The 63,774-nt window shown below is 42.5% G+C and overlaps 1 protein-coding gene and 1 non-coding gene across 3 annotated transcripts; one reads left to right on the top strand and one right to left on the bottom strand.

The window, feature by feature from the left end:
* The first annotated feature begins 13,609 nt into the window (after window positions 1-13,609).
* On the top strand, window positions 13,610-32,581 carry NFKBIZ (NFKB inhibitor zeta). Of its 2 annotated transcripts, none has more exons than XM_054714025.1 (12): window positions 13,610-14,017; window positions 16,508-16,647; window positions 17,160-17,190; window positions 17,312-17,415; window positions 17,538-18,328; window positions 18,962-19,067; window positions 19,795-19,941; window positions 20,099-20,162; window positions 20,460-20,629; window positions 21,447-21,557; window positions 21,689-21,856; window positions 32,338-32,581. In XM_054714025.1, exons 1-12 carry the CDS (start codon window positions 13,729-13,731, stop codon window positions 32,383-32,385), a joined length of 2,169 nt encoding a protein of 722 aa, XP_054570000.1. In that variant the 5' UTR covers window positions 13,610-13,728; the 3' UTR covers window positions 32,386-32,581. The 2 variants fall into 2 exon arrangements, with proteins under 2 accessions (XP_054570000.1, XP_054569999.1); XM_054714024.1 differs by lacking the exon at window positions 32,338-32,581 and adding an exon at window positions 23,090-23,707.
* A 177-nt stretch (window positions 32,582-32,758) lies between these two features.
* LOC114229326 (U6 spliceosomal RNA) lies at window positions 32,759-32,865 on the bottom strand. The gene has a single exon (XR_003615415.2). It is a non-coding gene; the product is annotated as a U6 spliceosomal RNA (small nuclear RNA).
* Between the last annotated feature and the right edge of the window lie 30,909 nt (window positions 32,866-63,774).

The following is a 63,774-nucleotide window of genomic DNA, read 5'->3' as shown; positions in this document are numbered from 1 at the left end:
AAACATATCTGTCCCCGTTCTCTGTAATTTTCTCCAAGAAGACTGCTGGCTCTTGTATGGTGTCTCATCAAATACAGGTAGAGATAGGGTAGGCACTTAAACCAAATCCACCCCTTTCTCTTTATTCTAAGGAATCACAATCAGAGGTAAATCTGAATCTGTTTCTAGTTCACACAGGAAAAGACCTTATGAAATCTAGCCTCTCTTTTTCAGATAGCCTGAGTCGTATAAATGGCAGTAGAATTACTGGGTAAAGTAATTAAAAGGAATAATTCTCCAACAGGTGGGGAGTTCCTCCTTAATAGATTATTGAAATCACTGTGGAAGTGTTTTCAAGGGCCACACAACACCATGAAGATTGTACTAGCCAGAGAGCACCTTACTGATGACGTGTGTCAGACTTCTCAGCTGTGCTGGGAAAAGAAAAGGGTCGAGAATCGCTGGTCACAGATTCTGAGGGTGCAAGTGAACAGAACACCTGAAACTAAAAGATGCCTTTGTTTCTATCTATCCTCTTCTCTTTTGGTCCCCCAGACAGTTTGCTAGAATTTTGGGGACTTTAAAACTTTAGAGGAAGATGCAAGCTGATGGGAAGAGGACCCTGCAGGGCAGCAGAGCAAGTCTGTAAAACCCAGCATGAGGTTAAGAGGTGCAATCTGAGCATGCTTGTTGGCAATAGAGAAAACTGGAAGTTTGCTAACAGGAAAACCTGGTTACTGAACCTTATGGCCAGTTTAGTGCATCTTTAGGATTAGTTCATTACTAGAGGCCTGGTGCATGAAATTCATGCACGGGGGAGGAGTGTCCCTCAGCCTGGCCTGCACCCTCTCCAATCCAGTACCCCTCGGGGGATGTCCGACTGCCTCTCGAAATCTGGGACCGCTGGCTCCTAATTGCTCGCCTGCCTGCCTGCCTGATTGCCCCTAACTCCTCTTCCTGTCTGCCTGATTGCCCCTAACCACCTCTGCCTGCGTGATTGCCCCTAACTGCTTCCCTACCAGCCTATTGCCCCTAACTGCTCCCCTGCTGGCCTGATCACCTCTAACCGCCTCTGCATCGCCCTGCACCTGGGACCCAGGATTCCCTCCTCCAGCCTGTCACAGGCACCTGGGACCTGGGCTTCCCTCCTTCTAGTCAGCCGCAGGCACCCAGGACCTGGGCCAGCTTCGCCCAGGCCAGCCGCAGCCCTAGGCACTGGTGCCCAGAACCACAGGGACGGTGGCTTGTCCCTCTCCCAGGCCGCAGGTGCAGACGCAGGCGCTGGCGCCCAGAACCGCAGTGCAGGTGGCTTGTCCCTCTCCCAGGCCACAGGTGCAGCCGCTGGTGCCTGGGACCGCGGGGTGGGTGGTTTGTCCCTCTCCCAGGCCACAGGTTCAGGCACTAGTGCCTGGGACTGCGGGGCATGCAGCTTGTCCCTCTCCCGGGCCGCAGCCTGGCTGGTCCCCATTCCTCTCTTATGAGCTCATTTGTGCCTGGCTGGTCCCCATTCCTCTCTTCCCAGTGTTGAGTGTCTGAGCTGTTACGGCGTGAGGGCATGAGGGCGTGAGGACATGATGACCATTTGCATATTAGCTCTTCATTATATAGGAGGATAATGTTTTCTGACTTACAAATTCTTCAATTATGATTTTAAAAAATGCATCAAGCTCCTTCCTAACCAGTTTGGTTGCACAAATGTGAAAGTGCTCTGAGAGAAAATGCTATGCAGACAGCAAGGTATGACTATCCCAGAAAGGGGACCATGCCCAGAGTAGGTATGCCTCAGGTTGGCCAGCAGTGTGTGAGTTCTTGACTTCCTGCAGGAAAGATTTCACAACACGAGTCAGGTGATTTTGAGAGTATGTTTATTAAAGCTGCAGATAGTGAAACAAGGAAGTGTTTAGGGTAGAAGAAGCAAAAGGAGAGATCCTCAATGGGGCTGCTTTGACTCCCTAGAAACGTTATAGGAAAGAAGTGAGCTAGACTAGGTGGGGTTGCATGGACTCACTGAGAAGTAAAAGTCACGGTGACAGAAGTGGGCCAAGGAGGGGCTGCTTCAGCTCACTGGAAATTCAGAGAAAAGGGGGCTTGGGAGACAGGTTCAGGGGGTTAGCTCTGGACAAGCTGCCGGTGCCTGCTGCTCCCATGGCTGCAAGTCTGTGGGGACCCTTAGAGTTTAGGAGAAAGAGAGCAAAAGTACACACCTGGGAGAAGGAGGGGCATGGGCATGCTCCAAGGAGAGAGCTCTGGCTTCCTTTATCTTGAGGGTGTTTATCTGTTTTATAAAGGCAGGAATTTTAGGGGAGGTCTCCGAGGAGAATCTCAATAGAATATTCATAAGCTTTCCAGGTGTGTCCTTTAATATGCTCACTCATCAAAATGAGCAGATAGAGGGGTCAAGGTCATTCTCTAGTCAGTTTAACCTTCAAAGAATGTCACTGACGTGGGTCTTTCCCAGCACCATCTGGAAAGTATAAACCATTTGCTCCTAAGTGTCCTTGGTTAGGGAAGATAAGGCCTTTCGATTTATTATCTGGCTGTAAACTGCTTGGCCAGTTTGTTCAGCCATCTGTCTCAGTTTCCCCATTCTACTTGCCAAGGAATTTTCCTCGCTTCTAACTGTTCTGCCTCATGACTAGACAGGTTTTTTGTCCAATTTGTAATCCATCCTTCCCTATTTCTCCCAGCCACTCACATACACAAATAGGGTGGAGATTTACTCAATGGTCATCATAACTTACGGAAATGGGTAGAGAACGAACATTTTGCATCTAAGATATGTCAAATACTGTATATACCTTGTACATTATCTCAAATGATTTTAGCAACTTGATTTAGATTCTAGTATCACAGTTCATATGTGAGTAAACTGAGGCTCAGAGGTTAGGGGACTTGCCCAGGTCACATAGCAGGTAAGTGCTAGAGCTGAGTTTGCAGGCTTCAAAGCCGTGACACTACAGGGCCTTTTGCTCGAAGCAGGGGTTGGCAAAATTTTTCTGTAATGGGCCAAGTAGTACACATTTTAGGTTTTGTGGACTAAGACAAGATGGAGGATATTATGTAGGCACTTAAATAATCATCTATACTAATAAAAGGGTAATATCCTAATTAGACTGGGAGACCTTCCAGGAGACCTTCCGGACATCCTTCCAGACAAAGCCATGGTGGCGGGGCCAAGGCAGAGGCAGTTAGGGGCGATCAGGCCGGCAGGGGAGGGCAGTTGGGGGCAAGCAGGCCAGCAGGGGGGGTAGTTGGGGGCAAACAGGTCGGCGGTGGGGACAGCAGGGGGCAAGCAGGCTGGCATGGGGGGCAGTTGGGGGCAATCAGGCCAGTAGGGGGGGAAGTTGGGGGATCGGGCCTTAACTGGCAGTCAGACATTCCCCAAGGGGTCTCAGATTGGAGAGGGTGCAGGCCGGGCTGAGGGACACCCCCCCACACACACACACACACCGTGCATGAATTTCGTGCACCAGGCCATTAGTTTAAAAATATAACTACTTAAAAATGTAAAAACCTGTCTTAGGTGACAGGTTATGCAGTAGGCCAAATTTGGTATGCAAGCCAACTCCTGGCCTAAAGTATTCAGCAAATATAAGCAAAAGCAATTTTGAGGGAGGTGAGGTGATTGTTTCAACCAGTAATTGTCATTAATGTATGAAATTTACAGTCTTTTAGTAAATGAGAGTTCAGTTCCCCATTATTTCCAATGTTAAATTATCCATTCAATTACAGAATTCTTTTTATAGATATACGTTTGTTGTATTTTGTCTGCTAATGTTGGTTATAGTTGGCAATCCTATCTAATAAAAGAGTAATATGCAGATTGACTATCACTCCAACACACAAGATGGCTGCCCCCATGTGGTCAAAGATCCTGCTCCCATGTGGACACAAGATGGCCACCACAAGATGGCCAGCAGGGGAAGGAAGTTGGGAGGGACCAGGCCTGCAAGGGAGGGCAGTTGTGGATGATTAGGCCAGCAGGGGAGGGCATTTGGGAGGGACCAGGCCTGCAAGGGAGGGCAGTTAGGGGTGACCAGTCCAGCAGAGGAGGGAAGTTGGGGGTGACCGGGCCTGCAGGGAAGGGCAATTGGGGGGGACCCAGGCCTGCAGGGGAAGGCAGTGAGGGGCAAACAGGCTGGCAGGGGAGCAGTTAGGCATCAATCAGGCTGGCAGGGGAGTGGTTAGGGGGTGATCAGGCTGGCAGGCAGAAGCAGTTAGGGGCAATCAAGAAGGCAGGCAGGCGAGCAGTTGGGAGCCAGCAGTCCTGGATTGTGAGAGGGATCCCAGATTGGAGAGGATGCAGGCTGGGCTGAGGCAACACTCCCCCACCCCCCGTGCACGAATTTCGTGCACCGGGCCTCTAGTATTTCATAATTGTGTATTTCACCTTAATCTTTGACAATTCTTTCAGGCATCAATTACATTAGAAATAAAGTATACATAAAGTACCTGACATAGTATTCAGTACATGGTGAATAGTAGAGTTATTATTAAGCTTATCAGTATATCAAATATCATTATATTGTGGGTCTATCATATTTTATTATTTTGGGTGTCTGTTCTGCACATGATTTGAGCTCATTTCTCCTCAGCTCTTTCTCTCTGGCACCTGCTACTGTCCTTGTTTATAGACATTCAGAATAAATCCCCATAGAATATGTGAAAAATTACCTTCCCTTCCCCCCCAAAAAACCCAAAGCCCCCAAACCTCAAGTTTATAAGTCTGAATTAAAAGTTTTAGAAGCAAAATTCTTCTTGATAAAATGCAGCATGTAAGGCATTCATGGCTTCATGTAAGGCATGAAATTATATTCTTGTCCCTAATCTAATTTGACAAAATACGTTATCTGTGTTTAAAGGGGAAGAGGAAAGGAGATTATGAATCTGGAAGTTTTAAAAAAGATAAGTCAGTAAATGAGTCAGTCCAATCATCATGTTTACTAAGCAACTATATACTGAGCATTTATAAGGATAAATTTCCTTGTTAAAAATGTGTTTGTTTTTTTAAAAATATATTTTATTGATTTTTTACAGAGAGGAAGGGAGAAGGATAGAGAGTTAGAAACATCGATGAGAGAGAAACATCGATCAGCTGCCTCCTGCACACCCCCTACTGGAGATGTGCCCGCAACCAAGGTACATGCCCTTGACCGGAATCGAACCTGGGACCCTTGAGTCCGCAGGCCGACGCTCTGTCCACTGAGCCAAACCGGTTTCGGCTAAACATGTGTTTTGCTCAAATTAACCCACCTTTCAAACTTAACTTTTTCTTTTAGGAAAAAAAAAAAAAAAGCACTTTTAAATCAATAACTAAATCAGTGATCGTGAACCTATGACATGCGTGTCAGCACTGACACGCGTAGCCATTTCTGATGACACGTGGCCGCTGAGGCGGCCGCATGCCGAGGATGAAACATTTGCGAAATAATGTTTTTTCCTCAAAGTGACACACTACCCGAGTTATACTCAGTTTTTTGGCGAAGTCTGACACACCAAGCTCAAAAGGGTGCCCGTCACTGACCTAAATGATGCATGTACCAAGGTCTAACCCAAAGGAGGAGTGAAGGGTCTTTCTGTCAAAAATCTTCTTTGCTTAATTACTTCACATCCCCAAATTCAACAATGAAACATCCCGTCCTTTGAGCTTGAATTATTGCCTTCAAAAATTTATTCTCCTTAAAAGTAAATATTCCCACAAAAGGTAATGAAGTTATTTATTTACGTTACAATGTGAATCAGCTTATCAGAGTTTTCTTCCTGAAAGCTGAGCTGACTTCCCAGAGGATGTGAGATTTTTGTCGAAGGATATGTAGGGAAGAATAATTTTGGACTGTGTTTAACTGTCTAGAATCTGCAGATTTGTGCGGGAAAGTGACAAAAAAGAGAATGGAGTGGAGGAAAGGGAGGGAAAAGGGGAATCGGGGGAAGATACTTTTCTTTCTTCACCATTCTGTTTCAAGCAGTTCAGATTTTAGTATCCTTTCAAGGAGGCAAGAGCTGATGCTCTCCCCACAGTCAGTGTTTATGATGCCGGTTTCATTCATTTATGTGGAAATGGAACCTCTGCATTGTCAACAAGGCAGAGGAAGCAGAAGCAGCCACGGAACTTGTAACACTCTGCCCTTTTGGATGAAGCTCACCCACATCATTCATATTACTCTCTGTGTCTTCTGCGGATAAAGTTCATCATTGCACAGGAGCCAGGAAGCACCTCTGTGAGCTCAGAACGATTTAAGGGTGAATTTTAGGGAAGTGCACTACTTTCACGTCGATGTTTTGTTAGAGAGCAGGGTAGCCCTTCAGACCAACATCGAACATTATTACTCCGTCATATCATATGATTTGGGATGTTTAGCTGTGTGACCCGGACTTGTACACTGAACCTCTTCTGCCCACCCATCAGCAGACAGGCCTTGTGCGCCTACTGGAAAGTGATGGGAGTACTGTACCTAGTGGACGCCTCCCCCGGCACAGCATCAGGGTTCAGAAAATATTATTGGACAAAGTGGTACATGGCACCTCCTTTTTTTTTTTTTTTAATCCTCACCCGAGGATATTTTCCCCTTGATTTTTAGAGAGAGTGGAAGAGAGAGGGAAAGACAGAGAGAAATATCAATGTGAGAGAAACACATCAATTTGTTGCCTCCTGCACAAGGCCCAGGACCCAGGCCGGGGAGGAGCCTGCAACCTAGGTACATGCCCTTGACCCAGAATCGAACCCAGGACCCTTGGGTCTGCAGGCCAACGCTTTATCCACTGAGCCAAACTGGCTAGGGCACATGGCACCTCTTTATAGATACTTTCAGCAAGAGAAAGCTCCAGAGAGGTTTCTCTAGGGACGCTCCAGCATTATCTTTGCCTTGACACAATCAGTCCATAATCTGTAAGGTTGTACATACTGCACATACCGTACTTAGAAGTGTTTCAAGTTTATTCTGTCCACACTGAGGAAAATATTCCAACATGTGGAAACCCTTTGCTCATTCATCAGTATGATGATTAGGCTACTAGCCAGGTCTACTTACCTGCTTTGAGAAATTTCCTCAAACCCACCACCCAGATATATTTCCTGACTGGGAATTGAATGCACCACCTTTTGGTGTATGGGACAGTGCTCCAACCAACTGAGCCACACCAGCCGGGGCTTCTTTTTTTATTTTTTTTTTTATTTTCATTGAATTTATTGGGATGGCATTAGTTAATAAAATTATATAGGTTCAAGAATATAATTCTATAATATATCATCTGTATATTGTATTGTGTGTTCACTACCCAAAGTAAAAAATCTTCTGTTACCATTTATTACCCCTTTAACCTCTTCTACCTGTCCCCACCCCCTTTTACCTCTGGTAATCACCATGCTGCTTTCTGTGTCTATAAGTTGTTTTTGTTTGTTTGGCTTTTACTTAATCACTTCACCTTTTTCAGCAAGTCCCCCTAACCTCCTTCCCTTATGGCAACCATCAGTCTGTTCTCTGTATCTATGAGTCTGATTCTATTTTGTATGTTTGTTTATTTTATTCATTAGATTCCACATATAAGTGAAATCATATGGTACTTGCTTTTCTCTGACTGGCTTATTTCACTTAACGTAACTCTCCAGGTCCATCCATTCTGCTCAAAGGGTATGATTTCCTTCTTTTTTTCTTTTTCTTTGTACAGCTGAGTAATATTCAATTGTGTAAATGTACCACAGCTTTTTTTATCCACTCATCTACTGATGGGCACTTGGGCTGCCTCCAAATCTTGGGTATTGTAAATAACACTGCAATGAACATAGGGGTGTAGATATTCTTTCATATTAGTGTTTCAGGTTTTTTTCAGATATATTCCCAGAAGTGGAATTGCTAAGTCAGAAGGCAGTTCCATTTTTAATTTTTTGAGGAAACTCCATACTGTTTTCCATAGTGGCTGCACCAATCTGCATTCCCACCAGCAGTGCACGAGTCTTACCATTTCTCTACATCCTTACCAGCACTTGTTACTTGATAATTTCTTGATATACCCATTCTGACAGGTGTGAGGTTTTAATTTGCATTTCTCTGATGATTAGTGACATTGAGCATCTTTTAATATATCTATTGGCCATCGGTATGTCTTCTTTGGAGAAGTGCCCATTTTTAAGTTGGCATGTGTATGTGTGTGTTCCATAAGTGTTTTTTTTAATTTTTATTGATTTTTTACAGAGAGAAAGGGAGAGGGGTAGAGTTAGAAACTCTCTCTATCAATGAGAGAGAAGCATCGATCAGCTGCTTCCTGCACACTCCCCACGGTGTATGTGCCCACAACCAAGGTACATGCCCCTGACCGGAATCGAACCTGGGACCCTTCAGTCCGCAGGCTGACACTTTATCCACTGAGCCAAACCGGCCAGGGCTCCATAAGTTTTTTATAAATTTTGAATATTAACCCCTTATCAGATGTATCATTGGTGAATACCAGTATATTTTCCCACTCAGTGGTTTGCCTTTTTATTTTGTTGATGGTTTCCTTTGCTCTGCAAAAACTTTTTTGTTTGATGTAGTCCCATTTGTTTATTTTTTCTTTTCTTTCCCTTGTCTGAGGAGACATATCAGAAAAAAATATCACTATGAGAAATGTTTGAGATTTTACTGCCTATGTTTTCTTTTAGGATATTTATGGTTTCAAGTCTTACATTTAAGTCTTTAAGCCATTTTGAGTTTTTGTGTGTGGTTTTAGAAGGTGGTTTAGTTTTATTTTTTTTGCCCATATCTGTCCAAATTTACCAACACCATTTATTGAATACTAGAGTCCCGGTGCACGAAATTCGTGCACGGGGTTGTGTGTGTCCCTCAGCCCAGCCTGCACCCTCTCCAATCTGGGACCCCTTGAGGGATGTCCGACTGCCCGTTTAATGGGCAGTCGGACATCCCTCTCACAATCCAGGACTGCTGGCTCCCAACTGCTCGCCTGCCTGCCTGCCTGATTGCCCCTAACTGCTTCTGCCTGCCAGCCTGATCACCCCCTAACCACTCCCCTGCCAGCCTGATTGATGCCTAACTGCTCCCCTGCTAGCCTGTTTGCCCCCAACTTCCCTCCTCTGCCAGCCTGGTCACCCCTAACTGCCCTCCCCTGCAGGCTTGATCACCCCCAACTGCCCTCCCTTGCAGGCCTGGTCCCTCCCAACTGCCCTCTCCTGCTGGCCATCTTGTGGTGGCCATCTTGTGTCCACATGGGGCAGCCATCTTTGACCACATGGGGGCAGCAATCTTGTGTGTTGGAGTGATGGTCAATTTGCATATTACTCTTTTATTAGATAAGATAGAGGCCTGGTGCACAGGTGGGGGCCAGCTGGTTTGCTGTGAAGGGTGTCCTGGATCAGGGTGGGGGTTCCCTTGGGGTGTGGGGCGGCCTGGGCGAAGGGCCTGTGGTGGTTTGCAGGCTAGCCACACCCCCCAGTGACCCAAGCTGAGGCCCTGGTATCTGGGATTTATTTATCTTCTATAATTGAAACTTTGTAGCCTTGAGTGGAGCCAAGCCTCCTGCTTGCTCTTTGGCTGCAGCCATTTTTGTTGGGATTTATTTATCTTCTATAATTGAAACTTTGTAGCCTTGAGTGGAGGCCTAGGCCATCCAGGGTGTGCTGGACGAAATCCAAGCCTCCTGCTTGCTCTGTGGTCACAGCCATCTTGGTTGGGTTAATTTGCATACTCGCTCCTGATTGGCTGGTGGGTATGGCTTGTGGGTGTAGCAGAGGTACAGTCAATTTGCATATCACCCTTTTATTAGATAGGATACTGTCTACTCCATTGTATGCTCTTGCCTCCTTTGTCAAATGCTAATTGGCCATAAAGGCATGGGTTTATTTCTGGGCTCTCTATTCTGTTCCATTGATAGTTATGTCTGATTTAATGCCAATACCATGCTGTTTTGATTACTATGGCCTTGTAGTATAGTTTGATATTAGGTAGTTGGAGGTATCAGCTTCCAACTTTATTCTTCTTTTTCAAGATTGCTATGGCTATTTGGTTTTTTCTGTTGTTTCATAAACATTTTTGAAATATTTGTTCTAGTTCTGTGAAATACACTATTGATATCTTGATAGGAATTGTGTTGAATCTATAGATTGCTTTAGATAACATGGACATTTTAATGCTGTTAGTTCTTCCTATCCATGGATGCGGTATATGCTTCCACTTATTTTGTTGCCACTGCCTTGATTTGTTGTAAGGCACCAGTGGTTTTAACTATCACTTTTGTACCATTAGTGCAAATGTTAACACAGTTGTTCCTGGATAAATGGTGATATTTATAAAAATTATTGTATACTTTGAATGTTTCAGCACCTCTTATGTTTGTTGTCAGGCATTCATATAAAAGAGCTTCATTGATTAGCTGGTGCTGATACCTGATAAATACAGCCAAAATAGCAAGTCCTGACAGTCTGCAGATCTGTGCATTTGTAAGGTAAAAATGAAGTTTTGCAGACAAGATCAGTTTTCATGTTTTTAGTTAAATATTCAAACGGATGACTTACCATATCATTGGGAAGTGGTAGTGCTAGGATTTTTTTAGCTAGGATTTCTTTTTATCTAGAAGGCATTCTGCAGAATAAAATCTATCAGGTTTTATTGTTCACTTACCTGCAATGTTCACTTCTTCAGCCAATGCTGTACAATAACTTACTTTGCAAGAAACTTCATTGACTTTTTCATTTTAAGTTTGAAAATCTGCACAAAATAATTTTTGGCTTTTCAAAAGTTCATTACACCTACATTGAAAAATTCAGTACATTTTACTTAACTGGCACCATAATACAATTAATTCAACAATGTTCCATTGTATAAGATGCAGTAAGGTAAATGATTAATGTCTATAAAGCCAAGCGAATGATGGCAGCATCATATTTTTATTCCTTATTTATAGTTTCTTCCAGTTACTTTAGTATAGATTTATCCCTCCCATGACTCAAGGAACTCTGACATGTCGCTTTCATCTGTTTCTGTCTTGAGGAAAATGAGTCTTTTGATCTCCCTTTAAAAAAAACAACCAACCAACAAACGTATGAATTTTTTACTTCTGTAATTATCCACCTATTTATTTTTATATTTTATTTTTCCATTACAGTTTACATTCAATATTATTTTGTATTAGTTTCAAGTGTACAGCAAGATGGTTAGACAATCATATACTTTACAAAGTGGTCTTCCCCCTCCCCTCAATATCCCTGTTATTTTAAGTACCCACCTGTCCCCATACATAGTCATTATAATATTATCCTATATAATAAAGGGGTAATATGCAAATTGACTGTCACACCATCAATCAAGATGGCTGCCCCCATGTGGTCACAAGATGGCTGCCACAAGATGGCTGGCAAGGGAGGGCAGTTGTGGGCGATCAGGCCGGCAGGGGAGGGCAGTTAGGGGTGACCAGGCTGGCAGGGGAGGGCAGTTGGGGGTGATTGGGTTGGCAGGGGAGGGCAGTTGGGGGTGATTTGGTTGGCAGGGGAGGGCAGTTGGGGGTGATTGGGCTGGCAAGGGAGGGCAGTTGGGGGGTATCAGGCCAGCAGGGGAGCAGTTAGGTGTCGATCGGGCTGGCAGGGGAGTGGTTAGGGGGTGGTCAGGCTGGCAGGCAGAAGCAGTTAGGGGCAATCAGGCAGGCAGGCAGGCGAGCGGTTGGGAGCCAGCAGTCCTGGATTGTGAAAGGGATCCCAGATTGGAGAGGGTGCAGGCTGGGCTGAGGGACACCCTCCCCCCCTCTGCCTCTAGTTGACTATGTTCCCTGTGCTATAATATCCATTACTATTTTGTGACTACCAAATAACCTTCCTTTTTAAAGTAAATAAAAGCTGGCATCCTTGTTCATCTGTCATCCAGCCCCAAACCAGAGCCTGACTGGGGACCTTTCATGGCTCCTCACCTCCAACTGGGCCAGACCTCTGGATTTTGCCCTAGCAATGCTACCCAGCCCTGCTTTCTTTCCATTTACTTTCCCCTTTCCCACTGCCTCTGCCCCAGGGTCTGATCAATTCCCTCCTGGGCTATGCGCCCACCCCCCTCCATGGCCTCTGGGTACCTCAGTGTCACCCCCTCTACGCTGCTTCCAGATTAGTTTTGTCTGCCACGAAGTCTTTCATGTTCACGCAATGTTTACTAAAGACCCAGTGGAGATGCTCAGCCTGCCACTGGCGCGCTCCACCCAAAGGCACCAAGTTACCTTTTACATTTAATGTTATCATCTTCAGACTCCTCATCTTAGCTCTTTGCTCCTGCTGTAAATGCTGTGGGTTGAAATCCCACACATCCTTCAGTGCCTATCTCAACCGCCACCTCCTTTACAAAGATTTTCCTCCTGACCTCTTTTCCTCCACCAGACTTGCTTCTCTTTTCAGGAGACTCACTGAACTTTGTATCCCTCATGATATATCCTCATAATCGGTTTCTTTGAATATAGCACGGGTGTACTTACCTTATCGTTCCTACAAGATTATAGTGTACTTGAAAGGACAGACATAATCATTCATCATTTTCTCTTGCCAACTCCTAGCCATGGGCTCAACAAGTAATATGACTTCAATAATTTGTGTAAATCCATTTTAAAAAGTCTTTAAGACAGGCAGGAGCAAAATGTTTACCAGACACAGTGTAAAGTTATGCAGAATAAAGAAATTACATATATAAATACACTTATCATTTTGCCAAGATGACCTGGTTCCAGTATTAAAGGATACAAGACTGTAGGGCACTGATTTTTTTTTTAAATTTCCCGACTGCGCGCACGCGCGCGCGCACACACACACACACACACACACACACACTTCCTCCCGCCCCCACCAAAAAAAAAAAAAAGTTTAGCTGTTGCCCAGATTATAACTTATTTCATTTTTTCCGTGCCCTGGATCAGATTAGAACACGGGACCCCTTCGGCCCGCGGGGCCGTCGCTCTATCCTCTAAGCCAGGGCCGGGTTATAATTTTAAAACCGAAAATTGGCTTCAAATTATATTCAGGTTGGGCCCTGTGAAAAGGAATATCGGCAAACGTTTACTAAATTTAGGACAGAAGTTGCTTTGAGGCGCTGGAGGAGATGCGCCTTTAAGAACCTTTCCAGAGACGCCTGAAATCGGGCTGGCGAGCAGCTCCGGCAGAGGGGTGCGGGCGCGCACCGTCCGGGACGTCCAACACCCCGGGAACCTGGCCGACCGGTTCCCGGCCGCCTCCCCGCCTCCCCGCCTCCCCGCCTCCCCCTGCAACCCGAGTCCCAGCCGCACGCCCCGTCCTGGGGCGCCGGGGCCCAGCGGGAGCGCGCCGAGGGCGGGGCTGGCCCGGCTCGTCCGCGGGCGGGCGCTTGGGGCGGGGGAGTCGGGGTCCCGGAGGCGGGAGGCCGCTCTCGATTGGGGTTTCCAGGTGAAGGGCCAGGAAGCAACCGGCCGGTCTAGGCGGAGCCGGGCGGGCGGGGCGCGGGCGGAGGGCACATTGCCTCATCCTGTACATTTTACTGGAAACTGAGCGCATCCGGAGGAGGGGCCGGCAGGAGGCCCGGTCGCCTCCAATGGCCGGGCAGGGCGCGCGGAGGCCGGCGCGGAGGCAGCCCCTTCGCCCCGCCCCGCACCCCGAGGGCCGGTGATAAAGGCGGGCCGCCGGGGCTGCGCCCGTGCCCGCCCGTCCTCCCCTCCGACCGGTCCCGAGCCGCAGCCCGTCCCAGCCGCAGCCTCAGCCCGAGGCAGCCGCGCAGCGAGCCGGTGGCGCAGGTGTGTCGGTCCCCGAGCGCCGCGCCCGGGAGCATGATCGTGGACAAGCTGCTGGACGACAGCCGCGGCGGAGAGGGGCTGCTGGACGCGGCCGGCGACTGCGGCCTCATGACCAGCCCGCTGAACCTGGCCTACTTCTACAGCGCGTCGCCGCCCGCCGCCGCCCCCGGCGCCTGCGACGCCGGCTGCTCGGCGTCGGGGCCCTCGGCGCCCGGCTCGCCGGGCTCCGACTCCTCCGACCTGTCCTCCGCCTCGGCCGTGTCCTCCTGCGGCGCCGTCGAGTCCCGGCCGAGAGGCAGCGCCCGCGCCGAGCGGCTGCAAGGTACCCACGGCCCGGGCGGGGGCGGCCCCCGCACCCCCTGCACCCCGGCCTCCCGCGCCCCGCACGCCGCGGGTAGGGGAGGGTCGGGCCGCCCAGATACGAAGGGCCTCTGCGCCTTCCTTAGCCGGGGCCGTGCGTAATCACACCAGCCGTCACTGATTAGGCGCCTGCTGGATGCCTTGCCCAGTGCCGGGCGTTTGACCACTCGAAGCCCTTGGACGGTCTGTGAAATCCAGACTCCCTGCAGCGGGCTTCGTAGCTTAAAACGCCTCTGGGAACAAAACTCTGACTTCTGGGCTGGGGGGTGCGGCGAGGGTGGTGGTGCGGTGGAGGGGGTACGAACCCGAACCACAGTAGATTTTCCTCTCCCCCCCCTTTTTTTTTTAAAGCAACTTTATTAAGCTAGAATTCACATATTATGGCGCGGTTTTGGATATAATGTAGTTTTTTTTTTTTCTTGTGACTTTTTTTTAGTGAAAGGGTTTGAGGTCATGACTTGGTTCTTCCTAAGTATTTATGGAAATTTTAAGTAAAAGGACTTTATGTTCAAGAAAGGAAACCGATATTACCAAGATGTAAGGGGAAGCTGGGCTGAAAAACCAACTCAATGTATGTTTAGTTTGTGCTGTTGGCCACTTCGAGTCTGCCCAGAATTTCCCCGCTTCTGATTCGGTTCTGTGTGCTTTAGAATGGTTAAGCCGCATCTAAGCAAAGAAACAATGTTTTCTTTCTTTGGTTGTGAATTGGTTAGTTTCTTTAATTTTTTAAATTTCTATTGATTTGAAAGAGAGAAAGAGAGAGAGAGAGAGAGAGAGAGAGAGAGAGGGAGGGAGGGAGGGAGAGGGAGGAAGGGGGAAAGGAAAAGAAAGAGAAACATCGATTTGCTGTTCCACTTGCTATGCATTTGCTCTGGACTCATTGGTTGATTCTTATATGTTTGTTCCCTGGCTAGCGATCAAACCTCAGCCTTGGTAGCCTTGGTGTATTGGGAGGACGGATGCTCTAACCAACTGAGCTGCCTGGCCAGGGCTGGTTACTTTCCTTTCTAAATGAACCGAGCTGCATAATTTGGGGGAAAACAGGATGCCACAGTGGGTAGACTAAAGAGCCTCTAGATAACCTCAAATGTTGGAGAATCTAATCAGCATGATTTAAAGAATGTTCTCTTTTAGGTGTTCCCCACTGCTAGCCACTGCTGTTTTGGTTGTCTTCTTTTAAAAAGTGAATTTTCATTTTCATTTAAAGGAGTACTTTAATCCACTTAGGTGTATGGAAAAGTGTGTGTGTGTGTGTGTGTGTGTGTATTTAGAACCTTTTCTCCCACATTTGGCTTTCTTCTGGTTGAAACTATTTTGCTACTTCCCTGGTTTACGGCATAACCATAGGGGATTTCTCAAACTACATTTTTCTCTTTGTGACGTTGAATTATTAACTCCTGCCATTCCAGAGAAATGTTGTGTTAGACTCTGGCAAGATATTCCTCAACTTAAATGTAAAACTAACGAGTCATTTAATTTGCCCATCATTAAATTGTTTCTTTCCTATATTTGTGTATATATATATGTATATATACAAATTATGCATTGTTTCTTGTCCCATCTTCTTACTTTTTTCCACTGTCAATGAGGTGGCTGGATTATTCATTTCCTGACTTTTTGCATGTTTACTTTGTGTTCAGCTCATCCCAAGAGTTTATGACATAGCAGTGGTCAGAAGTGGAATGCTGTACTCACAGACTACATTTTAAAGTGTGTTTTAAAGTTTAAATATGAAATGAGATTACAGATTTCCTTTTTACTTAGAAGGCCTCTGTGAGCAGTTCCAAAAAGTCAGTGAGGGGAAATCCTGCATGCATATGTGGAAATGTGTTTAATCTGAGTGAATTCAAGCAGATTTCTTGGCATAGTTGACTGAACTGAGTGAAATAATAAGAAACAAATCTAAGACATTGGTCATTGTTAGGCTTTGGTACATTGAGATCTTTGGAGGAAGTTTGTTTTGTGCTTTCTTAGGTTAGGGGGTTAATAGACTTTTACATTTTTATGTGGGCACAAAGCCTTTGGTTTGAAAAGCTAAAAATTCATCATGTATCCCTTGATTCCCCCAAGGTTTTTCGAAAGTGAAGGATAATGATAGATCTATGAGCGTTAGTGTGGCAAATCTGTGATACTGTCTCATGGGTTGAAAGGGGTGAGAGACAGAGAGGTTTAATTTGGGTTGTCTGTTGGCTCTGAAGATCCCCGAAACCACAATTGTATGAGCTTTAATTCTTTAGGGAGCCCAGTCGGGGCAAAGCATTCAGGCAGCATCAAACCTTAAGTAGGACTGGGGAATGACATGTAGGCCGTTGACCAGAGCAAGTTGGCAAGGCTTTGCATTCTGGTGATTGGGGACTTTATACATTAGACAGCTATGCTTTTGAGGTTACTAAGATTTGTGTCTGTGCAGAGACTTAATTGGGATATGTTTTGTTTTTCTTCTTTTGAACAGCTGAGCCCCATATGGGGGTTGGAAGGCAGCAGAGAGGACCCTTTCAAGGTGTTCGTGTGAAGAACTCAGTGAAGGAGCTCCTGCTGCACATCCGAAGTCATAAACAGAAGGCTTCTGGCCAGGCCACAGATGATTTTAAGGTGGCACCTCCTATTCTTCTGTTTTGGGTCAGAGATCAGGAAGATGAGTCTGTTGGGGTTATTAGTTTTTGCTGACCTGAGTCCCGTAGGTCTTTTGTAGACCACCAAGTCCATGGGACAGGGAGCATACGTGTCTTGCTGTCTGCCGTTTCCTATCACTTAGCCCAGTGTTAGGCACTTGGTAGGTGGAGAAGAGAAATTTAATGAATGAAATTGGGGCAAAGAAATAAATGGGGTTCAACTGAAATGGAACATCTTGATTAGAAAGGGAAAACTCAAATGGCCTTATTAATTTTATCTTGACATAGTTGAACTAAGGTGAAAGGGCAAATGGGGGGGAAGTTGCAAGATAGAATGTATATGAAGATAGAAAATAAATATTGATAGAGCAGCTGCATCAAAGGTTTATGGTGAGCTGTAAAGAGTGGGAGAGATAAGTATGTTTATTGATGTATATTAAGCAGAAAGCCATTTAATATTATACTAAATTGGAAACTGTTTTTTCCTTATAGACACAAGGTGTGAACAGAGAGCAATTTGCAGGTAAGAATTACTTCTATTCATGATATTATGGGGCCTTTAGAATAAAATAATGTAGTGTGATTATGGGTAAAATTTTCAAAATAAAATGATCACAGATTCCACATTCCTTTTTTGGGTTTAGAGTTGACAAACACTGTGTCATATAGCGGGAAAAGGAAAGGACCTGATTCATTGTCTGATGGACCAGCTTGTAAAAGGCCAGCTTTGCTGCACACCCAGTTTTTGGTAAGTGTCTCACTGTTTTCCTCTGGATGCCTTTCAGAAGTTAAATTATATTCTATAGAGAGAAATTATTCCTGGAATGATTTTGGAAGGGAGTATGCAATTTACTCTTTCTTTCTTTCCAGACACCACCTCAAACACCAACACCTGCAGAGAGCATGGAAGATGCTCACCCCAGTGAACCCAAACAGGACAGCAGTGCTGACCTGCTTCAGAACATTATCAACATTAAGAATGAATACAGCCCGGTCTCCCTGAACACTGTCCAAGTTAGCTGGATGAGCCCTGCGGTGGTCCCTCAGAGCTCTCCCCACGAGCAGTGCCAGGACTTCCGTGGAGGGCAGATCTTCAGTCCACCTCAGAAGTACCAACCTTTGCAAGTCAGCAGCTCCCCACACATGATGGATCAGGCTTCCATGTACCAGTATTCTCCTCAGAACCAGAACATGCAGCCGCAGCCGCAGCCGCAGTCACAGCACTATACCCACAACCCAGCTCTGGAATACAGTCCTTATTCCAGAACTTCCCAGTCTCCCAACTATGAACCAAACTTCTTTGGTGACCAAGAACTACAGTTCTGCTCAAACCAAAGTTTTGCATCCCTTTTAACTAGTCACGGGGAATGTGAGAATGTTGCTGTTCCCATTCAGACTTCCCCCAGTGTTCAGCAACAAAATGACACCCACCTGCAAAACTTCAGCATGATGCCGCACAGTGCCTGTGAGGCCATGGCGGGGCACGATGCAGGCTCTGTGCCTTTAAGCACCTCACTGCCATTCCAGAACATCATCGGAGATTCAACGAACACCACACAGTTAGGGAAGTCATTTTTTCAGTGGCAAGTAGAGCAGGAAGAAAGCAAACTGGCAAATATCTCCCAAGACCAGTTTCTTTCAAAGGATGCAGATGGTGACACGTGAGTATCCCTTTATCTCATGTAGTGGGCAGAGCATTTCTCTAGGGTATACCAAGTTAGACCTTACTAAATGGCTAGTCAAGATGAAGACTGTAGGTAGAAACTGCTGTTCAATGATAGCTGATATTTCAAGAAAGTGTTTCCCTTTTTTTTTTCTGGCTGAACAAATTACCTGTTCTAAGTTAATAAAAATATATGTATTGTCTTTGAATAATTTCTAGAGAACATCAGATTATGATTAGTTGGTCATGGTCAACTGTGAGTTGATTTGTAGATTGAATTCTTAGCTGTCCTGATACCTTTGGCCTTGGGCAAGTTATGTAAGTTCTCTATGCCTCAGTTTCTTGACATGTAAAATGATAATACCTCCTTCATAGGGTTTTTATAAATATTAAAAATAATAGGTTTAAAGTGATCTGTATGGTGGTTGGCATTCTTTTTCTTATTCCTCGCAGCCTGACTCATCTTGTTGCAACTCAGATGTATTATCAACTTAGCAGACAGGACAATTTATGCTCTGTAATGTTTTGAGTGTACCAACATATCAAGAAAGGGGCTAAAGGAATTTTTTTTAAAAAATGAACTTAGTGAAATCAGAAGTAATTCACCTCTTTTCCTTTCCTTGTCTCCCAGGTTCCTCCATATTGCTGTTGCCCAAGGGCGAAGGGCACTTTCCTATGTCCTTGCAAGAAAGATGAATGCACTTCACATGCTGGATGTTAAAGAGCACAATGGACAGGTGAGGACCCTGACAGAGTGAAGTGGCAAAAATGTGGTCGCTGTGAAGAGAATGACAGCCAGTCTCATGTTCATCTACAGATAGTTTCAGAGCTCAAGACCAAAAGAGTTTAGTTAATATTAACTTTGAGATGTTGACTGTTTGCCACCATCACCCTTGAAGTTATTAACATTAACTTCATAGTTATTTGACCAAAGACTAATTGGGTATAATAAAGCCACACCATAAGTTTACTTTAGTTTTCTTGTATTACAGTACCTTATTATTTATTAACTAGAGGCCTGGTTTACGGATTCATGCACCTGTGGGGTCCCTTGGCCTGGCCTGCAGAGATAGAGCCGAAACCAGCTCTCCCCCTCCCCGCTCCCCCCCAGGGGTCCTGGGTTGTGAGAGGGTGCAGGCCAGGACCTCTAGTATGCATATAAGATCTTTGGTTAATCTCTTCTCTCCCTCTCCCCTCCTCTCTTCACTCTGAGATTCATCAGTCTGTTCCATGTTTCCATGTCTGTGGTTTCTGCTCCCGTGTTGAACATCTGCCACCTGGTAGTCAGTGTGCATCATAGCTACCGGCCGGCCCATCAGCCAGTCGCTTAGGCTTTTATATATATAGATAGGATTTATTTTTTCTATGTGGGTTTTCCCCTCAGTCTTAGTTTAGGTTCATATTTCTTATCATGGTAGTATTACATGTTTTAAAAACATTTTTTTTTCTTCTGAATGTCCACAGAGTGCCTTTCAGGTGGCGGTGGCTGCCAATCAGCATCTTATTGTGCAGGATCTGGTGAACCTTGGAGCCCAGGTGAACACCACCGACTGCTGGGGGAGAACCCCTCTGCACGTCTGTGCTGAGAAGGGCCACTCCCAGGTGCTTCAGGTAAGAGGCAGTGAACGAGGCTTCCATCAGCACAGGGCCAGAGAGATAGGGCTTGAGTATTAGATTGTTGGGTGTGGGTTGCGTTCACTTATTCATTTCTTAGAATACTTGTGTAGCTTGTCTCTTGCTAACAGATACATGTTTTTAAATTTTTCAGGCAATTCAGAAGGGTGCGGTGATGAGCAATCAGTTTGTGGATCTTGAGGCAACTAACTATGATGGTAAGCAAAGGACACTTTATTGGGTAAAAGAACCATTTATAGAGAGGGGCCCATTAGTTCTAAAGTTATGTTAAGTTTCAAGTTATGTTAAGTTTCATACCAAGAAGGAAGGGAGGTAATTAATGCTAAAATATTATATAGGTGAAATTAGCACTAAGAACCAATGGAGGAACTATTCAGATTGCCCTACTAGTTCTTATGGAGCCCATTCGTAGGCCATCCTCAAGGTTTGTAATTATAGAACAACCGAAAGACTTGCCGGCAGGCTTGACCACTGCTTTATTATACTTTCTCTAGGCCTGACTCCTCTGCACTGTGCGGTCGTGGCCCATAATGCTGTGGTGCATGAACTCCAGAGAAATGAACAGCCACATTCACCTGAAGTTCAGGAGCTTTTACTGAAGAATAAGAGTCTGGTTGACACCATTAAGTGTCTGATTCAAATGGGGGCAGCAGTGGAAGCTAAGGTAAATTCACAGAAGAGTTTGGATATGGGATGGGGGGAAGTGGTTACAACAAAGACCTGTTCCCAAATAGAGATTAAAACTTTCCCCCCTCTTTTTAAATGAATGGAGTTGAGTAGCTAAGAAGCTTAGATTTTAAAAGATCATCTGATCTACTGTCTTGATTTGCTTTTAATCTTTGGATTATTATGCAAGAGATCCTTTAGCTATGAAATGAATTAGTCTTTGAAAGGCAATAAAATGCTTAAAATTGATATTGTCATTTTGGCTTCATTTTTATCACTAATAATCACTGTTGTGTTTTTTTGTAAGATTACTTCATCATTGTGGGATCTAGACTTAATCTTCTGTTTTCTAGACTGGAAAATAGTTTTTCTCTGCAAAATTGAAGTTTATTTACTGATATGTACAATGCACTGAATTAGGGGTTCTGGGGGTGGGAGGGAGGCCTGAATATAAGCTACTGGGTCCTTAGGGACCTCCTAATTGAGGTGAGGAATGGAACTAATTATAAGTCTACAGGGTGGCTGCCAAGTCGGAAACATAGGCGAGTACATAATAAATCATTTATTGTATTACATTATAGTACCTTGTAAAATAGTATCGTCTGTGTTTCTACATTTTATGGCCCCCCTGTATGTAAAGGTAGACTGTGATAAGAGGCACCTAGGCAAATTAATAGGAATTTAACAGGAATGAGAGATTTCATCTCGTTTGGGGTTAAGGAAGGCTTGAGTCAAAATTTGGGAGACTGGGTGAAAAGCATGAATAGGGTATGCTGTCTGGATGGTCACGTTTTCTCCCTCTTGCCTTTAACAAGGATCGTAAAAGTGGCCGCACAGCCCTGCATTTGGCAGCTGAGGAAGCAAATCTGGAACTCATTCGCCTCTTTCTGGAGCTGCCCAGTTGCCTGTCTTTCGTGAATGCAAAGGTACCTTTAGAAAGCTTCAGTAACTTCACAAGAGTTGGAGTGACTTTTTTTTTACATGTTTTTCAAGCTTTCGAGTTGTTCTCATGAAAGTTCCCCTTCCTGATGGGCATCATTTTGTCTCGTTGTCTCAGGCTTACAATGGAAACACTGCCCTCCATGTTGCTGCCAGCCTGCAGTATCGGGTGACGCAGCTGGACGCAGTCCGCCTGTTGATGAGGAAGGGAGCAGACCCAAGTTCTCGGAACTTGGAGAACGAGCAGCCAGTGCATTTGGTTCCTGATGGCCCTGTGGGAGAGCAGGTGAGGGTGACAGAAGGGACAGCAGAGCTTTCAGACACTTGGTCTGAAACATAAAGGGAGGTGAGATTGTTCAGGGTGGACGTGCTCTTCAGGCAGGTTCTACCAGTGTGTGTGTTGGTGTTCCATGAGTCAGTGTCTGTAGAGTGTCCAGGAAAGTCCCAGGCACATAGTAAGTGCTCAGTCAACATCAGCTGTTACAATTATTTCTAGTAACTGATTTTAAATAAGAAATAGGAAGGTTTTTAAAATGCAATTTAGAACCTAGAACTATTTTATACTTTAAACAAAATTATGCTTTACTCATCATATGCTTATATATTATCTTCAGAGATTGAATAGTTTCACATGACTGAACTTTTCTTGATAACAAGAACTGAATCTTTTAAGAACTTGAGATATTTTTGATGGAAATTTTTCCCTGGGGGAAATGAGGGTGATTGTGGCTATAGGTAGGTCATTACATAATTTCGTAATCATAAAATATATGGAGTGCGATTTAGCTGTTTCTTTGATTCACATCCCTCATATGACCATAATGTTATAGGAACCCATATTTGTAAGGGCTCTTTATAACTTAAGATGGAGCTCTTCAATTTGTAAAGTTTTCATGCATACACTTAATAGCTATGAAAACTTTGCAGTATAAGAGTTCAGCTAAGAAAATGAGGCTCACAGAAGTTCCATGGATAGGAACCATCATGAATATTAAATGGCAGTGCCCTAACCCCAGTGTTTGCTTCTAATTCAGGTTTGTGGTGTGTAGTCATACAGCGATGTTCTCAGGATTTGACTTTTAAGTTCTCAGATTACTCTCCTTTCTGCTTTTGTAGTTTTGGTGTGTGTGCGTTTGTAGGGAGGGTCTTTTCCTTTTCTTCTGTTGTCAGACTGTGGTCATTCAGACTGTGGTCATTGTGTCTTCCAGCAGTTGTCAGTTGCATTTCCCACCCTAATCTTATTCTTCTAATTTGTTGCTTTTTGTCTGCTGTGGACTGAGAGACAGTTAAGAAAATTTGTCAGTCTGATGTTTGAATCAATCATTAGGCTCTGAATGAGCCTAGGGGCTTTCCTGTGATCCATGAAGTTATGTGCAGATATTTTATTCCTGGGTATCAGAACAGCTGTTTTGACTTGAAGTATATTAAGGATTTATGTGTGTGTAAGGTGGGTTCTGGGTTCTTGTTGAAGCTGACCATAAAAAAGAAAACTTACAAATCCTATTCATTTCCATTCCAGATCCGACGTATCCTGAAGGGAAAGTCCATTCAGCAGAGAGCTCCACCATATTAGCTCTATTGACTTGGAGCCTGGTCGGCAACACTCACTGTCAGTTAGGCAGTCCTAATGTATCTGTATATAGACCATTTGCCCTGTATTGGCAAATGTAAGTTGTTTCTATGAAACAAGTATATTTAGTTCACTATTATATAGTGGATTATATTAAAAGAAAAGAAGAAAAATATTTAATTCCTCTTGGCAGATTTAAATATTTCATACCCAGGTATCTGGGATCTAGACATCTGAATTTAATATGAATGGTAAAATTGATTTCAATTAATAGTAGCTTTTGGTTAGGAAATGACTTTGATTTGTTGCATATGGCATTGCTCATGTAGCTATTGCCAGTTTAAAAGCAGGTAAATTGTAAACTTTCGTTTGGCCTGATGCAATATCTGATAGTTATTGGTGTTGGAAAGTCTCTAGTCATTGGACTAGATGAAAGGTGTCATAGTTACAATTTGATTTTTCAAACTGTATATAATTGTTATTTTCATTTTTTAAATGTTTGTACATATTTGGTCATGAACATGGCCATATTTGAAATGTGTAAATCAATAAAGTAGAAAAGAATAAGTGAGTTGTCACTAATTTTTAAAATTATACACATTCAAAGGAGTTGTGTCATCACCCAACTACTGTCTGTCTCTGTCGATGAAGCAGATGGAGAGTTGTTCCCCTGGCTGCTGACAGAGCTCTGTTTGAATTTTAAATATGCTTTTCCTCATGCATTGAGATGAGACATTATTTGTAGGGAATTGCATGTTCTTAAAGAGAACTCTGCTGTATGTCTCACTTTCTAGAATTTATCATTTTCTTGCTCTGTTGGGAATTTTGTTTTAGCTTTATAGGATCAACAAAAAGTCAGTATTGAAACATGTCTTACTGTGTTTCCATATCCAATAATGATAATGTGCCATGATGTTTTATATTACCATTTATTAAAAAATCCTTTACTTTTTTAGTAATCTTGGTTCTATTAATATCATTTGCTTACCTCTGGCATACTCTGAGGAATGTATTTGGATTTGATTGCTCACTAATTCATTGTATACATTTGATTTAGTAAAATACTTTTTTTAAAAATGTGAAGTTTCACAAGCAACTGACTAATCATCTTTGTGGCTTAAATTCCTTAAAAAAAGATAACCTTTAATTAATCACATTGTTTGATTTAGTATGTCTTGTGGACAAAAGTTATAGTTATTGGTATCTGTAAATATAGCTATGATATGAACCAGTCTACTTACACTCATGGAGAAACTCTTGCATGGTTTTAAATAAACTTTAATTCAATAATACTACTCATCTTAAGGATGTGCATTTTCTTTCCCTAGTCCATTGTTTATATTTCCCTAGGTTGAAAAAGTGCTATTAATTACTAATCTGAATACCTTTAACTTAGCAAATACATTTTAATTTGGATTTTGTTTTTTGAGAATGTGTTTCCTAAAGGTACATACATAACATCAAAAAAACTGCTGAGTTCATGGAAGTTTATTAGGTTCTGAAAATATGGAAGATTAATAGATATTATTGATCATTTAGACATTTATGTGCTAAAAAACTTCAGGCTTTATGTTTATGGCTTCATTTTTTCATATTTTGTTTTGTGGGCACAGTGAACATAGGAAAAATAATTTGGAGATTACCAGGATCATCCTGAGAGATGTAAACCTGGAAATAGCAGTAAATGGTCTCTTTCCAATATGCCATTTTGACATGTGAGAACAAACACATAAACATCTCCATCAGCATCAGTCAGTTACTGTATAATTTAGTTCTTGAGAATCTGGTGAGTCCTTCCCCTGGAAAAACATACCTATGCTATATACAGTATCAGAGGCATCCCAGCCACCAGGAGTGCATGACTCAGATTAAGAATCTACTGCACTATTTCTTTACATCAACTATAACTTTTCTTCTTTGACATAAACACAAACTTAAAAGTGCTTTGCCTTGTAAATGCAACTTCATAGCCAGAACAGTAGAAATGATATACTCCCATTGAACATAGATACCCAATAAGCTTTTTCCCAAGTGAGCTTATGAGTTCATCAACCTAAGTTCTCTAATTGAACCAGTGCTTAGCGTGTGATTTCATGTGTGTGTGTGTGTGTGCGTGTGTGTGTGCGCGCGCGTGCATGTGCACAGCTGTATGATACATAATATGAGGCATTCAAAGTTATAAAAGACATTTTTTATCCTTAAGATGCATACATGAGAGACATGACATGCACTTCATTAGATACCATAAAAAGGGGGAGAAACAGGTTCAGAAGAGGAAGAATTGTGTCCAAATGGGAGAATGGGGGAATAGCAAGGCAGAGCATTTGACCTGTTCAGAGAGTTGATTTGGATGTTCACAGTGGTGGAGGAGAAGGAGGTGAAAGACAGATACAGAAAATGACATGAACCAAGACAGTAGAATTTTGGGGGGAACCACAGGTGATTCAGTGTAGTTTGGTTAGCATTTGGATGGCTAATAAGTTTCATCTTGTGTTCTACCTTTGGTAATATTCTCATAGGAGCATGTTGAGAAAGGTCCTCAAGCAGTCTAGGGCTTGGCAGGAGACAGCGCTGTGACGAATGAGCAGTGTCTGCCTTAGAGGTATGGAGGTGGCACTTGATGGAACATATTTTAAAGAAGGAGCCCCACAGAAGCCAAGCCTTACCTGTGCTCATTGCTACAACCTCAGTGCCCAGCACAGAGACTGGCACATAGTAGTGACAAATACTGGTTAAATGAGTGAATGGATTAAGCTAATCCTGATTGGGATCACTGGTTCTGGGGGAAGTGGTGTTTGCAGCCAGAATTATATTATTAAATACGAACTAATGAGTATCATAGTCTGAACTTAATCCAGCCATGTAATTTAAGTGACATTGATGATGTGTTAATGAAAATGGGCACAGTTGTACTCTTTAAAAAAAAAATCGGGCAGCCCCTCTTGGCAAAGAACTAACTCTAGTACTGTAGTTTGGCAGTTCAGTAGGAATTCCCTGAAGTGTCAGAGACCAAATCTTCTGGCTTTATTTGTTAATCAAATCAGTAACATTTAATATCCTGTCTATTTTTACGTAATCAGGAGTGGAGAATTTCCTCACACTTCTATAACATTTAATAAATGTCAACTTCTTAAAGTCAGTTCTACTGACTTCCATTTTCTGATTACATCAGTTCTGTATTGAACATAACCTCAGGGAAAAATCAGCTCAGCCACTAGCTAAGTTTTCAACGGTCCCGTTGAGATTGGGCCTGGGCACAAGGCTTTTGATTAGTTATGACCAGACTGCTGGTTTTGTGTTTTTTCTGCTATGCCCTGGATCTGACCTTGAGAGGAGGGGCAGGAGGGTCCTATCATCAGAGGCCCTGTTCCTAGCACAGTACCTGATATACTAGTAGAGTAGACATTTATTACATCTTAAATGGCATTTAAGTTTATGGCTCCATTTTAAATTTATATTTTCTCAACATATTTTATACTTCATTGTACAAATGTTTCATCACATGAAACTTATGATTTAATCCCCAAATGCTGTTATCCATTAGCTGTACACCAATTCTGGTTTTGCTTTATTTTCTCAGCGCCCTCACTCTACCTTTGGAGTCTGTGTAGACCTGGACACATTGCATGGATGGCACATGTCCAGGAGGAATAAGGGTGGAGATTGTTCTCAAAGTGTCTCTAGCTTGTGTGTGTATGTGTGTGCGTGTGCGTGTGTGTGTGTGTGTTTTCTTAAAATTTTCCTGTTCATTTTAGAAAATTTTTCATTTACAGTTTACCTTCAATATTATATTGTATAATTTCAGGTGTACAGCACATGGGTTAGACAATCATATTCCTTACAAAGTCTTTGGTCCCCCTGGGACTTTCAGCATCCAACTGGCATCACACATGGTTATTACAATATTATTGAATGTATTTCCTATGCTGCACTTTACACTCCCGTGACTATTTTGGAACTACCAATCTGTACTTCTCAATCCCTTCACCTGTCTTACCCAGCCACCAACCCTCTCCCATCTGGTAACCATCAGTCTGTTCACTGTACCTGTGAGTCCGTTTCTGTTTTGTTTGTTTATTTTGTTCTTTAGACTCCACATATAAGTGAAATTACATGGTATTTGTCTTTCCCTGCTGACTTATTTCACCTAGCATAATTGGAGCTAATTGAGATGGTGCTCTGTTCTGGTCTGAAGCCAGCCACTGGTTCTGGGGCCTCTTGGAAGGCACCAGGGTGGGGTTAGTGGTGTTCACGAGGTTAATGCAGATTTGTATTTGGCCTCGGGCCACTCAGCACAGCACACATGGAGCCAGCCATGGCACACATGGAGCCTGCAGACCTTTGAAAGCCTTTCAAATTGACTGCTGCACAGCCAAGGCTGGCCCACAGAGCCGCTTCCAGTGTGTGAGTTGGCTAGGGTGGGCTCTCAGAGAGTGGTCGGGGCAGAGCAAGTGGCGTTCACTGGGCTAATGCAGATTCAGAACTGGCCAGGTGTGGGGAGGGCTCAACACAGGAAAGATGGTACCCACCTGCTGGCTGTGTGGGAGGAGGGCTCCACACAGGGGCAACGGTGGCTGTCCCTCCAGCCTCCACCCTGAAGCCACACAACTCATTTCACTGTGTCTCCAGAGCTGCGGTTCCTTTTCTGGAGCGCAGGGTGAGTTCCTGCAAGTAAGGCTGTGCACAGGCCCTTTAAGAAGGTGTCTGGGTTTCCAGCAGCCTCTGTCTCACCTACACAGACAGAATCCCTGCTGATTTGCACAGCCAGATGTTGTGGGGTCTTTGCTTCCTGGCGTTGGTGCTCCAGGCTGGGGAGCTCAGTGTGGGGTTGGGACACCTCACTCCTCAGGGGGAACCTCCACAGCTGAAATATCCCTCCCAATTCTCAACCACCGCACGTGGGTGTGGGACCAGCTCATTTAGGGTCTCTGCCCTCCTACCAGTCTCAACGTGGCTTCCTCTTTATATCCTTAGTTATAAGACTTATTTTCAGCTAGTCTTTAGATGGTTCTCCAGGTTGATTGTTCTAGAATTTAGCTGTAACTTTATGTGGTCGTGCGAAGAGGTGAGCACAGCATTCATCTACTTCTCCATCTTGACCAGAAGTACTTCTGTCTAGCTTTCTTATGTGCATTCTCTGTCCTCCAGCCCTGTGCTCTCTGCTCCCTCCATCACACTGGTTCCTTTGCCTATCAGCCCACGTGGATTTTAGAATGAGAGTAGCCAGACAGCAAGTCCACCTGCTGAACACCCTAGGTTCCAATGTCTGGTGACATTAGCATCTTTATGAAGCTTATTAAATGTGCAAATGCCTTGGCCCCACCACAGACTTTCTGAATCAGAATTTCCGGGGTTTGCAGGGCTCCTGTCAGGTGTATGCGAAGACGGTTCTAGTGAACAGTTTTAGTCTAAATTAGAAAATGCAGATATTGGGAGGATCTGCGACGGGGCATTAGTCATATGGTGGTAACAGAATGGGTTGCTGGAATGCCCAGGGGGAAGAGGTAGCAAACTGATGAATGTTTATTATGTCTTGGGCATGCTGGATTCTGTGGTATAGAACTTAGCTTTGAGGAGAGATCAGGAGTTACCTAATCTATGTGATTTTTTTAAAATTTATTTTTTATTTTATTTATTTATTTATTTGTTTTTAATTTCTTTATTGATTAAGGTGTCACGTATTTGTCCTCATCCCCCCATTCCCATCCCACACCCCTCCCCATGGATTCCCCCACCCCCCTGTTGTCCTTAACCATTGGTTAGGCTCGTATGCATGCACACAAGTCCTTTGGTTGATCTCTCCCCCCTACCCCACCCTCCTCAACCCTCCCTCTGAGGCCCGACAGTCCGATCGATGCCTCCTTGTTTCTGGGTCTGTTCTTGTTCATCAGTCTATGTTGTTCATCATTTCCCCTAGATGAGTGAGATCATGTGTTACTAGAAATATACTTATAAGAACCGAATGTGAGACGAGCAATAATAGTTATGCTGACAGGCAAATGAATCAGTCTGTAGTGAGTTTCTTTCTGGACCAACAGTTCTTTTGAGACCCAATTTCAATGTCTACCAGTTCCTTGTGTGTACATGTCGGCACTGACTTTTCAGCTCTGGATGGTGGACAAATGGTGGTAATGCAGGTCCGATTCCCTCTGGTTTGGTCTTGCCTGGACCCAGGGGCGTGGCCTCACCCGGACCCAGGTGCACGGGGCCTCACTCGGACCCAGGATCCAGCCTCACCCGGACCCGGGATCCAGCCGCACCTGGACCCAAGGGCGCGTGGCCTCACCCAAACCCAGAGGTGCATGGCCTCACCTGGTCTCGGGGGCGCGCGGCCTCCCCCGGACCCAGGGGCGTGCGGCCTCCCCCGGACCCAGGGATGCGCGGCCTCACCCGGACCCAGGGGTGTGTGGCTTCACCCGAGCCCAGGACCCAGCCTCACCCAGACGCAGGGGCGCGTGGCCTCTCCCGGGCCCAGGGGTGTCTGTGTGTTTTTTTAAAACACATTTTTAAGGTCATTCTGATTTTTAATCCTCAAGTGTATTGGTTTCCTAGGAGTATGTAATACATTACCACAAACTTGGTGGCTTAGAACAAGAGAAATTTATTCCCTCACAGGGCAGAGGTCTGAAATCAAGGTGTTGGCAGGACTGTGCTCATTGTAAAGGCTCTAGAGGAGGGTGCTTCCTTGCCTATTTCTGTTTCTGGCATCTCCATGCATTCCTTGGCTTGTGGCAGCATAGTTAGAATCTCTGCCTCCATCTTCACATGGCTTTATTCTCTTCTCCCTCTGTCTCTTCTCTGTGTGTCTTTTATAAGGACACTTATTTTTGGATTTAAGGCTCGCCTTTATAATTCTTAATTACATGTGCAAAGACCCCATTTCCAAATGAAGTAATGTCCATAGGTTTTTAGGATTAGGATGTGGACATATCTTTTGAGGGGAGACACCATTTAGCCCATTACACCGGGGAAAGAGGCTTAATAATCATTTCTGCTACCATTTTTTTCCTCTTACAAAGTAACTAAGATGAATACTTCTTTCTGAGAAATTCTCTACTCTGTCTTCTAAATCCATGAACATCTTTTTATATAATTACTAATGGCCCAGTGAACGAAATTCGTGCACATTGAGGGGGGTGTATCCCTCAGCCTGTCCTGCACCCTCTACTATCTGGGAACCCTCAGGGGATGTAAGATCAGGCCTAAACTGGCAGTCAGACATCCCTCTCACAATCTGATCCCTGTAGGATTGGGCCTAAACTGGCAGTTGGGCATCCCTTTCACAATCCGGGACTGCTGGCTCCTAACCGCTTGCCAGCCTGCCTGCCTGATTGCCCCTAATTGCTTTTGCTTGCCAGCCTGATCACCCCCTAACTGCTCCCCTGCCAGCCTGATTGATGCCTAACTGCTCTCCTGCTGGCCCAAACGTCCCCAACTGCCCACCCTGCTGCCACGCGCTTCCTTCGCTGGGCCCCGCCTCCCCTGTGCACATGGCCATCTTGTGGTGGCATCTTGTGGTGGCCATCTTGTGATGATGTCGTGCATGAGGGTCACCTAGGCTTTTATTAGTATAGATTGATTTAATGTATGATGTATCATCTACATTTCATGTATTAGCTGTATTATTTATTAGCTGTATTTGGCATTGACCAGGAGACTCATTTAGCATTGATAAACTTTAGTAGAAACAATAAAATAATTATTGAGCTGTAACTAAAAAACTAATATAAGGACTGAAGGAGATTTAATTATTTAAACCTTACAACAAAGATTATTAGATTATTATTAGTCATTCTGTTCTCTGGTACACATTTGAATAAACCTGCTTCCCTTTACCTTGGATCACACTACCTAGAGTTGCTCATGTGGGAAGCAACATGATCACAAATTAAAGGCCTGTGTTTGAGACCATCTGACCTTGTAATGTGTACCAGAGTAGTCACTTATTGGAAAATACAGATGTTTGAAAGTGAAGGGTCAACTTAAGGAAATCTGTGGTTTTAGACAATAAATATTAATCCAAACTCCATAGAAATATATTGTTTAGGTCTAGATATTATTTTTTTAAGTGACAGCATCTGGTTATTAATCTGAAAATAGGAATTTCTGTAGCTTTTAGGACTTGGCAATTGGATCCAGCACGTGTTTCTTCTTGAAATAGCTTAGTACCTTTTGGCTTGACAATTGGGACACATTTCAGATTGAGCAATAATACTAGATCCCTTAGCTTAATTACCTTGGAGCTTAAGTTTGGAATCACAGTTTATTTTCTCCATTTGTGGTGTCTTAATCCATGTGGCCTTTGTATTTGCAGCCAAATGTCTCTCAGGCAGGACGTTAGTTTTAAGGGCTTGTACCAGTGTGGGGCACCTGTTGACTGGCTCGCATGGAAGCCATAAGTGTTGACTGCTCTGGAAGTGAATGCTCTTCTCTTCAGGAGCTCAAGGTTTCTTAGTTTGGGCATTTGAATTGGTGGGAGTCTGCCCATGGAGAGCCTGTCTTTCAAAATAGGCTATATATATGTTTTACATTAGATATCACTTTCATTAATCTTTTAAAACCAATTTCTCCCCTTTTGCTCACAAGAAGTATTCCTTCAAGAATTACATTAAAATTAAAAAAAAAACACAATTTCCTTTTTAGGCTCTTGCAGACATGGAAATAAGAACTGTTTATCTTCAGGACAACAATTTAATCTGGTGCAACTTTTTATATCTATCTCAAGAAAATTTAAAATATATCACTTGGGAAAATAAGTAAACATTTGGACCTTTTGGGTGCTTCTACCCAAAAAGATCCTGAAAATTTTCTTTAAAATGTAAATTTCTGGACTCAAGTTGTGGGAAACTTTAAAATAAGATATTACATTAATGTATCTTTAAAAAATAAGACACATCTAAGGCCCCACAAAATGAGTTTTTGTATAGACCAAATAAGGCTCTATTTTAATTGGTCAATTTTTCCCAACAGACCCCCTAAATTTGATAAAAATTTGTTGTTTTCTCATGTGGTGCAGTAGACAGAAATAAATATATAGATAGAAGTTTAACTTACACAGATTATTAATTTCCACTCACATTCCAATCATACAGATCTTTTAGATACTTCATTTAAAGTTCAGTAATTTATTGACAGTGAATAAGTTCTATTATGAAGGCTATATAAATGAGTCAATTTTGTTTCTTTTTTTTTTTCAGCTAAAGTTGCTATATCAAATCTGTTATCAATGTCAAAATGTCTGTTGAACTAGCTGAAACCGGTTTGGCTCAGTGGATAGAGCGACGGCCTGGGGACTGAAAGGTCCCAGGTTCGATTCCGGTCAAGGGCATGTACATTAGTTGCGGGCACATCCCCAGTGGGGGGTGTGCAGGAGGCAGCTGTTCGATGTTTCTAGCTCTCTATCCCTCTCCCTTCCTCTCTGTAAAAAATCAATAAAATATATTTTTAAAAAAATATCTGTTGAATTAATCTGTTGTTTTTCCTATTTCCCTGCCATCATCCATGTCTAGATTTTCATGACCTCACTCCTGGATTACAAGAATAGACATAATTTTTGTTGTTGTTATGGAAACATTCTAACACACACAAAAGTAGGGAGAATAGCATATTAAACCCTCATGATTTTTTTTAAGATTCCAAGGATCATGTATCATCCTTGTGCAGGGGCCATACTAATATTCTCCATATCGCTCCAATTGTAGTCTATGTGCTGCCAGAGTGAGCACTCTGTATTATTATTAAGACTCCAAATTGTTAAGGGAGGTTTTCTAATAAATGGGGGCACTCATCTTAGCACACATGGCCATTCCACAGGCTAGTGGTGCCCTTACTTTATGTTATCTTGCTCTTGTCCATCAGTTTCCTACTAGATAGGAAAATATCAGGAAAAAGGAAGTCTAGAAATCTCCCAGTCTATGACTTGCCTATTGCTTGTGTTTTCAGAAAGTCTACAAGAGGTCCCTTGAGCAGGGGACTGTGATTAAGACAGCTTATCTGTGCTGCTGTAAAAAAAGAAGCAATTCTTACCATTTGCAACAGCATGGATGGACCTGGAGAACATTATGCTAAGTGAAATAAGCCAGTCAGAGAAAGATAAATATCACATGATCTCACTCATTTGTCGAATATAAGGAACAACATAAACTGATGAACAAAAATAGAGCCAGAGTCATAAAGTATCGAACAGACTGTCCAACCTATGAGGGAAGGCGGGGGGTGAGAGGGTAAGAGATCAACCAAAGGACTTGTATGCATGCATATGAGCATAACCAATGGACACAGACAATAGGGGGGTGAGGGCATGTGCTGGGATGGGGGCGCTTTGGAGAGGTCAATGGGGGGAAAAGGAGACTTACGTAATACTTTAAACAATAAAGAATTTAAAAAAAGAACAAATTTTATGCAAAAAAAGAAAAAAAGAAAAGACTGCTTATCTGAAGCAACAGTAGTGTTTGTTGACTAGGCAGTCAAACACTAACCGTTTACTTCTGTCATGAGATGGGGCAGGTTTTTCAGGGAATATACCCCTAAGCTCTGCAGCAGCCCAAATTTCAAATGGTAGAACTTGTTTATAAAATAAATACAGACCCTTGGCATAATGTTCTCAAGGTCCATCCATGTTGTTGCAAATGGCAGTATTTCATCCTTTCTTATGGCTGAGTGGTATTCCATTGTGTATATGTAACACATTAAAAAAAGTCAATATAGACACACACTCACTTCAGGAACTGGTCAACAAATGGTTACTGAGAATGCTTAGGAAATGAGAACTAAAGTTACAATTTCTTCTGCAGCCCAGAATTAGAGATGATGGGCAGGGGTTTTATTAGTTTAACGGGCATCTATTTCTCCAGCCATGTATATACAACACAAAAGAATGGTTAGACATTCATTTGGGCTGCCTGTGTGTGATTCATAATAAACTTGTTCCTTATAAAATTTATTGCCAAATGACTCATTACAGGATGATGAAGATATGGCTTTTAATTTAAAGAGTGAGGCAGGTATTCTTTTAAAAATCAACTTTGTGAGGTGTAATTTACATATAATAAAATGCATACCTTTTAAGTGTATAGTGCAATAAATGTATACACCCATGTAACTATTACCACAACCAAGACAATGTATTTTCTTCAACCAGAAAGTTCCCTGGTACATACCCCTGCAGTCAATTCCTGCTTCCACCCTCTGCTCCAGGCCACCATTGAGCTGATTTCTGTCAGCTTAGTTTTGCCTCTCTAGCACTTCATATGAATGGATTCATACATTACTGGTATGTGCTTTTTGGTGTTGAGCTTCTTTCATTCAGCATAATGTTTCTGAGATTCATCCACACTGATGCACTTATTAATTTATATTTTCCTAGAGGCCCGGTGCACAAAATTTGTGCATTGAGGAGGGGGGTCCTCTCAGCCCAGACTGCACCCTCTCCAATTCAGGACCCCTCGGGGGATGTCTGACTGCTGGTCTAGACTGGCAGTTGGACATCCCTCTCACAATCCTGGACCGCTGGCTCCTAATCGCTCACCTGCCTGCCTGCCTGGTTGCCCCTAACTGTCCCCCCCGCCCCCCACCAGCCTGATCACCCCTCACTGCCTCTGTGTGCTGACCTGATTGCTCCTACCTGCCCCCCACAGCCGGCCAGGTCACCCCCAACTTCCCCCTCCTTGCCGGCCTGGTCACCTCTCACTGCCCCCCCCCCCCGCCAAACTAATCACCCCAACTCCCCCCCCCCCCGCTGGCCTTGTTACCCCCCACCAGCGTAGTCACCCCTCACTACCTGATTGCCTGCTGGCCTGATTGCCTCTAACTGCCCCCCGCTGCCAGCCAGGTCGCCCCCAACTGCCCCCTCCTTGCCAGCCTAATCACCCCAACTGTCCCCCCTGCTGGCCTGGTCTCCCCCAACAGCCCCCCCCACTGGCCTGGTCTCCCCCAACAGCCCCCCCACTGGCCTGGTTGCCCCCAACTGCACCCCCCCTGCTGGCCTGGTCGCCCCCAACTGCCCCTCCGCCAGCCTGGTTGCCCCCAACTGCCTCCCCCCCCTGCTGGCCTCATCGCCCCCAACAGCCCCTCCACTGGCTTGGTCACCCCACGCAACCTGCTGTTCAGTTGTTTGGTCATCCCTCACTAACCCCCCTGCCGGCCTGGTCGCCCTCAACTGCCCCCCCGCTGGCCTAGTCACCTCTCACTGATCCCCCGCCAGCCTAATTACCCCAACTTTCCCCCCCTGCTGGCCTGGTTACCCACAATTTCCCCCCCGCACCAGACTAGTCACCCCTCACTGCCTCTGCATGCCGGCCTGGTTGCCCCCAACTGCCCCCCCCCCCGCCCCGCTGGCCTAGTCACTCCTCACTTCCCCCTGTGCCAGCCTAATTGCCCCAACTGTCCCCCCTGCTGGCCTGATCTCCCCCAACAGCCCCCCCGCTGGCCTGGTTGCCCCCAACTGCACCTCCCCCACCAGCCTGGTCGCCCCCAACTGCCCCTCCGCCAGCCTAGTTGCCCCCAACTGCCTCCCTCCCTGCTGGCCTGGTCGCGCCCAACAGCCTCCCCACTGGCCTGGTCACCCCATGCAGCCTACTGTTCAGTAGTTTGGTAATCCCTCACTACCCCCTGCCAGCCTGGTCGCCCCACGCAGTCTGCTTGTTCAGTCATTTGGTCAACCCTTGGGCCAGCCCTGGGCGGCTGGGCAGCTGACATCTGAGGCTTGTCTGTGCCTCGGGCTGGCTCTGGGCGGCTGGGGAGCTGAGGGGACTGGGGACCCTGGAGGCAGGCGCGTGGAGCGGCCGAACCCACCTGGGGACGGGCCCGACCGTGCCGTGTGCCTGCTGCCCCAGCTGGGCTGAGGGGACTGGGCGCCACTATCTTATGGCTGTGGGTGCTGTCATCTTTGATGATGTGGCAGTCAATTAACATATTCCCTCCTTATTGGCTGTGGGCACTGCCATCTTTGTGAGGGTGTGGTGGTCAATTAGCATATTCCCTCTTTATTAGATAGGATTGCTGAGTAGTATTTTCTTGTATTAATGACAAATTGTTATCTAATCACCTACTGGTGGACACTTGGGTTGTTCCAGTTTTTGGCTATTATGAATAAAGTTGCTATGAACAGTCTTTATGTGGATATATATTCTTATGTAATTTTGGTAAATACCTAGGAGAGAAGTAGCAGGTTCATATGATAAGTATATGCTTAATTTTAAAAGAAACTGTCAAACTATTTTCCAAAGTCATTATACCATATTTCACTTTCAATTGCAATGTAAAAGAGACCCAACTATTCTTCATCTTTGTCAATACTTGGTTTGTCAGTCTTTTAAAATATTAGCCTTTCTAATAGTATCCTATTGTAGCTTTAACCTGCAATTCCCTGATAGCTAATGATATTGAATGTCACTTCCTGTGCTTATTAGCCATTTATATATCTTCTTTGATGAGGCATCTGTTCAGGTCTTCTGCCCATTAAAAAAAGAATTAGATTGTCTGTATTTTTATTAAATTGTAAAATTTTTACAGTATGTTCTGTATATATGTCAGTTGTCAGATATATGTATTACAAAATCTCCCAGTCTATGACTTCTCTTTTTGTTATTTATCTTTAAAAAGTCAATTTTGCCCCATTCTCACACTCTTCTCCTTCTGGGTCTGTAATCACACATATTTTGACCATTTTCATTTGTCCTACAGGTCTCTAAGGATCTGTTTATTTTTCCCCAATCTATTTTCTCTCTATTCATTAGTTTGGATAATTTCTATAGTTTACCACTTTTCTCCCATCTCTGATATACTGTGAATTTTTTTGTTATTCTACTTTTTAGTTATAAAAACTCCATTTAGCTTCTTTTATAGTTTACCTTTCTCTGCTGAGATTCCCTATCTGTTTACATATTAAGTCCCTATTTTCTGAATTCCTTGAATAAAAATTCTTTGGACCATATTTATAGCTGTTGCTTTAAAGTTCTTGTTTTCTAAATCCATCATCTCAGTAATGTTGGGACCAGGGCTCTTCCCTTTATTCTGGGTCATGTTTGCCTTTTTAAAATTTTCAAGTCTAGTAATTTTTTACATTTTATACTGAATATTGTTGGCTCTGGACTTTTATTATCTTCCTTTGAGAAGTGTTGCCTTGCTTCTAGGAAGTAGCTCATTTCCTGGTTAATTACCTTGTATTTCTGTAGTCTTGTCTTTATGCTTTGCTAGGGTATATCTTTGGGAAGCTCAATATGCTTCCCAAGCCCCTCTATCTTGGCAGGTCTCAACCTCCAAATTTGGTTTTCACTGCAGATCTTCTAAAGCAGGGGTGGGAAATCCTTTTTTTCTGCCAAGGGCCATTTGGATATTTAGAAATTCACTCATAGGCCATACAAAATTATCAACTTAAAAATTATGTTGTTATGAAAAAAGATCCTAGACTTACTGAATTTCAAGTCTGGCCTGAGGTTGCCTTGGCAGGGCCAGACCAAAGCATGCAGCCCGTGGGCTGAATGTTCCCCACCCTGTAAAGGCTTGGCTTTAGACATTGTTAGGGTGGGCCTGGAGTGAACCTTACCTTAGACCATAGTTCTAATCTTTTTTGGTATCTCAGATAAATGCCCGGTGTGTTAATAAATTGATAACAATGTCTTGTCACTCTGGCTTGAACAGAACTTCAATAGCTACTAGCACTGTTTGATATTAAGTATTTTTATTCTGCTCTTGTTTCTATAGTAACTGCTCTCCATAGTTACTACAAGCCTCAGGTAGTCTTGTCACGAGTATGTGCATCTTAACCTTGAGTCAAGATTTCATAGGGAACCTTCTGCACAACTTCTGGGACTCTCCCTTCTCTCTACTCCTAATATACCTTCCTTACTTTATGGTGCTTTCCCTAGATTCTGACTGCTTTAGCTTTCTTGGACTCTGATCTCTGCCTCTTCAGCTCAGCAGGACCACTATTCTCTGTGTGGATTCTAGCTTGCTGTGTCATGGTTGGATAATGGTGCCTAGGTAGAGATCCAGGGAAATCATGGATTTCTTCTCTCTTAGGCACCAGGCCTTTCAGAAGCCTTCACCACGCTGGAGGCTTCTGAAAGGCCTGGTGCCTGAGCGGACAGGCACCCAGCTCCCCCGCTTTTGATGGTCCGCGGTGGGACGTGAGCTCGCTGCCCCAGAGGCCCCTTTTGTGCCGCAGCACAGTCATGGTGCAGACGCTGAGCTTGAGCCGCCGCTGGCGATGTGAGCTCAGCATCCCGCCGGCCCAATTGGCCACCCCGGCCACCCTGAGTCCCGCCCCCCCACACCTCCTGGCCAATCACGGGCATAGTGAAGGTATGGTCAATTTGCATATTTGTCTATTATTAGGTAGGATTACCTTGGGATCTTCTTTCACCCTCTGTCCAGCTTTGTCTGTATTTCAGCTATATTACTGCTCAGTAGTATATATATTACTCCTAAATACTTTATCAGAGAAATGAGGTTGAATTTAGACAGTTGCCTTACCCATTTATACCCCCCATAAAATTGTTTAAACAAATAACTTTCCTTGGAAGAATAAAAAGAGGTCAATTGGGTTTTTGTCAATAACCTACCAGTTCTACTTTCTTAATGGCTCTAAGACCTGTACACACCTCTATTTCATTACCCATGCCTTAATTCCGGCTTTGTGATCTTGTTCAGATCATTGCAATGGCCTTCATAATGGTTTCTAAGCCTCTAATACTTCTTTGCTTATATTTACTCTCTACATTTCATATGTGTAACTTAATAGTTGCACAAATCTGTTTTACTATTTTTGAAACATTTTTGATCAAGTATGCTCTTATTTCATGAGAAGATGATGATCCTATCTTGTGTGACCACTTGAAGTTCTCTCCAGACTTCTATTGGTCACTATACATCTATCTCTGTGTGACCTGGTCAGTTGGCATTATTTCAGCTAGGCTTACTCATGGCTGTCTGCTTGCATATAGAAACTCAGCTTGTAACTATGGAAGTAAAAAAGGGGAAAATAAGGGATGTCGAAAGTTAACATGAATTTCCCATTAGTGGCTAACTGGCTTTCAACTTCCTCTCCATTGAGGCTCAGAATAAATTCAAAGCTATCAATGTGTGCGCAGGTCTGAACTGGTTACAGATCATACTATTAGCTTTTTTTGATCTTGTGTTAAGTGTCATATTAACTTTATGAACTTTCACCCCAGGAATCTTAGTCTCATGGTGTTTGGGTTCAACATCTTTGCCATGAAAGCAGAGATTTAGTCTTTCCTTATGAAAGTAAAGACATTAAATCCTCTAAAACATTTCTGCCCAACTAATCATGTAATTTCATTGTATAAAACACTGACATATGACTCTTATTAATAAAGCAACCACATTTATGACCAGCCAGCTCTTGACCAGGAGTGAGAGTGAGTGGGAGAAGGGAGAAAATATTCTGTCTTTACCTCATTATGATCAGGGTTAGGGTCTGGATAAGAATCTGCCTTCTCCCAAATGAATGCCCACAAATGTAAGCTTGGAGCTTTCTGGAAAGGGAACTGTCATCTCTTAGGACAATTACATATTCCAGGAAAGATCCAAGTTGTAAAGAAAGTGTTTAACACCATGATTTCAAATTTTCATATTACCAATTTAGGCCAAGCAATGTTTCTCAAAATTTGCATTTTCACTGGGATCAAGTAGGCAGCTTGTTAAAATAGATGTCTCTGATTTCTACCATGGGTATTCTGGGTCAGTAGGCTTGGGGTGGACCCTGGGAAGCTATATTTTTAATAATCTCTTTGCATGATTCTGATGCACAAAGAAGGAAAACTCTTCTCTTGGATTGTTGGAGCTAAAAAACCCCACAATGTGATTATTCTGAAAGGATGCCTGGGCATTCCAAGTTTTTTGACAGACCAATGCACCTTTGTAAAAATAGGTTCCAAAAACTGGGACTTCCTGTCCCAAACTTCACCTGTTTGCAATGTCTGGAAGTCCATTTGAACTTGTGGAACCCTCATGAGCAGAAAGCAAGGATGGCATTCAAGAAGGAGTTGGCTGAGAAGTATCAGGAGTGAGCTGGGCAACCTACCTTTAAATACGGCTGGGATAAGCATTCCACTGAACTGAGTTTGTGGAGCACCACTGCACTACTGATCCACTGTGGAGTGAATTGAGTGTTCATCATTGGACCTTCCTGCTCTGCCTTACATCTGGTGATAAAGCTGGTGCTGACCTAAAGTTTGGACCTGCGTGGCATGGTGGTTGTATAAATGGAATGGGGGCAGAACAGAGATAGAAGATGCATAGGTGCTTGAAGAGGGGAACAGGTATGTGGATGTGTTGTCTCTTAACCTGCTTCTGCTATGAGTTGAATTCCAAAAGGTTGGTTGAGTTCTTCAGGTTTGGTGCAGGTCTCGAAAAGGTAGGTTTGGCCTCAATGTTTGTAGCATCTTTCTGCTCTATAAGCTGTGGAATTACGGTCATCTAGTGGAGGGGTGAAGGAGTGGTAGTAGCTGAGAATTTTCACTTAAATTTCATTGAATATAAGTAACTTACTTAATATTCCTGAGAAGCATGAAGTTTCAGAGAGACATTATTTTAAGCAGTCATTTACCAGGTGCTATCTTGGGAGATTTAGGGGATGAGAGCAGCACACCCAAAACTTGTGACAGTCTGTAGACACATTTCAGTGTGTCTCAGTAACCTGAGTGTTACCTGTTACAAGGACAAGGAATTGCCCTGGTTTCTGTTTTGGAGAAAAGATGTCATGAAACTGACAAGCAATTTTCTATCTGTTGTATCCTCATTTCTGTGGTTCAGGAAATTAGTAGAAATTGTACTATTCTTAAAATAATGGAACATAATTATCTTTATGTTTGGAAAATTAGAAAATGGCACTAAAAATCAATGATTTATGGAATATACTAGTAAGAAAGAAGGAACCTTAGAGGTACCAGGTCCTACCTCATAGGTTCACCTTTAGCCGTCTTACAAATGGTTGTGTAGCTTTTTATTGATAGAACAGGATAATCCAATGCTACTTTCCCCTCATAAGTTACTTTACATAAGTTATTAAAATGTAAAGGGGTTGGGTGAGGACCTCTGAACCACCCTTTGTCTCACTGGAGTGCTGTACGCCAATACTTGCTGTCACCGAGCCCAGAAAGTTTTATGTTTTTGGTCAAGGAATCTACTTGGGTAGAACATAAACTCCTGCATAGTCTCTCTTGTCTGCCAAGCATTGGCATTGGAGCCATTTACAGTTGACTGAGAATTTCCTGGGTGTTTGACTTTGAGTATGTCATTTGATCTACCAAACCTTTCAATTCTCCCCTGTAAAGTGTTACCACTATAACTTGAATGGATTGAATAATAATACATGTGCGAAATATCTGGAATACAATAGAGGCAATACATTATGTACTTTTACCTGGGTAAATAACATTTTTATGATAGCATTAATATTACTCTCTTTAATATTTCACTCTTCCAAAGTAGGATAGACAATATAACAAGATTTAACAGGGAACACTGAGAAGGAAAAACAAATATGGAGGTAGAGGTAAAAGTGAGCCTATTAAAAGTAAATAACCTGAGGCATCTCTCTTCATCGACAGTATCTGTTCCTTCTGGCCCCAATCTTCTCAACAACTTGACCAGTGCCTCCCCATTGCTCTCTCCTGCCCTATGTACATTTCATGGGAAGTGTATCCAGAGTTGGTAACTTTTCACCATAATAACAATAACATATATAAACCATTTTACTTTATAAACTTATTTCACAGGCATGGCTTGGTTTACTTCTCCTAATAACCCTGTGTGGCAGATTATCTCAGTTCTGAGAATGAAAACATTGAGGTCAGAAGAGGTGGAAAGCCAATAATATCAGGTCATGACATGGTTCATCTTATCTTTCATTAAACTTCTGCTTTATCTGTCATACATGGTTTCCTTTGCAGAGAAAAATCTTGTATTTACCAGTGAGTACTGTAATTTGCATTTTAAAAGTCTTGATTTTAGACATTGTTTTAATTAAGACAGTACTGTATGGAGTCTTTTGAATTGTTGTATGTGTGTCTATGTTAGGAGGTTCAGAAAAAGGAAATTGTATTGGTGGTTAAGAAACTGCTTAGTATCAAAAAAAAAGAAGGAAATATATTATTTAATACAAAAAAGAGAACATTGGTATTACTAAAACAAAATGTGATTTGAATAATTATAAGTTTACAATCCGTATAAGTCTACAATCTTGCGAGTGAGATTCCCTGAAGGCTATTCTAAAACTTTGCTGAGCAACTAGTGGAAAAACTTTGTTGAAAAAAAAAAAAAGCTATTCTGCCAGTTTCCTGTTGTGGTTGTGGCTGTGAGACAAATTTTATGTAATAAAGTGCCTTTTAAAGTATGAATTTCAGTTTTATGTAGCTGATTTTACTTCATTCTAAAGAAAAAACACGGAACACTTTGGCTGAATCATATGGATCTGTAGCTTTAGCTACACAAATTATTTAAATTTCACGATGTTACTGGAAGTTTGCTAAATAGTTTTCTCTTTTAGTTACAGAAGAACTCCAGATAACAATAACAACAACCATAACAGCAACAATAAATATGGTCCTCTATAAGATATTTACTTTCCCCCCACAGTATTTGTTACAATTGAAATTTATTCTTTGTATTAATAGAATCAGGCTGGGAAAGTAATGAGGCAAAAAGCAGGTCCTGCCATGCTTCATACTTGTTTTAGAAGTTAAATTATTACTTTGGTTTTGGTTGGTGACCAAATGACAGGCACTCTCTGAGGAGTAAGAGGCAGTGGTGGCCAGTGGAGAGCTATGACATCTCTAGCATTCAATGCATTGTTTTATTCACTCTTATTCTCTTAATTCTGTCTGACATATATATTCCTTTCCACACAGATTTGCAAACCCTTTATACATATCTGTTATTGACTCTAAAGGAATATGATATTCTTTTTTGACAAACATCTTAGTTTATATATTCAAATGTGGCCTCTCTTCTTCAAAATGAAAGCTTATTTCTACATTATTGCCATTTTCAAGCTTTGGGGATTTCACCATTTCAGAACCTTTAGTTTTTTAATACCTTCAAGGGTGTTAAGTTTTGCCCCTCAGAATGAAGTTGAATTTTGGAAAGAGCTGAAAGTCATCAGAAACCAAGTGAGGTAGATGAGCAAGCTGAGTAATAGAAACTGGTGAAACATGAGCTGAGGCCATGAGCAGCCAGCCCTCCCTGAGGAGTTCCCATTTATTATTGCTCTGATCTCTTTTATAAGAGGTGGTTTTTTAAAAAAACATTTTAAAAAGTGACCTTTTTATCCCAATTTTCCCCCTTTGCTGTCAAAATGTCAAGCTCTGATTGATCTCGACCCAACTTTCCAGACCTGATACTGCTATTAAGTCTGGTTAGTGAGCTGCTGGGCCTTCCCTCCATACTCACCCGTCCTGTGCCTTTGCTCCTGTTGTTTCTATGGAATAGCCTTTCTCCCTTATTCTCAGGATTTTATATTTATTCCCCCTTTATTCTGAAAACGTTTTAATATGGTCCTCTTCATTCCTGCTGAATTCCTACTCATCCTTAAAGATCTATATAATGACAGTTCCCAGATCTTCCCAATTGCAAATTAATGTCATTCAGCTTCGATAGTACTCTGTGTTGCCTTCTATTTTGTAGTGTAGCTACTAGATTCTAAGCTTTCTACATGCCTCCAGTTTTGTAGACTAGCATCTAAGCCCAGTTGCTTCTCTAATTACATGGAAATAATAATAACAGACCTGCATTATTCTTTGTTATCCCCCACCACCTGTAATTCATTTATTAATTTATTCACTTATTTAATAACTAGAGGCTCGGTGCATGAAATTTATGCACAGGGTGGGGGTATGTGTCCCTCAGTCCAGCCTGCACCCTCTCCAGTCTGGGACATCCCTCTCATAATCCAGGACTGCTGGCTCCCAACCACTCTCCTGCCTGCCTGCCTGATTGCCCCTAACCACTTCAGCCTGCCAGCCTGATCACCCCCTAACCACTCCCCTGCCAGCCTGATTGACACCTAACTGCTCCCTTGCCAGCCCAATTGCCCCTAACTGCCCTCCCCTGCAGGCCTGGTCTCCCCTAACTGTCTTCCCCTGCAGGCCTGGATTCCCCCCAACTGTCCTCCCTTGCAGGCCTAGTCACCCTCAACTGCCCTCCTCTGCCTGCCTGGTCACCCCTAACTGCTCTCCCCTGCTGGCCTGATCACCCACAATTGCCCTCCCCTGCAGGCCATCTTGTGGTTGCCATCTTCAGTCCACATGGGAGCAGCCATCTTTGACCACATGGGGGCGGCCATCTTGTGTGTTGGAGTGATGGTCAATTTGCATATTACTTTTTTATTAGATAGGATGACGTATAGATGAACAACACAATGCACTGTGCAAGCAGTAAGCATATACAGATGGATATAATACAGTTTTCTTCTTGTGGAGTTCAAAGCTTATTAGGGGAGCCAGTAACATAATAACAATATTGCAAAAAAAGTGCAATAAATGCTATTGTAGAAATAAGTACAAGCTTAAGTTGTGATCCAGAGCAGAGAATAATCAGTTCTGCTTTTGGGCAGTGGGGAACAACAGCTCCACAGAGCAGAAGATACTAGAACTGTTTCTCAAAGGATGAATAGATGTCATCAAGTAGATAAAGATCTGGAATGCCCTTTTGATCTTTATATAAAGGTACCAATGTTTAAGCAAGTATTATATCTTTGGTCAATTGCAAAAATTTGAGATCTGGAGGGTAAGAAATGAGGTTAGAAAGAGGCAAGGGGAAGATTTTGGACAGCCCTGTATACTATGTATGCAAAGGAGTTGGGCTTTGTGTGGTTGAAAGGGAAGCTCCAAAGTAATTAAATCATAGAGGTAACAGGATTGGGTTGTTATTTAGAAAGGTATGGCCTTTTGAGGGAGATGGTGGGGAGAAAGAAAAAGCAAGACAGGATTCAAGCTGTCTGGTTGTCTGGTTAGAAAGCTAATATAAAAGTCTAGGTCAGGACTGATGAAAGCCTGCACTAAGGCAAAGGCAAAAGGTAAAAGCAAGGATAGGTCAGGTCTGAGAGATACTTAGAGTACAGAAAAGACATGAATTTTAACTATGATTTTGGACTGATACAGGGATCAAATGTAATAAGATGTGCTTAAGAATAAAAGATGGCCTGGCCAGTGTGGCTCAGTAGTTGAGCATCAACCTATGAACCTGGAGGTCATGGTTCGATTCCCTGTCAGGGCACATGCCCAGGTTGTGGGCTCAATTTCCAGTGGGAGGTGTGCAGGAGGCAGCTGATCAATGATTCTCTTTCATCATTGATGTTTCTATTTCTCTTTCCGTCTCCCATCCTCTCTGAAATCAATATAAATATATTTAAGAAAATAAGAGATGATGTATCCTAGAAAGATGAAAAATTATCAAATAACTAGTGATGGAATTTATAATATAAAACACCTACCATATTAACTAAAGGAAACTGTATCTGAAATGTCTGCCAGATAAAGACACATATTTTCTCCAATGTATCAAAAACCCCCAAACAAAGCCATATGTGACTTTAATAGAAAGATTTGAAGAAAATTCAAACTAACTTGATTATTTATGTTAAATCTTTACTACATGTCCAGTGGCTATGAAACACTAATGCTAATGGAAATGGTGGTGGTGAGATACAAAGAAGTGGGGAGAAAGACTGAGGGGAAGGAGCTGATCTTGGTGTAGGACCATTGTAGACATGTGCCTTGTGCTCTACAAGAGGGTACTTACTTCAATTGAGTGTGGGCTTGTGCTACCCAGAACCTTTGGAGAAGAGGGTGGTCTCCTCCCAGGGTCATTAAGGAAAGCTCCACTTAAGTCTTTCTCCATCATTTTCCTTCTAGATAAAAGAGAGCCAACCACGTGGCTGCGAAAGAGGCATTGCTTTGCTAACATGAGATCTGGAGGAGTCCAGGTGAGTTCTTTGCATATGGCAACAACAAAATGAGCAAGAACCTGCCAGTTCCTCATGGCTCCATTCACATACTGCCCCAGGGAAATTGGCCTCTCATTGCTCTAACTCAAGAAAAACCCAGGATTGACTACACCTGTATGGGTTTATCAAGTGGTCAAACATTGGAAAGCGGGAAAAATATACACAAAGGCAGAGATATAAAACAGAATGTTGTGTTGGCTTATTTGCAAGTGTTTGAGACCCGAAATGGTGGGAAATAAGATTGGAGAAAGAGGCAAAGGCTGGATCTTGAAGGGCCTTAAATTCTATGCAAAGGAGTTGGTATGTAGGAGAGCAGGACACCTAGAAATAACTCAGTCAGGGAAGAACTAGGATCATATAATCTAAAAAGAACTGAAAAAAGACCTGTGTGGAGGATGGGTTGTGGTCCACAAAAGCCTCGTATGAGTGAGATTTGTTGATTTTTTTTAAGAGAAAGAGGAAGAGAGGGGTTGGGGAGGAGAGGAGAGGAGAGGAGAGAGAGAGAGAGAGAGAGAGAGAGAGAGAGAGAGAGAGAGAAACAGCAATGTGACAGAGAAACATTGATGGAAAGAAATTAAATCAGCAAACTTTTGGTGCACGGGGGTGGGGGATGGAGGAGATGCTCTACCAACTGAGTCACACATGCCAGGGAAGGATGAGATTTGAAGTACTTGTCCCAGCAAGGACATATGGGGTTTCATAAGGGTGTTTGCCTTATACAGCTTTCCAGGTTCAGGAGAACTTAGGGATGCCACTGTAAGCAAGGTGTCAGGTCTTTATTGCCCTGTTGTCTTTCCTCACAGATAAGCCTTCTTCAGAGGGGCCTCTCAGCTTCAGCCTGAGAATCATTGGCTCCTAGGAGGAACAGAAAGCAGGAGGTTTCAGTGGAGCTCCATTAATCACCAAGGAGAGGCAGCTGGCTGTAACACCCACACAGAGCGTAAACTAGGAGAATTTAAATGTGTGGCTGAAACCCAATAAATACCTCACTCTGATTTTGCCCTCCCTACCCTTGGATGAGAATGAGTCAAGCAAGGGAGGACCCAGGCAGAACATTGGGGCAGTCTGGCTTTTTACAAAGAAGACCCCATGGTCATAATCAGGAAGAAAGATTTCCAGGGGTTCTGGAATTTTCTGATTTTTAGTCCCCCCCCCCCCCCCGCCCCCGCCATATGTTATCCCCACCTTTTTTCCTAGTTAGATTACTCCATTCATTCTCTCTAATCTAGTTCTATGGAATAATACATTTTCTCTCTTCTTTAGAAATCCTCTCAGTGTACAGAGTACTAAAATAGTTTAAACCCTTAAAATAGTTTATTTTAAAAGGTTAAACGGGAATGAAGAATCCAGATTTAGATGTAGTAGATTTGTTGATTAATGGCAGTAGAAAGATAATTTCAGTAATTTATGTTGCTTCCATCTTTGACTCTCTAGTCCAAAAAGTATTTTAAAGATCCGGTGGCTCTAACTTGATCCCCTGCTAAACTCTAAGTGCAGCTTGCTTACCTGTGAACCTGTAGTGTGGGGATCTCCTCGCCTTTGTAGGCAGCCCTTCTGACAGAACCGAAACCTGCTTCCCATAAACGTCACCCAGTACTCATCGTCCCACTCTCCCGCATGGAACAATTTTTACCCTTTTCTCACGGCAGAGAAGGGGGACAAACAAGGCTAAAATCACAAGCACAGCATCCTTTGCCCCTGGCAAATGCTAGGACCAAGTGCCCAATGTTTTTCAATAACCACTTTTTAAAAAGAAATTATTTTTCAACTAAAGTTTATATTCAATATTTTGTATTAGTTTCAGGGGTACAGCATAGTGGCTTGACAACCATGTACAAAGTGGTCCCCCCGATATTTCAAGTACCCACCTGGCAATGTACATGATTATTACTATATTATTGACTATATTTCCTATGATGTACTTTATAACCCCATGACTATTTTGTAACTGCCAATTTCTACTTCTTAATCCCTTCTCCTTTTTACCCAGCCTCCACCCGCCACCCCTGGCAACCATCGTCTGCCCTCTGTATCTATGAGTCTGTTTTTATTTTGTTTGTTCATGGCAATAACCACTCTTTGATTGAATTTACTGCTCTTTGCAAATAGTTGTTTCATCTCCTTTTTGCCCCTCTTTTCCTCCTCTTTAGCACAGTCTTCTAATATGTAAATACGTAGAATCTGGTCTTTATCAACAGCAGGATAAATTCTTGGTTCTTCAGCCATTCCCTATATGGAACACCATACACAATCTTATTGTGGGTTTAGGTTAAGGCCTATTTCTATGAATTAAACTTTGATGGATGTGTGTGTGTGTGTGTGTGTGTGTGTGTGTGTGTGTGTGTGTGAGAGAGAGAGAGAGAGAGAGAGAGAGAGAGAGAGAGAGAGAGAGAGACTCTAGCTTTGCTGAGAGGGATTTCATAGAGAGGGAATATCTAAACCTCCTGAATATTCTGGCAACATGAGATCTTCCACAATCTCTGTTCAGACCTTTAGCACTTAGTCCCCTTGCTACTAAGACGACTGTCCAAATTATCTTAAAATAGCAGGTGGGTCTCAAAATAGCAGGATGCAGTTTTTAAATATTACCTCCCTTTGTGACCTCTGTTCCTCCCTCTCTAGAATAGGTGGTAGGTGGCGGGTGGATGTGTGTGTAGCAAAATATGGGAGGAAGGGGTGGGCTGGCTGGATGAATTTCTTAGTGTGGGCAGGCCTCACAGTTTTTTTAGTTGTTTTGCTTCTGCCCTCCTGGCCCTCTTTTGACCAACTCTTTCGCCACCTCTTCACCCTAAACCCCAAAAACCACAACCACAGTCAAATAATTAAACACACAAACAAACAAAACTGCCTCTGTGTGAATATGCATTTCTGGTCATGCCATCCGTATGAGACTCCTCCCTCAAAAACAGTAACCTGTAGGATTTCTGCATTGGGCCAGGCACATGGTAGACTCTGTACCCTCAAGGCAGAGGGAGAGGAAAGGCCAGAGCTTCTGGGCGGGCTTGGGCCTGTAGGTTCTTGGGAACTAGGGGGAGGGTGGGGCAAAGGCACTCCCAAGAATCCTGGCAGTCTCAGAAAAGGAAAGGAAGAAAAATCCCCCATGTTTGCAACCATCAGGACCACTTGTTCATTTGACAAAATCTGTAACTTGGTTGGATCCTTGGGCTCCTGGCTGAGAAATCTCATTTGGCATGACTGTAGAAGAGCCGACTTTAAACAACTTTCTACTGAAACTTATAAGGAGACCTTTAAAATTTACTCTGTTTCAGAATTGAAAGCTCCACCTAAAGTCTAATTAAAGGATTAACTTCTAAAATGACAGTTATGCATTTTGCAAATTTTCTTTCATTGTAGTCCTAGCACGGGGTGACAAGTTTACAGGAGAGCACTAATACTCAACTTTTAGAAAGCTTTTAGAAAATATTGTTGCCTGGGGCTCCCCCAAGACCAATTAAGTAAAAAATACTACCAGTTGAGATATTGGTGCCCTGTACAACTTCCTGATGAATTTAGTTAGCAGCCATAGTTGAGAAAGACTGCTTTGTTTGAAGCAATCTATCAACAAGAGTTTCTAGAGGTTTACTCAATATTAGCATTGTGCTAACATTCTGGGACTAGAGATAGTCCCAGAGAGAGGCACTGACAATAGCCAATGGGGTCGGAGGAGGGCTCAGTCTGAGGAGGGAGGACATTCAAGAGTGTGTTCAGCGTGAGAAGGCTGAAAGGGCTAATTCCAATGTAACCCTGATATTCGGGGCTAGTGACCTGAATCCAAGCCAGCAAGCTCAGTGTACATTCCTGATAACCTATAATTAAGTCCCTCTCTCCTTCCCAGATACTGGCCTTGCAGAACCTGTTACTGTGAACAGTGCACTGCCCCAGAGGGAGGGTTATTAACGCTAGCGCCAGGCCAGACCATCAGATATTCCCTCTCTATGAAATCCCCAACACCTGGGGGCCTTCTTGCAAGGCCAGAGAAAAGGACCGGAAGCATAATCCATGTTTGTGGGACAAAGATCACAGGGAGGGAGATATAAGGAAGGGCCCCATGCATGTTCCTTCACTCAGATTTGGAAGGCTGTTCCCTGAGTCCGCTGGCGTATTAAACAGTGTCCCTCCTTTTTTCTCAGAAGCGTCCTTGGTTTTCTTTGGTCTTCTGCAACGGGGGGGGGGGGGGGGGGGGGGGGGGTGAAGAAAGGCGATGCTTCCAGGAGCTTGGCCCGGTCAATGGTCTGTGTGCAGACTAGTCCCGTGATATGATAATTTAAAATGTCTCTTACATGGGACAGCAGGGAGGTTATTGGTGACTTTGGTGATTGCAGTGAGATTTCCGTTGGCTGAGGAGATAAGGAAATGAAGACAAATGCGCACTGAAGTTTTAAGAATTCTAGCTGTGAAGCAACAGTCTTTGACGGGGAATAAAAGGTCTAGAAAGTTTTTCCCCCCAGGTTTATTAGATATAATTGACATATAACATTGTGTTACTTTAAGGTTTGCAACATTAATGATTGGATGTATGTATGTATTGCAAAATGATTACCACAGAAAGTTTATCATCCATCACCTCACATAATTACAACTACTTTTTCTTGTCAAGGGAATACTTAAGATCTGCTTTCTTAGCAACTTTCAAATACACAATACAGTATTGTTAACTAAGTCACCATGCTGCCCATTACATCCCAGAGCTTATTTATCTTATAACAGGAAGTTTGTACCTTTTTGATTACCTTTATTCATTTCCCCAGCCCCCACCCTTCAACTTTGGAAACCACAATGTGTTCTGTTTCCATGAGTTTGTTTATTTTAGATTCCACATATGTGTAAGAGTGTAAAGCATTTGTTTTTCTCTCTCTGACTTATTTCACTTAGCATAATGCCCTCAAGGTCCATCCACGTTGTAGCAAATGGCAGGATTTCCTTCTTTTCTAGGAGATATATATATATATATATATATATATATATATATATATATATATATATATACATACACACACATACATACTAGAGGCCTGGTGCACGAAATTCGTGCATGGAGGGGGATTGTCCCTCAGCCCAGCCTGTACCCTCTCCAATCTGGAACCCCTCAAGGGATGTCCGACTGCCCGTTTAGGCCCGATCCCAGGGATCAGGCCTAAACGGGCAGTCGGACATCCCTCTCACAATCCAGGACTGCTGGCTCCCAACTGCTTGCCTGCCTGCCTTCCTGATTGCCCCTAACCGCTTCTGCCTGCCAGCCTGATCACTCCCTAACCACTCTGCTGCCAGCCTGTTTGCGCCCAACTTCCCTCCTCTGCCGGCCTGGTCACCCCTAACTGCCCTCTCCTGCAGGGTTGATCACCTCCAACTGCCCTCCCTTGCAGGCTTGGTCCCTCTCAACTGCCCTCCCTTGCAGGCTGGGTGCCCGCAACTGCCCTCTCCTGCTGGCCATCTTGTGGTGGCCATCTTTTGTCCACATGGGGGCAGGATCTTTGACCACATGGGGGCAGCTATATTGTGTGTTGCAGTGATGATCAATCTGCATAGTACTCTTTTATTAGATAGGATAGAGGCCTGGTACAGGGGTGGGGGCCAGCTGGTTTGCCCTGAAGGGTGTCCCTGATCAGGGTGGGGTGCCCTTGGGGCGTGGGGCGGCCTGAGCGAGGGGCCTGTGGTGGTTTGCAGGCTGGCCACGCCCCCTGGCAATGCAAGCGGAGGCCCTGGTATCTAGAATTTATTTTCCTTCTACAATTGAAACTTTGTAGCCTGGAGCAGAGCCAAGCCTGGGGCTCCCTCCGAGGCCCGAAGCCATTTGTGTTGGGGTTATAATTGAAACTTTGTTGCCTTAAGCGGGTGGGCCTGGCCAGGGTGTATGGAAAGCTTTGCTTCCCCTGTTGCCGGCGGCAACCCTGGCCTGCTCTCTCAAGCTCCATTCTGCCGCCATTTGTTTGAATTTGTTTACCTCCTATAATTGAAACTTTGTAGCTTGAGTGGAGGCTTAGGCCTGCAATGGCTGGCAGAAAGCTTGGCTTCCTCTGTTACCTAGGAAACCTTGCTCTCTGTGGCTGTAGCCATCTTCGTTTGGGTTAATTTGCATGCTCGCTCTGATTGGATGGTGGGCATGGTTTGTGGGCGTGGCTTGTGGGTGTGTTGGAGGTATGGTCAATTTGCATATTTGTCTATTATTATATAGGATATTACATTTTTTATACATTTGAGTTATAAAAAGTTAAAGAATGGGTGAGATGTGAGCACATGCTAAAAGGAGGGGAATGGATGAAGATATAGGGTTGAGAGTGAATAATGGTTGAAACATGGTTCCTGAGAATGCAGAAGAGATGGAATCCAGAGTGTGGGTCAAAGAGAGAAGAGACTCTGCTGCCCTATAATGGAGGGGAAGATGGAACTGTGGGTGTGGATGTAGATAAATGTTTAGGCATGGGCCTTTGTAGGAATGTGAGATGTTTGTCTGATGGTCTCTATTTCATTGTGCCGTGGAGGTGAGGTTCCTTGCAGGGTTACTTAGTAATCCACTCCCCTCCGTAACCTCTGCAACTATTGAGTGACAGCCAGAGGTGAGCATGACCTCATTTCTCACTCCCTCCTGACACTTGGAATAGTGGGGAGATTTGAGGGCAGTTTATCAATATTGCTAGTTAATCAGAAGGTTCTTTTCCTCCCACAAGGTTAGCTGGTTGATATAGTGTCAGAGATGTTTCTAGCCTTTTCATACACAGAGGCCCAAATTATACAGAGAGTAAGAACAAAACCATTATTGAGGGGTCAGGTTTCTGGGCCAGTGATCATTCATTTTCATCTTACTGTTTTTGTCTTTACTTCTCAAAGCTTAAACCTGGAAAATATGTGGCGAAGATGCTGAAAGATTGGCTCAAAATACTAGTATAGTACCCAACAGCTTTCAAAGCGCAACTCGATATTCGCTTTCTTCTTAATGAAACCACAGGTCTGGTTCAGTAGGTTTGATATCCTGCTTGATTCTGGCAGCCTTTGGACTCAGTTCTGCAATTGATTGTTGGCTCAAGACACACCTAATGGATTAAGAACATTAAAATAATTTTTACACTCTGGTAAAATATACCTAACAAAATTTACTATCTTAACCATTTCTAATTTAAGCAGTGTTAAGTATATTCACATTGTTGCACAACCAAGCTCCAGAACTTTTCATCTTGTAGAAGTGAAACTATACTCATTAAACAATTCCCCATTCTTCCATCCCCCAGCCCCTGGCAACCACAATACTTTATCGTATGAGTGGACTCAAACAATATTTAACTCTTTGTGATGGGCCAAAGGGCTTATTTCACTTATCATAATGTCCTCAAGATTCATCCATTTAATAGCATGTGTTAGAATTTCTTTCCTTTTCCAGGGTGAATAATATTTTGTTTTATCCCACATTTTGTTTCTCTAGTCATCCATTAATGGACACTTAGGTTGCTTTAATCTTTTGACTATTGTGAATAATGCTGCTATGAAAATGTGTATGCAAATATCTTGGTCCCTACTTTCCTTTTTTTTTTTTTGGTGTATACCCAGAAGTATAATTGATGGATCATATGGTAACTTTATTTTGAAGTTTTTGAAGACCTACCATACTGTTTGGCATAAAGACTGCACTATTTTACATTCCTACCAACAGTACACAAACGTTTCAATTTCTCCACCTTTGTATAAATATGTTACTTTCTGTTTTGTTTTTGCTTTATAGTAGTCTACCTAATAGGTGTGAAGGGGTATCTCATTATGGTTTTGATTTGAATTTCCCTAATGATTAGTGATGTTGAACATTTTTTCATGTACTTATTGGCCATTTGTATATCTTCTTTGGAGAAATGCCTATATATGCCTGATGCCCATTATTTAATTGGGTTGTTTTTTGTTGTTGAAATTAAGAACATTTTAACATTTTGTGGCATGTTTCCAGAGTGACGTGGTAGGGGCTATTTATGACAAAAGCTTTTAATTTTTCTCTAGTGTCTCTATCCTAGTTCCTGCTTTTAAACACGGTGGGCTCTTTGAGATAAATTCTAATTTTATTTATTTATTTTAAAATATATTTTTATTGATTTTTACAGAGAGAAGGGAGAGGGATAAAGAGAAACATCAATGAGAGAGAAACATCAATCAGCTGCCTCTTGCAGGGCCCCTACTAGGGATTGAGCCGTAACCAAGGTACATGCCCTTGACTGGAATCAAACCTGGGACCCTTCAGTCTGTGGGCCGACGCTCTATCCATTGAGCAAAACCAGCTAGGGCTAAATTCTAATTTTAGATAGCACTAAATATGTGTCTAGTTCTTTAACTTTTACTTATGATAATCTGGGTCAACTTTTTAAAGATAAATTAGATGCTATGTCTCTTAGTATAGCAAATAAATAGGTATCCATCATTCTCTGTGCTGATGACATGGTCCCACACCGAATGGTTGGTTTCTATCAGGAGTAAAAGCTCAATGTTAAATATGCTATTTTTTTTTAGAATTTGTTCTTGTGAAGTAGAGTTACATAGCTCTATTGAGCAGACAAGAGTAGTTATGTTGCAGGGGTGGTAGGGTAGTGCATTATATTGGCACTTACACTGCCCATTGGAGCTCTATGGAGATTCAATTCTGCTCCAAATTAATGTCTCCACAGAAGCCACAGAAAGTTCATAAGTGGCAGGTACAGATGGTTGCCAGCTTCTCCTCTAAAAATCTTTCTGGCCAACTATTTCTCTTAAGAGCTATAGGTACAGAAGTTTAGGGCTTTGCTGTACTTGTTAGTGCTTTGGAGACAGGTCCAAAGCTAATTTTTGAGAAAAGTCTGATTTACCTGCAGGTATTCTTAGCCCACTTATACTACTGGGCAAGAGCATGCACCAGGCCTTCTAGTTTCCTCACTGTTTATAGGTCTAGAGCAAGCATGTCAAACTCAAAGGCTAACATGGGCCAAATAAACATGGTTTAAGTTTATGTGGGCCGCAAAAAAACAAAAGCTTCAATTTTCATAGAAACATACGTTTGTTTCGATAGAGACATGCTGAATACAGAGGGCTGAAATAAATGAGTAATTATTAACATAAAATAATAGGACATTTTAATAAAAATCAATATTTTTTCGTGAACATTAACTTACCAGACACTGAATAACTGCACAAATTAATAAGTCTAACACAAATAAACCTATTTTTCTTGTTCTCTGAAAGTGAAATATTTCCTGTTGCACACACCAAACAAGTCAGTCCAAGACTAATGATTTGGCAATCAGCTGCTACAATATTTGCTGCTAGTATTATTAGTGGAGAGAAATGGTGTGCCTGTGCGTAAGGGAAATTAATGTAACACAATTATAGAAATCAATCATTAGCGAACGTTGTAGTTCATTATTAATAATTACGTATAACAGGATATTGTAAAAATTAAGTTACAAAATTTTCATTAAAATGTTTCTTACATACCGTTATATTGGCTGGGCCTCAAAAATATTCATCGTGGGCTGCATGTGGCCCATGGACCGCGAGTTTGACATGCTTGGTCTAGAGTCTGAGGATCTCAGATAAGAATCTCTTTTCAGCCCTAACTAGTTTGGCTCAGTGGATAGAGCGTTGGACTGTGGACTGAAAGGTCCCAGGTTCTATTCTGGTTAAGGGCATGTAACTTGGTTGTGGGCACATCCTCAGTAGGAGGTGTGCGAGAGGCAGGTGATCGATGTTTCTGATTCTCTCTCTCCCTCTCCGTAAAAAATCAATAAAATATATTAAAAAAAGAAAAAGAATCTCTTTTTAATCAGTGGCAGAGACTAGGTATGAAAATAATGAACTCACCAGTGAAATTAATTTTGAATTGTCTTCTATAGAAGCCTTGTGAAAGCCCCAATGTAAAAAATGGTATATGAGAAATATAGCCAAATAGAGATGCTAACCATTCATTTCTTTAGCTTCTTAGTATTTCCTGGTATGGAGTCACAGTGCCCCATACTTCGTTCTGCAGTGTATTGTTCTGGCTTTACTCAGAAAGTTCTGGGCTCACCCTAAGACCTAACAACATCCCTTCAACTTTTATTGAGACCCTCTATAAAAAATAGCATGTATAGAACATCTTAGATTCTTTTTATCTTTGGATAAAACTCCAATAAACACTGTGCTGTTGCTACACATATAAAGATATATATATATATATATATATATAGTAATTTTTTTTTCCTCAGCCAGGAAAAAATAAAGTCTTTTATTAAAGACTTTTGCTTACTTCCAATAAAAAAAAAACCTCACAAAAATCAAGATATATAGCCCTGTAAATTTCATTGCTTTTGACTTGGCTGTCAGGAAGGTCAGTTTTAACTCAGTCATTCTTTTTCTTTTTCTTTTTTATTTTATTTTAGTTATTTATTTATTTAAATTTCTTTATTGATTAAGGTATCACATATTTGTCCTCATGCCCCCATTCCCATCCCAAACCCTTCCCCACACATGCCCCCACTCCCCTGTTGTCCGTGACCACTGGTTAGGCTTATATGCATGCATACAGATCCTTTTGTTGATCTCTCCCCTTTTCCCCCACCCTCTCCTACCTTCCCTCTGAGGTTTGACAGTCTGATCGATGCTTCCCTGTCTGCGGGTCTGTTTTTGTTCATCAGTTTATGTTGTTCATTATTTCCCCTAGATGAGTGAGATCATGTGATACAAGAAATACACTTATAAGAACAGAAAATGAGATAATCAATAATGGTTATGCTGAGAGGCAAATGAATCAGTCTGTAGTGAGTTTCTTTCTGGGCCAACAGTTCTTTTGAGTCCCAATTTCAATGTCAAACAGTTCCTTATGTGTACAAGTCAGCAATGATGTTTCAGTTCTGGATGGTGGACAATATTTTTTTATATCAATATTTGCTGACTTTGTTTTTTGTATTCTTTCTAAACACCTTATTGGGGTATAAAAACAAGCCATTTAAACTGTACAATTCAATTATTTTTAGTAAATTTACAGAATTTTGAAAATATCAAAACTCAATTTTAGAATATTTTTATTAACCCCAAAAGATCCCTTCCCCAGCCCCAGGCAACCACTAATCTACTTGCTGTCTCTATAGATCTGTTCTGGACATTTCATATAAAGAGAATCATACAATATGTGGCTTTTTGTCACTGGCTTCTTTCATTGAGCATAATGTTTTCAAGGTTCATGTTGTAGCATATATCAGTACTTCATTCCTTTTTACTGTCAGACAATATTCCATTGTATAGATATACCATGTTGTGTTCATTCATCAGTTCATGGGCATTTGGATTGTTTTCAGGTTTTGGCTATTTTGAATAATGCTGCTATGAATATTCATGTGCTAATCTTTGGGTGGATGTATGTTTTTATTTCTTTTGAGTTGAAACCTAGGAGTAGAATTGCTGAGTGTGATGGTTAATTTATATTTAACTTTTTAAGAAACTGCCCAACTGTTTCCCAAAGTAATGTTATTATTTTACATTTCTATCAACAATGCATGAGGGTACTAGTTTCTCCATGTCCTCACTGAAACAGGAATTTTAGGGGAATATATGCAGGCTTAGGGAATTTTTAGAATTAGGATCCATGGGAAAACACAGGGCTGCAGACTGGGAGAAGGTACATCTCCATAACACAAGGAAGCCAGGTGCAGTTACATTTCCATAAGACAAGGAAGCAGCAACAGGTACATCTCCATAACACAAAGAAGCCAGGTGCAGGGAGCAGCAACAGTAGCATTTACATAAGACAAGGGAGCTGGAAGTAGCCAAAAAGGTCTATAGTTCCAAAATAAAGAAGAAGGAAGAAAGCCCAGAAAGAAAAGAACAGTGAGGGAGGAGGGCATCTCATGTCCCATGTGGTGTCTGACCTCTGAGTTCAGGAGTTGCTATAGTGGCCAATCAGAGGGGATATCTGGACACAGGGACTGAAGCTTTTATAAACCATGGAAACAGGAAGTCGGTGGGACCCTTCCCCCTCCCCATGTGGGAGTCCATTCTGTGGGACTCCTTCCCTCTCCCCATGTGGGAGTCTGTACTTGTTCTTCAATAAACCTCCACCTTTGCTATACTACCCTCTGTCCGTGGATTCATTCTTCGACTCCAGTGAACAAAGAATCTGGGTTCCAGTCCAAAAATTCTGTGTCATCACCAACACTTGCTATTGTCTGCCTTTTGGGTTTTGGTCATTTTAGTGGATGAGATGTGGTATCTCATTACAATTTTAACTTGGATTTACCTAGTGACAAATAATGTTAAGTATCTTTTCAATTACTTATTGGCCATTCATATATCTTCTTTAGTGTAATGTTTATTCAAATCTTTGTCTATTTTTAATTGGGCTACTTGTCTTTTTATCATTGAATTGTTAAGAAATCTTTATATATTCTGGATATAAATTCTTTATCAGATATATGATTTGAGGATATTTTCTGTTTGTGGCTTGTCTTTTGTTTTCTTAATGGTGTCTTTTGAGGTACAAACTTTTAAATTTTGATAAAGTCTAATTTATTAATTTTGTTTCACAGGTTATGCTTTCAACATCTTATTTAAGAAATCTTTGTCTAATCCCAGGTCACAGAGATTTTCTCTTATGTTTTCATCTAAATGTTTATACGTTTATTTCTTATACTTAATAAGAATTGTTAGGTCTATGATTCATTTTGAGTTAATTTTTGCTTGTGTTATGAAGAGTCTAAATTCATTTTTTTCCTTGTGAATATCTAATTGTCCCAGCACCATTTGTTAAAAAGATGGTTTGTGTAGTTGTTGCCTCTGCTTTTACTAGTATTACATTTGTACCTTTAAAGAAAAGAGAAGTAGGTAGAGTACAAAGAATTGATGTATGAATGAAGAGGAAAAGACTATTCTGTGTTGAAGTTTTAAGAATTTACATGAGAGACTGAGCATCTGGCTGATATTTTAAAGAACAACTTTAATCACAATTTAGTTTGTTTCCTTCATCTTTCCCGTTCCCTCCCCAACCCTGCACTGAACATCTGCTCCTTTGCTGCCAGAGGAAGTGAAAGATTTAGGTCATGCATAAACACAAACTGTCTTTACTGCACTGTTCCCTTTTAAGAAAAAACTATCACCAAAACACCCCTGCTGGGTCAGTTTACCATCCAATTACCCTATATCAACAGTTCTATTGCTTTTTTTGGAAGTTGGCTTTCCCCAGGAAGCAGAACTGCTTTTGCTGGTTCTTGTTGTTATGTAATAAATCTAACTGGTAACTTTCAAGGATGCTGACAAAAGTTAAGAGAGACCTATAGGACACCTAGCACACAAAGCCACTCTATCAACTCAGGGAAGCAGCCAAAATGTGGAGACAATGAAACAGGTCACAAATGACAGAAATGGAGGAAAGCAAACTACTGGATAAAGAGTTCAAAACCACGGTTATAGGTTTTTCAAAAATTTTCTAGAAAAGGCCAATAAATTTAGCGAGACCCTTGGGGATATGAAAAAGGATCAACTAGAAATTAAGCATACACTGACTGAAATAAAAAATAATATACAGAGATCCAACAGCAGACTAGATGATTGCAAGAATCAAGTCAAAGATTTGAAATACAAAGAAGCAAAAAACACCCAACTGGAAAAGCAAAAAGCAAAAAGAATCCAAAAACATGAAGATAGTGTAAGGAGCCTCTGGGGCAACTTCAAGTGTACCAATATCCGAATTATGGGGGTGCCAGAAGAAGAGAGAGAGCAAGATACTGAAAACCTATTTGAAGAAATAATGACCTAAAACTTCCCCCACCTGGTGAAAGAAATAGACTTACAAGTCCAGGAAGCGCAGAGAACCCCAAACAAAAGGAATCCAAAGAGGATCACACCAAGACACATCATAATTAAAATGTCAAGAGCAAAAGACAAAGAGAGAATATTAAAAGCAACAAGAGAAAAACAGTTAGTTACCTACAAGGGAGCACCCATATGATTGTCAGCTGATTTCTCAACAGAAACTATGCAGGCCAGATGGGAGTGGCAAGAAATATTCAAAGTGATGAATAGCAAGAACCTACAACCAAGATTAGTCTACCCAGCAAAGCTATCATTCAGAATTGAAGGGCAGATAAAGAGCTTCACAGATAAGAAAAAGCTAAAGGAGTTCATCACCACCAAACCAGTATTATATGAAATGCTGAAAGGTATTCTTTAAGAAGAGGAAGAAGAAGAAAAAGGTAAAGATAAAAATTATGAACAATAAATACATATCTATCAACAAGTGAATCTGAAAATCAAGTGAATAAAAAATCTGATGAACAGAATAATCTGGTGAATATAATAGAATCAAGGGCATAGAAAGGGAGTGGACTGACAATCCTCAGGGGGAAAGGGGTGTGGGGGGTGCAGGAAGAGACTGGACAAAAATCATACACCTATGGATGAGGAAAATTGGATGGGGGGGTAAGGTGGGAACCAGGTGGAGGGGAGCTATGGGGGGGAAAAAGAGGAACAACTGTAATAATCTGAACAATAAAGATTTAATAAAAAAATAAAATAATATTGAAGAAAAAAAAAAAGAAGTTAAGAGAGACCATTCCTCAAATATCATAGAACTTTTCTTTATATCTGAGTTACTGATGAATTTCTCCTAAGAAATATCTTAGGAGATGTCACCAGAATTGAGAACACTCCATATCCAGGTGTTGCATTTGTCTGTAGTGCTGGGTAGAGGTAACCCCAAATAAGGATAGGTTCAGTTACCTTCAGGGTTAATTGATACAAGGCAGTAAGACCAGAATCCTTGGGGAAGACTGTCCCTAGAAAAATACCACCCATTCTATCTTATGTCTTCACAATGAACAGGATGATTACATCTTCCTTTTTGGAAATTTACTCAGTTTCTATGTTGTATGTTGTTGACCCAGCAGCTATAACCAGGGCACTTTTGTCTTCTGCCTTTGCCAAAGATGGCTCACAATCAGGGCTGTGGTGCCATCATCATCACCACCATCATCATAATCATCTTCACCATCTTCATTACCATCTCCATAATGATGAGGTAATAGCTACAATGTATATAGCACTTGTGACATACCAAACACTCTTTCTTCTACTTAGATATATTAATTCATTTACAATGCTCTGGAGACATACATTAAGACTGACATTGTTGGAGACAGTAGATATAGACACAGTTGTATTCATATTTGGAGTATGGCAAACTCCTCTCACAAAATAGCTTTGAGGCCAGAAGGAAAGGCTTGAGATGATGCTTGAGGAATAGATTTGGATCGCAGGGTCCTTTTTTCGGGTTCATTATTTTTCATCTTTAGAGCTCATCTTAAGCAAAAGTAAGAGGGAGGAAACAAACATTGGTTCCCATCACCCCACTTGGGTTAAACATACCCTTTTTTTTTTAATTTAAAAAAAAATATATTTTATTGATTTTTTACAGAGAGGAAGAGAGAGGGATAGAGAGTTAGAAACATCGATGATAGAGAAACATCGATTAGCTGCCTCCTGCACAACCCCTACTGGGGATGTGCCCGCAACCAAGGTACATGCCCTTGACCGGAATTGAACCCGGGACCCTTCAGTCCGCAGGCCAACGCTCTATCCACTGAGCCAAACCGGTTTTGGCTAAACATACCCTTTTGATATCTTTCCTCAAGCACCTCAAGAATCTCCATCCTCCCCCATCTCCAGTCATTCACTGTAGTGCCTGCTTTCCTTGGCCTGCCACAGACCCCTGTGGGGCTGGTCCTTGTCAGGCTGGGTCCTCACTGGTACTTTCCTGCCTTGTGGTTCACTGTGGAGGGGACACTTTCAGCATCAAGGAGAAGGTCTGCTAAGATTCCAACCCACTGCTGGTCAGACCACGTAGTTTAAGATTCAGTTAGTATAAACATTCCGGCTTCCTCTAAGCTTTTAGCCAGTTTTTACATTTTGTATAAGATCCAGGAGCAAGATTTTTTTCGAAGAAAGAAAAGGAGGGGAGACAAGGGGGCACAAGGTGTCTGAAACATTAAGAGGGGCCGGGGAAGGGAGGAGCACCTTTGTCTATTTCAACATTTTGCTGAGGGCCTCGTCCTGAGAGCACAGCTAATAGAGATGCAGGTATTTCATTGTTGCCCCCAAAACACACCAGCATGGTAAGAGTGGTCTTTACAAACTGTCAGCCATCTTTGTCTGACATGGGGAATGACACAAATGGTGGGAATGCCCACACAAACAAGAAAGGAGACATGTTCTTATAGATGGGAGTGGGGAACTAATACGGGTGGTACCTGGTGGCAATTGCAATTGTAGATTCTTTCTTTGTCCCTTTGAGATGTAAATATTTTCCTAGTCTTTGCCTGTTTTTTAAAATATTTTTTATTGACTTTTAGAGAGACAGGAAGGGAGAGGGAGAGAAAGAAATATCGATATGAGAGAGAAACATCACTCAGTTGCCTCCTGCATGCACCCCAACCAGGAGACTGACCCACAACCTAGATATGTGCCCTGACCCGGAATCGAACTGGCGGCCTTTCAGTGCATGGAATGATACTCAACCAATAAAAACATATTTACAAAAACAGGCAAATATCATTTTACCTAAGCTGACTCTCAGTGAATTTGGAAAGCCATTAACCAGGAAGACAGGATAACTTTATCATGGAGCTTTGTTATTTGGACTCATTTTTGGGGGAGCTGACTCATAAAATACTTCACATGCTTTTAATCACCTTCAATAAATCCAAAACCAAAACCAAAATGCTTCTCAAATATTTCTTTACCGTAAGATATAAAATAAATAAATAAATAAGGTATCCCAAAGATACCTTATATATATATATATTTGCATATATACAGGGTGGAGCAAAAGTAGGTTTACAGTTGTGAGCATGTGAAACACAGAGTTTATTCTGGTACTGTCATTTATTAATAATTGTGTTATTTTCCATACAAACAACTGTAAACATTTTGCCCCACCCTGTACATACATTTATTTACATATATATATTTAGTTATATGTATACACACAATTTTATACACATACAAACACACATAATTAATAATAGCTATCATTTTCTTGTAGGCTTACTGTATGCCAGGCACTGTGTACTTTACATACACAGTACTTTCTAAATGTCTCCTCATTTAATCCTTATAGCATTTCTATGGGTTCAGTACCATTATTTATTTCACAGACAAGAAGCCATGGCTGAGAGAGTTAAATAACTACCTGAGATCACTGTCAGAAGTGGGATTTGAACCCGGTTAATCGGCCTACAAATCATGACATCAGGCCTTTAATGGTTGTCCTTCCAGCATTCACTGAGCTACCTCATTAGGATTCTGGCCCAGAGGAAAACCTGTAATTCCAGAAGGAACTAAGAAAAACCTGCTGTTGAATTGTACCTCCTTCCCACCTCCCAGAGGTGTTGTAGAAGATTTTATTCTTTAGAGAACTTCATCTCAAAGTCTGCCCCAGTCCTTCACCCTCCCTCATTTCCCTTGTTTCTGTCACTTGTAATTTCTGCTTTGTGGCCTGGCCCCATCTTGGAGCAGCCATTCTCATCTTCCTGTCAGGGTTGTGCTGACAAGGACAGCCGGGGATCTCCCCGGGTGCTTCCAGCACACGGCATGCATTCCCTCAGTGGGCCACGAAGACTAGCAACTTCCTCTCTGACTCATGCCTAGGAGAGATTCCAATATTTTCTCTGTCATTCTCTCAACCACCTGTCCTCTC

Source organism: Eptesicus fuscus, chromosome 3 (assembly GCF_027574615.1).
Source record: "Eptesicus fuscus isolate TK198812 chromosome 3, DD_ASM_mEF_20220401, whole genome shotgun sequence".
NCBI lineage: Eukaryota > Metazoa > Chordata > Mammalia > Chiroptera > Vespertilionidae > Eptesicus > Eptesicus fuscus.
Note: the sequence above shows the minus strand (reverse complement) of the source record. Positions and strands in the feature narration are given on the sequence as shown.

What these genes read in the sequence shown, in the direction of transcription:
- NFKBIZ (XM_054714024.1), top strand. Translation starts at nt 13,729, where the DNA reads ATGATCGTGGACAAGCTGCTGGACGACAGCCGCGGCGGAGAGGGGCTG. An exon ending in CCGCGCCGAGCGGCTGCAAG is followed by an intron (nt 14,018 to 16,507) that starts GTACCCACGGCC and finishes TCTTTTGAACAG; the next exon opens with CTGAGCCCCATATGGGGGTT. An exon ending in GCCACTCCCAGGTGCTTCAG is followed by an intron (nt 19,942 to 20,098) that starts GTAAGAGGCAGT and finishes TAAATTTTTCAG; the next exon opens with GCAATTCAGAAGGGTGCGGT.